Raw genomic sequence first — 72,089 nt, forward strand, 5'->3', positions numbered from 1 at the left:
ACAGGGCCCATCTACACACCTCAGGACTGACACACACCAGTAGGAATCTACACACATACCCCCCTTGCACCAGCAGCACACAACACCAGTGCCAAACACACTGAAGGCTGGCAATACTTGCCAGTCAATACACACACAAACAACCACACACCCTGGAGTCAGCCACAAACATCACACACACACACACACACACACACACAGGGATGCCACCACAAATGTCAAAACAAATACAACAGACAAACACATAACCCAACAGAAACACACACAGAGCCACAACAACAACAGACATGCCCTGTGCAGCTAAACTGGGGAAAGGCAATGGGAGCAAAGACACAACAGGAGTGCACAACCTCATCACTCAGGAACAATGCACAGACAACATACCACAACACACACAAGAAGTGCACCATCACAGAACAACACAGCCACAGCAAACAAACAACAGATGCACAGGCAGAACAATCACATAGAAAACACAGCAGGACATCAGGGGATGCACACCAGGCAATCACAAGGCAAAATACACACACAGCACTGCATGCACAACAAGCTGTGTGTACACAGCAAGCATACCAGCCACACACAGACATCAGTGACAGAATAACAACCCACACAACACCATACAGCACAGCACAAAGACAACAGCACACCCAGGAAGTGAAGCAATAACACAGCCAACACACATACATCCAACACAAGACCCAACATATGCACAGGTCTGGGACACAAAGGTAGAAACAACTTGACCAGAGGACTGGGCAGCACACAGTGTTGAACTGCATAGGAGCAACCATGACTGACAAACAGCACCAGAACATCACACATGACCCATTGGGGAAATGCCCTGAGTGACACATTGACCCTGGCCAAAGAACTGCACCACAAAGCACAGTGTCACAAATGAAGTCATGGGGAGGCACACACACATATAATCCAAGGGGGTGGCTGACACCAAAGTGAAGTGTACTGCATGTCAGTAGGGGGACATGGCAGGAGTGTACCATACACAAAGAGAGGGAGTGCAGACCCACAGTGGGTAGGCAGCTGACGCACAGATAGGGGATGGAATGACAACACACACAACATGCCACACTGGAGGCAAGAAGGCACCACTTGACAGCTATGCATGAGAAAACCCAACCACAATGGCAGTGTGGAGCAGCAGGTCTGCACAGTCTCCACAAACAGCAACAAGACACATGGATGTGCAACAAAACACAACACTGACTTGCTAGTAACACTCTCTGCATACTCACAAGTGACAAAAACAACAAGTAGCAGTCAGACAGAACTGCAAGGACACACCAACACACTGCACAGTGCACAACAAACAACTCACACATGGGCATACAAGCACATCCACAGGGATGAACAATCAAAACAACAGGCACAAAAATTCCTGTGTGACACATGTGTGCATTTGACAGTACAGAGGCATGTATACCCCAACACTCCCCACAAACTCACCCCCTTCACACTGCACATTACCTGGCCATCCAAGAGCACAAATGGAAAGTAAGCCATGGGACTAGATGACTGGCCATCACAAGATGACCACACACATACACCACTGGGCACACATAAAGGAAGAACACACATACATGATGACCCTGGACAGCCTGCCTGCAATACTGTGTGCAGAAACCCACTCTGTGCAGGCAGTGCCCCCCAACCTGACATGTGTACAATATTGCCAACATGAACTTATTAAGTACATGACTACTGCTTTCCATTGTAAATTGACACCATTGCCCACACAAGTATCTGGGTCAAGAAGAACTGAAGACCCTGTCATCCCCTGAAAAAAAGAGAGTATGTGAGCCCAAAAATTGACTATGTTGAAGTGGCACACAGACCATGTGGCACAGTAAATCATTTACACACAGCATATGAACTTTATTCAGTAAGGACACTGACAAAATAGACAACAGGAGCAACTGTCTTTATTCACATATTGCACAGATAGGCACCATGAGAAGATAAGAGCAAGGCACAAGATGCAGAGCATGTCCATGAGAAGCTGCACGGGCAGGGGGCACACAGCAGTGAACGACAAGGCCAGTGGGCAGGACAAAGTGCAGAGTGAGTCCATGAGAAGCTGCACAGGCAGGGGCAAAACAGCAAGGCCAGTGGCCAGTCTGAGGTGCACAGTGAGTCCATGAGCAGCTGCACAGGCAGGGGGAACACAGCAGTGAACAACAAGGTCAGTAGGCAGGACAAAGTGCAGAGTGAGTCCTTGAGAAGCTGCACAGACAGGGGGCACACAGCAGTGAACGACAAGGCCAGTGGGCAGGACAAAGTGCAGAGTGAGTCCATGAGAAGCTGCACAGAGAATGTGTGCGACTGTACCATTCCATGGTCAGCAACACAGTCAGGGGGCAACAATGTGCAGTACAGGCCCACCTATGTGAGAGACAGATGTGTGAGGGTGACTACCACTCAGACTTGGCTGTCAGGTGGACTGGGAGCTGGCTGTGTCTCAGGGACTGTCGGGGCACTTGACCAGGGAGACAGCTGAGGTATAGCTATCAGTGGCTTGGCAAGCCGGAGAACTGCTTGGTCCAGGTGGTCTAGTGGCATGTGGAGGAGGAGTCATGCAGACGGGAGTCACGGTGTGGCTGGGAGATTGTGGAGGGGTGCCCTTCCACTTCTTGGGGATCCTAAATGGCTTGACTGACTGTGGATCAATGGGAAGTGGTGTGGGCACAACAGGCACACTCACCACCACAGCTGCAGCAGGTGCAGGCGCTGGCAGCCCCTCTGGTGATGTGCTGGACCCAGCAGAACCTTTGCCTGGCTTTGCCTCTGCTCCCCTTCCCCTGTTTACTAGGTGTTACCCCTACAGTGCCCTCTGGCCCCAGCTTCACTGGGCTTGGAATGGGAGTCGAGGTGGTTGGTGATTCTGCCTTGGAGCCCTTCCTAGGTGTACTCTTGGCATGCACCACCTCCTTGGTGGGTACAGACACTGTATGCTTCTCTTTACGCGATGCTTTAGGGGCAGGAGAGTCCTTGGATAGGGATACCACTGAGGCATGTTTGCCTGAGGTCTGCTGCTTTGCTTTTTGTCCACTGGTGTCGCCTGACAGGCTTTCTTCCCTGCGCTCTGGGGTGGCTTTGGTCTTCTGTGGGGATGGTGTCTGTGCCCGGGACCGCTTGGGTTTCTGCTGCTGTGTGCTTCGTGTGCTGTATCGTGACTTTGACGTATGTGGACCGTGGTCACTGTCATCAGACACGGCCACTGCCAGGGGGGTGGACAAAGGGATCGGAGCTGGACTATGAGTATGTGCCTGTTGCAGGGCAGACGTCACTGTTGATGACAAAGCCTGGACTGTCCGGTGCAGCCGACCCACATCTGAATGTATGTCCTCCATGAAAGCAACCACCCGGGCCAATTTCTTGCTGTGGTCAATGAAGGCATTGAGGAGAGATGTCTGGCCTACACACAGCTGGTGCAAAAGGTCCACAGACTCAGCACTGATGGCAGCAGGGGGGACCGGGGCAGCGGTGCCAGGGGTAAAGGACACTCTTCCCCTCTTACCGAGGCGGACATGGGCAGCACCAGAGGAGGTGGCTTGGAGGGTGGGCACTGGCCGCTGTGTGGTGGAAGTCGATGCAGAGTCCCCATTCCCTGTGCCTACCAACATGGATGCATCCTCACTGGCATCGGATGATGTGGTGCTTTGCGTCTCACGCTGGGATTCCTCCAGCAGACTCCTGTCCCCCTCTGAGGCGCTGGTGACATCTGTGTCACTGTGCTCCTGTGCAGGTGTTGTGCTAGTTTCACCCCCACTGGTGTCTGTCTCCTGTCCCTCCGTGACCACAGGTGATGCTTCATGAGAGAGAGAGATGTAGGGTCAGGTCAGTGACAGCAACAGAACAAACATATACAAGCAATGCATCACAAAAGATGACCAAATCTACATGTTGCACACCACCCTGTGCAATTACATCGTGCCAACTAACTATATTGACTCAAGCAGTTCGTGGAAACTGGAAACTCAGGCTTGAGTGAGCCATGTGATGACCACATAGCACAACACCCTGCTTGTGGCTCTGTTCAAATAGACACACAACTAGCTCTGAGCACACCTAGGGACATGATGGGGGCACACTACTTGTTGCCAATGACAGATCTGGATGGAACAGGAGGGGACAACACAGACCCAGACTACAACATGACAGTCCACAATGGACATTAGCCCATGCCACCCACCATGTCATACCCTTGGGACAATAGAATAGTGCACATTGTTGTCAGATGTGTAGGTCTCCCCAATGCATTCACTGGACGCACTGATGAACGCACAGTCAGATCAGGCACACTGCCGTTCCCTCCCATGGGATTCCCAAGACTACCCCAATGCAGAAGAATCCCGAAGAGCACAACTCAGAATGTAATGTGAAGGCACAGCATCCAATTCACCTTTGTAAGTACAGGTAGGGCAAATACATGCCACAAGCACCCAGGCCAGCAGCCACTTACATGCCACAGCATCACACTACCAACATCACGTAGGCCAGCGCTGGCACAGGCTCTGTACACATGCAGCCACTCCCAGCCAAAGTCAGACTCCCCAACTGCTCACCCCTGGCTTGCAGCTGATGCTCCTTCAAACGTGCATTCAGCTCAGGCTGTGTCACCGCCAAGATGCGCCCCATTAGTGGTGTTATGCTGCGCTGTGCCAAATACCCAGTGCGAGGAAGCAGCCCCAAGGTCATCTCCGCCACATTCTTTGCCAGCCGGCTGATGTCGTCCCATCTCTTGTGGCAGTGGGTGCGATGTCGGTTTGAGACCCCCAGAGCTCGCACCTTCGCTGCAATGGCCCTCCACACGGCCTTACGCTGGTGTACCTTGAGCTGCAGGCATGGGAGACAAGAGGAGGAAATGATCAGTGACACAGTGTTATGTACCGACATCTATCAGTGTAGCAGCAAGATACAAAATCATCACATATCCAACGATATGTCAATCAGAGACTATAGTACAGCTCACATGGGACACCTGAATGGGAAAAGCTGATGTTAAAGCATGCAGGTGTGAGGGGGAACAAAGTCCCTGCACATCTCACGCACATGCAGGATGCCAGCACTGAAACACCTATGTAGCCTGCCCACATCTCCAGTCCATTGTTGGCTTGAGCAACACATACATCACATGTCAACCTGTGTTTGGGGGTGGACTCATTGTGTCCAAGACTGCGCAGCCATCAATGTTCCTGTCCTGTGAATAGATGAATGTGTCAGGGTGGTCACATTGAGGGACATGATCTCACAAATACAAAATGCCATTCACAAGGGCAGTTGTGTGCAAAATACAGTGCTGAGATGGCGCATAGTTGGAGTGCAATGTGAAAAGAGTGATGTCATACCCTGTAAGTTAAGTGAGGTGTCCTTTTCTTTGTAGGCGGGGACTGTGCAGGCCAGATGGGCTCACACTGAGATGGACTACAGGGGCACACACAGCCATCCAGCCAAGCAATCACTGTCCTGACTACAGCATGAACAACCTTCTGTGTCACTGTATGGCTGACAACACAACACATGTCACTCATACATACATGTGCAGGGAGGGACAGCTGTGGAATTGTGTACACACACCCTCCCACTGGAGACAGCATGTCAGGCAGTGCATGACACTACCCCTCACTCCCAGGCACATACTGCATCAGTCCAACCACATGTGTGGCCACCCTGCCCTACCCCACCACTGTCGAAGACTTACCACGACATTAGGGGCACCATATAGCCTTGGGTACTGTGTGAGCACCTCGTCCACCAGGACCTCCAGCTCCTCGCTCGTGAAGGGACTGACACGGATCTTCTCTGTCCTTGCCATCACTGTGGACATGAGACAACAGCAGTGGAATTGGGTGGTGAGGGGTCACAGGCAGCAGTCCCTGGAGGCAGCAGCAGGTGAGGGGTCTCAGGCAGCAGTCCCTGGAAGCAGCAACAGGTGAGGGGTCTCAGGCTATAGTCCCTGGAGGCAGCAGCAGGTGAGGGGTCACAGGCAGCAGTCCCTGGAGGCAGCAACAGGTGAGGGGTCTCAGACAGCAGTCCCTGGAGGCAGCAGCAGGTGAAGGGTCTCAGGCAGCAGTCCCTGGAGGCAGCAGCAGGTGAGGGGTCTCAGGCAGCAGTCCCTGGAGGCAGCAGCAGGTAAGGGGTCTCAGGCAGCAGTCTCTGGAGGTAGCAGCAGGTGAGGGCTCTCAGGCAGCAGTCCCTGGAGGCAGCAGCAGGTGAGGGGTCTCTGACAGCAGGCTCTGGGAGCAGTGGAAATGTGTGACTCACTCCCACACATATATAGCCACCTGGGGTCATTTCAAAGGTGCCAAGCTGCAGCAATTGGTGGTCCAGGTCTGCCTCTTTCAAATGCATCCAATGACCGCCTCTGCGGTGGCGGGGCATGCCTACCGTGATCTTCAAAATTGCATCATGCCACCGCAATCATGGCTCCCATTGGCTGTGAGGGCATGCTCCATGGCGGTGACAACACTGGGGCCCGGGGTGCGCTACCGCAATGGTGCATCTTTCAAATGCAGCTAATGTCCGCCTCCGCGGTGGCGGAGCACGCCTACCACGATCTTCAAAATTGCATCATGCCACCGCTATTGAGCTTCGCGTTGGCTCTAGGGCAAGTTCCATGGCGGTGACACACCGCAGGGGCTCGGTGTGCGCTACGGCGATGCTAGCGGCGGAGCATGCCAAATGCCATTTCCACATGTCTCCATGCCCATCTGTACCGCACTTGTGTGAATGGGGGTGCTGGTGACACACTGCCGGGGCCAGGCGGTAACTACCGTGATTTGGGTGCCATACATTGACACGAGGCTCTGCCATTCATGTGGCGGAGCATGCCAACTGCCATTTCCACATGTCTCCATGCCCATCTGTACCGCACTTGTGTGAATGGGGGTGCTGGTGACGCACCGCTGGGGCCAGGCGGTAGCTACTATGATTTGGGTGCCATACATTGACACGAGGCTCTGCCATTCATGCGGCGGAGCATGCCAACTGCCATTTCCACATGTCTCCATGCCCATCTGTACCGCACTTGTGTGAATGGGGGTGCTGGTGACGCACCGCTGGGGCCAGGTGGTATCTACCGTGATATGGGTGCCATACATTGACACGAGGCTCTGCCATTCATGCGGCGGAGCATGCCATCCACCATTTCCACATGTCTCCATGCCCATCTGTACCGCACTTGTGTGAATGGAGGTGCTGGTGACACACTGCCGGGGCCAGGCGGTAGCTACCGTGATTTGGGTGCCATACATTGACACAAGGCTCTGCCATTCATGCGGCGGAGCATGCCAACTGCCATTTCCACATGTCTCCATGCCCATCTGTACCGCACTTGTGTGAATAGGGGTGCTGGTGATGCACCGCTGGGGCCAGGTGGTAGCTACCGTGATTTGGGTGCCATACATTGACATGAGGTTCCGCCATAGAACAAAACTATCAACAACAACCGCCTTTTTTAGGGAGAGGCCAACGGAAACCTCGAGGAAGGTCCAGATACACAAACCAACCATGGGAAATGTCAACAAGACGACAGAATTACAAAAACTAACTGTTTCACCAATCTTTAATCTATCAGAAAAAGTCTTAACAGATGCAGAACTTAGCATCTTAGAAATGGGACTATCCTTTGTTCCAACTAAAGGGACCAATTTTGTACAACTCAAAACAGAGTTCATCGAATTCTGCCGCAAAATTCGGCTTAAAACCTTCTTTCTTGAAAACCCCATACAAGGTGGCACTGAGACAACTGGATTAAAGAAGAAATCAAAGTTCTGTCCTCCGGCGTCAAAAGTTCCCAAAGAGGTCATAATTTTCGAAAAAGTGATCCTTTCAGCAATAGCTGAAGTTGAAAAACAAAAAAGGAAATATGTCAAACCGAATATTACCAAAGCTCAAAAAGAAGCATTACTCGACCTAAAAACTGACCCTTCAATAATAATAAAACAAGCTGATAAGGGGGGATCAATCGTGGTTTGGGCAACCGAACGATACATCACCGAAGTTAATAGACAACTTTTGAACCAACTCTGCTACAGAAGGATAACAAAAGATCCCACATGTGAATTACAGAATAAACTCTTTCACATACTACAACAAGGGTTTGACCAAGGCTTTTTAGGCAAAAAAGAATTTGAGTACTTAAAAAACATCTATCCTCGCACTCCGGTCTTTTATGTACTCCCGAAAGTACACAAAGATCAACACCATCCACCCGGGAGACCAATTGTCTCCGGGTGCGAGTCACTAACAGAACCCATTTCAAAATTCGTGGACTTTTTCCTGAAACCTTTTATGTCAGAAGTAAAATCTTATCTGAAGGATACCACCGATTTCTTAATTAAATTGGAAACCATGGAGTTCGATAAAAATACACAATTTCTAGTTACATTAGATGTAACATCATTGTACACGGAGATCCCGCAAGATGAAGGACTAGCAGTGATCAAAACATTCCTAGACAGCAGACCCAAACCTGAAAAAATCCCGACAGAGTTCATTATGGAGCTAGCCACGTTTGCTTTAAAGAACAACTATTTTTGCTTCAGAGAGGACTTTTATTTCCAAATCAAAGGCGTGGCGATGGGCTGTCCATTCGCCCCCGAGCTAGCGGTCCTCTATATGTCCAAATACGAAGACAAATTTGTCCATAGTAACAACCCATTCGCCGATTGCATCAGTAACTGGGTCCGATACATCGACGATGTTTTCATGGTATGGTCAGGTGATGAGCAAAAGCTACAATCCTTTGTCAATTGGCTTAACAACAGGACTCCGGATATAAAATTCAGTATGAATTGTTCCAAAATCAAAATGCCTTTCCTGGACGTTGAGGTTTACCCTACGAATGGATGTCTAATGACGACGTTATACAAGAAAGAAACTGACCGCAATCGAGCGCTACATTACTCCAGCAACCATCCACGTAGCCTACGAGAGAACTTGCCCTATGGGCAATTCCTGCGCATTCGCAGGAATTGCTCATTCAAAGACGAATATTTTTTACATGCAGAGAAGCTTAAGGAGAACCTTCTGGCCAGAGGTTACCCGAAAAAACTTTTGAAAAGAGCTATCAAAAGAGCATGGTGGACACCAAGAGAAACATTACTGGAAAGACGTGAAAAATCGCAAACAGAGAGAATGGTTTGCGTCTCGACATTCAATCCAACATCTAATTGGTTTAAGAAAACTATTAATCAAAATTGGCATCTGATCAAAAACCTGGACAACACATTCAATGAGAGACCGCTATTTGCATTCAGGAAAGATAAAAACATAGCCAACCACGTAGTGCGAGCCGCTCTACCTAAGACCAAAAGCACTGATTTAAGAAATTTGCTGTGCCTACCGCCCATAAAAGGACATCACAGATGCGGTACCTGTATTTGCTGCGACTCAACCATTGAAGGAAATCTATTTACCCACAATGGAATCCATTGGAAACATGAGAGTTTCTCCAATTGTAAATCCAAGTTCGTAGTCTACGGCATCAGCTGCCCATGCAACAAACTTTATATTGGCAAGACCAATCAGGAGATAAGGTTCCGAATCCAGCAACACAAGTCTCGGATTCGCAAAAATGTTCTAAATGCACCCTTAGTGAATCATTGGGTGACGCAAAAACATACGGAAATGGATTTCAAATGGTCAGTGATATCAAAAGTTGAACAAGACCAGAGAGGTGGAGACTTGGACACCAAACTACTACAGAGAGAAGCCATGCTCATTATCAAATTTAACACGTCGGTAGACGGATTGAATGAACTCTCCGAGATATACAACTTATGAGTGGCATCCAGGCAGCCACTGAGCTAAATCTCGTTCTTATACCACAGATGAGACACATTCAAAAGCATATGTGTAGTTGATCCTCCACTTAGCAGACTCTTCATATTAACTACTTGATAGGATTCAGTCCAACCAGCGTTTCCCACCTCGCTTTCCGCCCCTATCAGAATACACTCCAGTCATATGTGCAGCGAATGCATATTGACAACAAGTCAGCACACGTTGACGTGGGCACTTGACACAGTCCGACTAACGCTCTCCTCCAAATTCATGCGCTAACTTTGGCGCCGCGGCAATCTGAAAATCCATCTCCAACTACCGATTCTCCCAACATCGTTGGTCTGACTACGACTCCCAGAAGCCTTCGTGATCCCGCCCTTTTGCACATGGGTAAAAATGCCCCAATAGGAGTACAGCTACCTAACGGGTGATTTACTCCCAGAGATACAGAGACTCGGACAACGCCGGCTCTCCAGGTAACAATACCAAATAGACCGTACTAACTCCGTAGGACTTTTCCTGGTATCAGTCACTTGATGTAGCCTCCCATTCTCTTGCAGAGAACTTAATCGTTACCGAACCTCAAAACGGCCGGCGAATCTCACGCCGTGCAAGTCCTAGCTCGGGACATCAGCTGACCGAGTAGCATCACTTTCCTCCATTGACTCCCACCCCGGAGGTAAGCGCTCTAAGACCTTTTTTCAAAATATTTCGGATCTTATCTTTGTAGGCGATAGGACGCGCCTTGAATCCTTGTTGCTCTTGCTTTTAGATATCGTTTTGAATCAATCAACGCCTGAAAAAAAGCCCGTGGTTGCTTCTGATTTTAGACAGAACCACCTTCAGTTAACCAGACACAACTCCACACACCCGTAAGCCTCTTTATTAACAACTAGACTACGTGGTTGTATTGTCTCTATGTTGTATGGGTGTGTCTATTACTAACCAGGTGGTGATCTAGTGTTGATTTCACAGAAATAGGTAACCAAGTTGGCTCTCCTTCCTTTTCTCTTTAGAGTTGTGACTGAGTTCTCCGTTCCTTAGACTAAGGTAAGACTCCCCTGTTGACCATGCGGTTGTGCACTTACAAAGTGGGTCAGCTTAGTAAAATCTTTCTTTTCTGCTTTGTTTGCAGTCCTATGTCGGTCCTGATGAGAATCCCTGCCAACTAAGGGATTCGAAACGCGTAGACCTTGTCTTTTCTACGGTCAATCTTGTAAAAAAACAGCATTAAGCCCCATCATTATGCACAATAGTGGTTTGATGACCTATGTGTAAAGATTATCAAATTGTAGATTTCTGTCGTATGTTATATGTTAGTGTGGATGCATGAGTAGTATGAACGGTATGAATGCTGGCCCTATGGGCGAATGAGCACAGTGGTGTCTAAATGTTTTCAGTATTGTCATCTTCAAGTTAAGTTCTGTATATGTGGTGTAATGAATATGTACTGTATCAGTTTTAAATGTTTTTGAACGTGAACTAAAAACAATTTTCATAGGATTAAATCCAACGAAATAATCGGTTGTCAGTGTTCTTGTTTCATTCAGGTCACGGGAATTGTAGGTAAATTTACACGCAGCATTGGCTTGTATTCTGTTCTTTCATTATAATTGGTTTGGCCTTGCTGCCATTCGAGCCAGAACCCCCTTTGGTTTTCTAGGTAGTCTAGCGGGTGCACACCCGCGAGGTTTGTTTGTTCTTTGTGAGGGAAGTTGTCCTCCTTGAGGTATGTCCACTAACTTGTGGGGACCGGATGTGTAGGTCTTCCTCGCACGTACTAAGGAGTCACGTTTCCTTTTTTGTTAATTGTATATTTGTATTGTTGTCTTATTTGTCTAAAAGCTTCTAAAATATGTCAGAACATGACACCCTGGCATATAGTGAAGAACATATATTGAAATTACTAAGCGACCCACCATTGTTTGCGTCAGCCGCATTAAGTTCTACAGCTAAAATCAACAATGAATCTGACAGACTCATAAGGCTCAAGAAAAAACAAATAAGGACTGACTTACATGGCCATTTTCTAATCGAGCACTTGAGAGCTGGAACCATCCCAGGAGGGCTGCAGATTCGCAACGTCCCTGTGATTTTTACAGACGATCCGATATATAAAAAAGGATACAGTCTAATTGAAACAAAATGCAGTAGGGACCTCATGGTTCTCACAGTAGAAACGGCTCAAAGATTGTCTAAACATCAACTAGAAGAAATCGCAACTTTGGAAAGCGAAATTAAAACAAACCAACTTATTTCGGATGCCAAATCCCTTCTAGATAAAGTCGATAAAGAAATTCTAGAGTTTAAAGACTATTCGGTAAATCAAAAGAGCAATAAATTCGAAAAGGATAAAAGGAATTTTTCTCTGGATAAAGTCTATCCTTATTTGCAGATTGACTTCTATTCACGACCTGAGTCGCGCAAATTCCTGCCAGAATACCAGGGTAGATCGAGAAATAATTTTATCACTTTTTCGGACACAACATCATCATCAAGTGGCAGTGACGTGGATAACTCGAATAACCGTTCAGACTTCAACAGAAGAGGCAATTTACAACAAAACTATCAACAACAACCGCCTTTTTTAGGGAGAGGCCAACGGAAACCTCGAGGAAGGTCCAGATACACAAACCAACCATGGGAAATGTCAACAAGACGACAGAATTACAAAAACTAACTGTTTCACCAATCTTTAATCTATCAGAAAAAGTCTTAACAGATGCAGAACTTAGCATCTTAGAAATGGGACTATCCTTTGTTCCAACTAAAGGGACCAATTTTGTACAACTCAAAACAGAGTTCATCGAATTCTGCCGCAAAATTCGGCTTAAAACCTTCTTTCTTGAAAACCCCATACAAGGTGGCACTGAGACAACTGGATTAAAGAAGAAATCAAAGTTCTGTCCTCCGGCGTCAAAAGTTCCCAAAGAGGTCATAATTTTCGAAAAAGTGATCCTTTCAGCAATAGCTGAAGTTGAAAAACAAAAAAGGAAATATGTCAAACCGAATATTACCAAAGCTCAAAAAGAAGCATTACTCGACCTAAAAACTGACCCTTCAATAATAATAAAACAAGCTGATAAGGGGGGATCAATCGTGGTTTGGGCAACCGAACGATACATCACCGAAGTTAATAGACAACTTTTGAACCAACTCTGCTACAGAAGGATAACAAAAGATCCCACATGTGAATTACAGAATAAACTCTTTCACATACTACAACAAGGGTTTGACCAAGGCTTTTTAGGCAAAAAAGAATTTGAGTACTTAAAAAACATCTATCCTCGCACTCCGGTCTTTTATGTACTCCCGAAAGTACACAAAGATCAACACCATCCACCCGGGAGACCAATTGTCTCCGGGTGCGAGTCACTAACAGAACCCATTTCAAAATTCGTGGACTTTTTCCTGAAACCTTTTATGTCAGAAGTAAAATCTTATCTGAAGGATACCACCGATTTCTTAATTAAATTGGAAACCATGGAGTTCGATAAAAATACACAATTTCTAGTTACATTAGATGTAACATCATTGTACACGGAGATCCCGCAAGATGAAGGACTAGCAGTGATCAAAACATTCCTAGACAGCAGACCCAAACCTGAAAAAATCCCGACAGAGTTCATTATGGAGCTAGCCACGTTTGCTTTAAAGAACAACTATTTTTGCTTCAGAGAGGACTTTTATTTCCAAATCAAAGGCGTGGCGATGGGCTGTCCATTCGCCCCCGAGCTAGCGGTCCTCTATATGTCCAAATACGAAGACAAATTTGTCCATAGTAACAACCCATTCGCCGATTGCATCAGTAACTGGGTCCGATACATCGACGATGTTTTCATGGTATGGTCAGGTGATGAGCAAAAGCTACAATCCTTTGTCAATTGGCTTAACAACAGGACTCCGGATATAAAATTCAGTATGAATTGTTCCAAAATCAAAATGCCTTTCCTGGACGTTGAGGTTTACCCTACGAATGGATGTCTAATGACGACGTTATACAAGAAAGAAACTGACCGCAATCGAGCGCTACATTACTCCAGCAACCATCCACGTAGCCTACGAGAGAACTTGCCCTATGGGCAATTCCTGCGCATTCGCAGGAATTGCTCATTCAAAGACGAATATTTTTTACATGCAGAGAAGCTTAAGGAGAACCTTCTGGCCAGAGGTTACCCGAAAAAACTTTTGAAAAGAGCTATCAAAAGAGCATGGTGGACACCAAGAGAAACATTACTGGAAAGACGTGAAAAATCGCAAACAGAGAGAATGGTTTGCGTCTCGACATTCAATCCAACATCTAATTGGTTTAAGAAAACTATTAATCAAAATTGGCATCTGATCAAAAACCTGGACAACACATTCAATGAGAGACCGCTATTTGCATTCAGGAAAGATAAAAACATAGCCAACCACGTAGTGCGAGCCGCTCTACCTAAGACCAAAAGCACTGATTTAAGAAATTTGCTGTGCCTACCGCCCATAAAAGGACATCACAGATGCGGTACCTGTATTTGCTGCGACTCAACCATTGAAGGAAATCTATTTACCCACAATGGAATCCATTGGAAACATGAGAGTTTCTCCAATTGTAAATCCAAGTTCGTAGTCTACGGCATCAGCTGCCCATGCAACAAACTTTATATTGGCAAGACCAATCAGGAGATAAGGTTCCGAATCCAGCAACACAAGTCTCGGATTCGCAAAAATGTTCTAAATGCACCCTTAGTGAATCATTGGGTGACGCAAAAACATACGGAAATGGATTTCAAATGGTCAGTGATATCAAAAGTTGAACAAGACCAGAGAGGTGGAGACTTGGACACCAAACTACTACAGAGAGAAGCCATGCTCATTATCAAATTTAACACGTCGGTAGACGGATTGAATGAACTCTCCGAGATATACAACTTATGAGTGGCATCCAGGCAGCCACTGAGCTAAATCTCGTTCTTATACCACAGATGAGACACATTCAAAAGCATATGTGTAGTTGATCCTCCACTTAGCAGACTCTTCATATTAACTACTTGATAGGATTCAGTCCAACCAGCGTTTCCCACCTCGCTTTCCGCCCCTATCAGAATACACTCCAGTCATATGTGCAGCGAATGCATATTGACAACAAGTCAGCACACGTTGACGTGGGCACTTGACACAGTCCGACTAACGCTCTCCTCCAAATTCATGCGCTAACTTTGGCGCCGCGGCAATCTGAAAATCCATCTCCAACTACCGATTCTCCCAACATCGTTGGTCTGACTACGACTCCCAGAAGCCTTCGTGATCCCGCCCTTTTGCACATGGGTAAAAATGCCCCAATAGGAGTACAGCTACCTAACGGGTGATTTACTCCCAGAGATACAGAGACTCGGACAACGCCGGCTCTCCAGGTAACAATACCAAATAGACCGTACTAACTCCGTAGGACTTTTCCTGGTATCAGTCACTTGATGTAGCCTCCCATTCTCTTGCAGAGAACTTAATCGTTACCGAACCTCAAAACGGCCGGCGAATCTCACGCCGTGCAAGTCCTAGCTCGGGACATCAGCTGACCGAGTAGCATCACTTTCCTCCATTGACTCCCACCCCGGAGGTAAGCGCTCTAAGACCTTTTTTCAAAATATTTCGGATCTTATCTTTGTAGGCGATAGGACGCGCCTTGAATCCTTGTTGCTCTTGCTTTTAGATATCGTTTTGAATCAATCAACGCCTGAAAAAAAGCCCGTGGTTGCTTCTGATTTTAGACAGAACCACCTTCAGTTAACCAGACACAACTCCACACACCCGTAAGCCTCTTTATTAACAACTAGACTACGTGGTTGTATTGTCTCTATGTTGTATGGGTGTGTCTATTACTAACCAGGTGGTGATCTAGTGTTGATTTCACAGAAATAGGTAACCAAGTTGGCTCTCCTTCCTTTTCTCTTTAGAGTTGTGACTGAGTTCTCCGTTCCTTAGACTAAGGTAAGACTCCCCTGTTGACCATGCGGTTGTGCACTTACAAAGTGGGTCAGCTTAGTAAAATCTTTCTTTTCTGCTTTGTTTGCAGTCCTATGTCGGTCCTGATGAGAATCCCTGCCAACTAAGGGATTCGAAACGCGTAGACCTTGTCTTTTCTACGGTCAATCTTGTAAAAAAACAGCATTAAGCCCCATCATTATGCACAATAGTGGTTTGATGACCTATGTGTAAAGATTATCAAATTGTAGATTTCTGTCGTATGTTATATGTTAGTGTGGATGCATGAGTAGTATGAACGGTATGAATGCTGGCCCTATGGGCGAATGAGCACAGTGGTGTCTAAATGTTTTCAGTATTGTCATCTTCAAGTTAAGTTCTGTATATGTGGTGTAATGAATATGTACTGGCATACATATGTTTAATTGAGAACTCAGGGCTCTATTCACAGAACTAACTTAAGGCAAAATCCTAAACTTACTACCATTTTGGTATTCACAGAAGGCACTTACTCATTTTGTATTTACAGAAGGCACTTAATCATTTCGGTATTCACAGAAGTTAGGAGTCCTAACTTTAAGACTCCTAAATGCCTTCTGTGAATACCGAAAGTCTTAAAGTTAGGATTTTTCTTAATTTAGGAGTAGTAAAGTTAGGACTCCTAACTTTAGGACTCCTAAATGCCTTCTGTGAATACCGAAAGACTTAAAGTTAGGATTTTTCTCAGTTTAGGAGTCCTAAAGTTAGGAGTCCTAACTTTACTACCATCCTGCTCAGGGGGAATGTTGGTAGCAGTAGTGCAGGCCTCCCACACCAAGACACCCTCACTTTGAAGAAGGCTACCTGCCTGTTAGTTTGATGATGGTAATATAATGGCTGACACATGCTTCTGGGTGGGGTGGGGGAGGGATCCATCTTGCTAGGCTGTGGGACAGGGGGCATGGTGGTAGTAGTAGTTCAGGCCTCCCACCCCCAGACACCCTCAGTGTGAAGATGACTACCTGCCTGTTAGTTTGATGAGGGTGATGTAATGTCTTCCGACTGCTTGTGGGTGAGGTGGGGGGCTCCATCCTACTGAGGGGGGCAGGGTGCATGGTGGGAGCAGTGGTACAGGCTTCCCACCCACAAACACGCTCACTGTGTAGATGGCAACCTTACTGTTAGTTTGTTTGGTGTACTGCAATGGCTTGCAACTGCTTCTGGGTGGGGCAGTGCTCCATCCTGCTCAGGTGTGGGACAGAGGGAATGCTGGGAGTAGTAGCGCAGGTCTCCCATCCACAAACACCCTCCCAGGGAAGATGGCTACCTACCTGTAAGTTTGATGTTGGTTGTGTAATGGCTGACACATGCTTCTGGGTGGGGTGGGGGGAGGGATCCATCTTGCTAGGCAGTGGGACAGGGGGCATGGGGCATGGTGGGAGTAGTAGTACAGGCCTCCCTCACCCAGACACCCTCACTGTGAAGATGGCTACCTACCTGTTAGTTTGATGAGGGTGTTGTAATAGCTTCCAACTGCTTCTGGGTGGGGTGGCGGGAGGGCTCCATCCTACTGAGGGGGGCAGGGGGCATGGTGGGAGTAGTGGTACAGGCCTCCCACCCACAAACACCCTCACTGTGAAGATGGCTACCCACCTGTTAGTTTTTTTGGTGTACTGCAATGGCTTCCAACTGCTTCTGGGTGGGGGAGTGCTCCATCTTGCTCAGGTGTGGGACAGAGGGAATGGTGGGAGTAGTAGTGCAGGCCTCCCACCCACAAACACCCTCCCAGGGAGATGGCTGTAAGTTTGATGTGGGTTGTGTAATGGCTGACACATGCTTCTGGGGGGGTGGGGGAGAGATCCATCTTGCAAGGCTGTGGGACATATGGCATGGTGGGAGTAGTGGTGCAGGCCTCCCACCCCAGACACCCTCCCAGGGAAGAGGCTACCTACCTGTAAGTTTGATGAGGGTGATGTAATCACTTCCAACTGCTTCTGGGGGGTGGGAGGAGGGCTCCATCCTGCTGAGGGGGGACAGGGTGCATGGTGGGAGTAGTGGTGCAGGCCTCCCACCCACAAACACCCTCCCAGGGTAGATGGCTACTTACCTGTAAGTTTGATGTGGGTTGTGTAATGGCTGACACATGCTTCTGGGTGGGGTGGGTGGAGGGCTCCATCTTGCTGATGCAGTGGGACAAGGGGGCCTGGTGGGAGTTGTAGTGCTGTCTGCCTGTACACATGCCCCCATGGTAATGTTGGTAGCTATGTCTGGGGTGAATGGGAGTGGGTGAATGTTGGATCTGCGAGTATGTTTTTGTGAGTGTGTGGTGCAGATGGATGGAATTGGTCCTAGGTGGTGTAGCTTTGTAATTGTGCCAGACAGTGCATAGCAGAGTGGTGGTAGTCATTTGTTTGTACTTACCAGCCTCCACTCCCCCGGCTACTCCAGTGAGACTCTCTGGGTGCAGTATGGCAAGCACCTTCTTCTCCCATGGTGTGAATGGTTTTTGTGGAATGGGAGGGCCACTGCCAGTCCTCTGAGCCAGCTCACGGTTCTTGCTCCTCCTCTCCTTGACCACCCTCTTCAGATCATGCCACCGCTTCATGATCTCCTTTTTTGATCTTGGAGTGGTCCCTACTGCATTGACCCTTTGGACTATCCTTGCCCACATTCGTGTCCTTGTGGCTAATGGTGTCTGTTGGACCAGGCTACCAAAAAAGCTGTGGTTCCACTCTGACTATCTCATCTACCATGACTGTCAACTCAATCTCTGTGAATTTGGGCAATTTTCTGTGTGGCTATGGTGTTTGGTGTGCAATGTGGTTGTGGGTGCAGGAGTGTGAGTGGTGGGTGTGGTTATGATGTGTATGGTATGTGTTGTGCAGATGGTTAGTGGTGCAGGTGTGGAAGTGGTGGTAGTGCTGTGAGTGGTGTGGTTGGTGATGTTGTGTCCTTTGCCTCTCCTGTCAGCTGGGGTGTGTGTCTCTTCTCTCATGGAGTATTGCAAAGGATTGTGGTCAGGAAAGGGGTTGGTTTTATACTCAGCTATGTGGGTGTGTCCAATTGGGGTATTGCTGTCAGGTGTGTTGTCCTGGGATTTGTATGTTTCTTTTTGCCATGTGGTTGTGTCATTGGGGTGTGTTTTGTGTATTTGGGGAGCATGGCTAGTTTTCTGTGTGCACTTTTTGGCCTTCTTGTGGGGTTTTTGCTTCGTCCGCCATATTTTTTACAGATCGTCCGCAGCGGTGGCTGTGCTTCAGCTCTTCTGCTGGCTCTCCCATTCATCTCATTGTGTGACCGTGGCGGTCGGAGACAGCGGTACATACCGCGGGACCGTCGGGGTTATCCTAATTTCCTGTGCGGTGTCTCCGCTATACTTGCGGCGGGTTGGTGTTTTTCCGCAGCAACTCCTACCGCCGTGGACAGATTTTGGCCATCTCTGCCTGCTACAGGCTTTTCTTGGCCCCGTTCCACTGCGGTCGGTGTTTTTTGGCAGTTGATCTTAATTTGACCGCCAGTTTTCCCACGGCGCCGGCGGGCGGTTGTTTTCCGCTTCCATGACGGTCGGGGTGCTTTTCCGACCGCCATCCTAATAGACCTCTATATTTTGGAATCAATTTTCTGGCACTTACCTGTTTGTAGATAGGTAGATTATATTTTGTCTGTCGATATTCTGGCGTCGATATTGTGTCCAGTCGATATTATGTCCCTTGATATTCTGTCACTGATCCATGTCCCTTATAGTGGGTGGTGATTTTAATCTTATCAGAGATCCTTTGTTGAACCGGTCTTCTGCTTTCAATTTCTGGCCTAACAAAGCATTCTTTGCTTTGAAATCTTTCCTTTCTGTTACCAAATTGGTTGATTTTTGGAGATTGGAGCATGCTACGGACAAGAATTTACTTTTTATTCTAATGCTCACTCTTCATTTTTCTAGAATTGACTACTTATTGACCTCACGTAATTTATGTCACATGATTAGTGAGTCGGGCATATACCCTATTACGGACCATGCTTTAATTTCCTTTTCTCTATGTATTTCTGACCCCCAAATTCCTAATAAAAGATGGAGAATGAACTCGGAAATAGTTCTTAATCCAACCAATTCTAAAACAATGGCCTCAGCTATTAGTGATTGTTTTTTTTATAATAATTTATGTGACACCTCCTAAATTATACATTGGGATGCTTTTAAAGCTTACATTCGTGGAGTTTCAATGTCTATTATGGCGCATGAAAATAAATCTTTTTTCTCCCCCCTCACAAATTAGAGAAACCGATTGCATATGTGGAAATACTTTTTATTACATCTAGAGAGCCACAATATAAATCCCAACTTCAGAAATACAGATACGAATACAATTGTATGCTTAGTAAAAGAGCAGGTTTACTTATTTCAAAAGAAAAATCTAATTTTCATTTTAATTCCAACAAATCTGGTCGACTATTAGCTAATTATATATGCCTCAAGTGAGACAGAATTCAAATCCCAGCCATCAAAACGAATAATGGTACATTGGTGACAGATGTTGAGGATATACTGAAGGAGTTCCTTTCCTTCTACTCTTCTTTATATCACGAACCTCGAACCTCTTGCCCCTCATAACAATGTTATCAGTGATTTCCTTGTCGATTGCCTCAGAATTCTGATACTGATAGATCAACCTTAGATAACCCCATTGACGTTAAAGAAATAATTGCAGCAATTAATGCATTAAATTAAAAAAAACCCTGGCCCAGATGGAATTTCAGTTGAATTCTATAAATGTTATCAGGACCAATAACCCCTTTTTTAACTTTCCCTTTTTACAGAATTTCAGCGTACTTCCATGATGGGCGGATCTTTTAATTAAGCCACTATAATTGTTCCTCCCTAAGCCTAATAAAGACTATACCTTAGTATCACATTTTCGTCCCATCTCTCTAATTAATCAGGACTGTCAAATATATGCCAAAATTGTAGTGAACATATTATCACCCTTACTATCCAATATTATACAACCTAATCAAACTGGCTTTATGAAAGATAGATTATCTGTTCATAATACCCGGTTGCACTGTCATGTATTATCCCTTGCCAAAGAATCCAGCTGTCCAATTGGTGTAATGGCCTTAGCTGCGGAAAAGGCATTTGATAAGGTGAATTGGAAATTTTTATTTAAAACTCTAGAAGTATTCCGTTTTGGTCCTATATTTATTAATATGATTAAAGGTTTGTATTCAGCCCCCTCAGCCTCCATTATTGTCAATGTTGTGTGCTCTTCCTCATTTCGTTTATATAGAGGCACTCGCGAAGGATGTCCTCTTTCTCCTTTACTTTTTCTCATTGCAACAGAGTCCCTCTTATGCTCTCGCCGTATTAGTGATATATATATATACAAGTGTTGTTTTGAAAAATACTAACATGGCAAATACTGATATAGTATGGTCTCCAAAAAAAATCAAAATTTGGGAATAACATTTACTGATTCGTTAAAGATACAGTTGAAACCAACAGTTCCACAATTTTAGCTAATAGCAAAGAGAAACTGGATAGATGGTCTAATCTTCATTTAAATTGGTGGGGACGTATTGAGGCAATTAAAATGTCTATAACTCCACAAATTCTATACCTATTGTCTATGATACTCTTTTCTTTCCCGTCCACTTTTTATGTTAAATTATATAAGTTATTTACAAACTTCATCTGGAATAATAAACCCTCACAAATCAGTCTTAAGATTTTACAACTGCCCAAATGTGAAGGTGGGGTTGGTCTTCCAGATTTAAAAAAATATCATTTTGCATTCCTTGTGGCACAATGTTCCTTATGTTTCCATGTTATTCCTCCTTTTAATGCACCTAAATGGCTTATCCTGGAGAAAAATATTTTGGCTCCATATCCATTACCAGCGTTCCTTACCATGGCAAATGGTTCCTTTGGTAAACGTTCCCCCATTATTCCAAACTCTAAACTTGCCCTTTTATCATTTGATAGTAGCTTTTCTATTACTTTGGATTCAACTAAAAAGTTTCTCTTTGGTTCAATCCCAAACTCCACTATCATAAGCATATTTCTTTCTGGAACTTATGGATTACTGCTGGTATTTTCTTTGTTGCTAAATACAACCTACCTTTGAGTTGTCCAAATATACATTACTATGCAATACTGTTCTTAATTCTTATCCACAACTGCTTTCTATGTCTCAGTCCTCTGGTATGGAGTTTTGTATTTCTGTTTTCAGTCGCTCAGGACATATAGCCTCTAAAGTATATAAAAAACGTACCACTCCTAACTCCTCCTTCACACATCTTAATCAAAAATGGTCACCACAGATAAATCTTCAATCCCCTAACGTATCCTGGAAGGATATTTGGAAATCCGACACGGCTAATTATCTTCCGGGTACTCTCATACAAACTAATATTTATCTGCTTTACCAATGCTTTTGGTCTCCAGACAAATTATCTAAATCTAAACTTCTACATACTCCAAATTGTTGGCATTGTTAGTCTACAACTGGTGATCTACAACATGTATTTTTCAATTGTTCTATTATTCATCAGTTTTTATCAGACATATTGAATATTATTACCCGGATCCTTAAGATCCAAACAACTCTATCTTTTCATATTCTTATCCTCAAATCTTCTCTTTTTAAATCTATATTATCCCCTATGGATTGTAAATTGTTTGATTTCCTTATTTCTACTGCAATCAAATCTATTACTTGTCATTGGAAAAACGCTACATTACTCTCAGTTAATGCATGGTGGGAATGGATTATTTTTCTTAGACGTGGGCAATGTTCTTTTCCACGTTCTCCTAATCATTCCTCTCCTTCTAGGTCTAACATGTGGTCCAGTCTTGATTCCTACATTATTGCATGTTCTTCAATTTAAAATACTTATTTGAATCTTTACCAGTCAATCTCTGTTCAATGTAGACCTTTTTAGGTCGAGCCTAGCGCAGCGCACATGCGCTGTGCTAGGAGAGGGCCTCTTGGAATCACTCCAGACTTCCAAGAGACTTCTCCGTGTGGGTCGGACTCCTCCCACACATTTTATTGGCCATTGCATGTGGCTTTCAAAAATGAAAGCATGCAACTGGCCAAAGGCAGGGGTAGGTCCCGCCTTTTCTGTAAACGTTCACTCCCATGGCCTATGGCTCTCGGGAGTGAGCGGAGCAAGCATTGGCGCGCAGTGTGCCAGCTGCATTCCAGGATCAGGTTACTAATTAACCCAGAGTGGTCACTTTCACTGTCGTGACCGCGCTTGTCTGCGCTTGTTTTCTTTTAACTTTAGTTTGTGAAAGCGCCCCATGATGCGCTTTCACGTTAATGGCGGTCGTGCCCCTTTGTTTACATGAGCTGCCATTACAGTGAAAGCGCTGCATGAGGCGCTTATGCAAATGTTTTTATGAATTTTAACTCCTGCAGACAGTAATGGGTACCTGTACTCCAGAGCAAAATATCACCTTTCTGACAAGGAGTAAGACCAGCACATTCTAAACTCTTCCCCAAACTCATTGCAGCCCTCCTAGTTAGCTGCACCTCTCTGACCCGGTTAAGTATAGCAGCGCCCATTGCGTTGTGAGAAGTGAAGTTTAATGGGGGCAGAACAAAAGAAAGCTGTTGTGTTTACTTCGGTCACCTGGCCGCCCACTTCACAGATTACAAGACAGGAGTTAGAAGCTGAGATATTTGTGTTCATTTAAAGAGAGGGTCTGTTTCTGCGGGTGGCATGTGGAGAAGAGGGTGGGGTGTGACATAGACTAGTCGCTCCTGCTGCTTTGGTGACAGCCCTGGAGCTGGTGAATGTTGGGTGCGTCGAGCCTGGAAGATCTCCCCAGTAGAACCATACATGGGTACAGAGAAGGCTAGCATTCAGAGTGCTGAGACAATTTAACTACAAGACCTACTTCACTTTAACAGGGAAGGCTTATTATAATTTTCTTTTAGCGCTCCACAGGAGCACATGTGTTTTCATGTTCTTTCCTCCGATTGCTGCTTTACTCAACAAATCTCCCCCATGCTCTCCGTGTAGCTCTTCCCAATGATTCCCAGGGAACTCATTATTTTTTCACTGCTCTAAGTCCCACACGTTTTTATTGTTTTTTTCCCCTTAAAAGTCCCCCTCACTACCAGCTACTTTGTAGCTTCCACACCTCTCTCTGTTCAGAGATATTGTTCCCCAATGATGCAATCTGCTACACACCGCATCTTTCTTTATAATGCATTTTTGGGCACCCATTCTTGTGTTTTTAAATTACCACTCCAAGATGAGTGTTTGCCACAGTGTTGAGACAAATAAGAATAATTTATCACACTGCAGCAAGCATTTCGGCTTTTGTGCCACTGCTGTTTAGCATCAGGATCAGTTAACATATTTAAAAGCCGCAATGAGCTGGCTTTGCCAATGCGTTCACTTTCACAATGGAGTCGTATGGACTCATGTGCCGCGCAGCTCGACCAAATCGGTTTATTTTTTCGTGCTCGATGCCTTGAGATGCTGTACAGGGCGTTATCCAACATTAGATATTGAGGATGTTACCAGTACCACTTTCTAACATTGGGTGACTCTGGTTTTAGCTGTCCCTCTGTGTTAGGGTGTTGTTACGTGGAACTTTCTAAAAATGGATTTCTTCTGATGTTATCATTTCCACGGAGCTGTGTTGTTTCTTGTAATGTCACAAGCGCCCCTCTCTGGATTTTAGTATCTTGATATTATAAATACCATTTTCTGACGGTCAGGCAGCGAGTGCTGTGTGATGTTACTAGTACCCGTTTCTGGCAGTAGAAGATGTTGGGTCTTAAGCATTCAACTTACTGACAATGAGTATCTGGGGATATTAAAGGTGGTACTATTTGACTGTGAATGCTTTGGGGTTCTCAAAGTTCTATTTGCTGACAATGAGTGTCTGGAGATATTACATGCTCTACTTACTGATTGATAGTAGATGCCATATTTGCCAATTCCTGACAGTGGTGGTCTTGGGATGATGACATGGCCACTTCCAGACATTCAGTGTCTGATGATGCTACAAGTACCACCTGCCTCCAAATTCATTGGTAAATTTGACCATTTGCAGATGGCTACACTTTCTAAAGAGTACACCATGTGTAGCAATTGTATAGCTCTTCGATTCCTGGTGGCACAGCACCCAGGATAATTTGCTGCATTGCTAATTACTTATATGTCCCAAAGGCGAGACCTATTGGCTATGCTAATGCTTGTTTGTTTATATTATCATTTATATCTATTATGTGTATGTTAATGTTGTTATAGGTATTCTATTTAATTGCTAAAGGATGTTTTATATTCCTTATATTGCAATGTGTTCCTATACCTTACTGTTGGGTAATATTCTTTATATTGTGTTTAATATTTATGAAAAATTAATTTAATAAAACATTTTGAACACAAAAAAAAGAATGCATCATTTGCAGTTGCCCTCATGTGCTAAACTTGTGCAGAACATTTTTAAATCCATGCTTTCTTAGACTGGTACACGCACAATTGAATCAGCTTTATTGAAGTGCAACAGGGCGTAGACAGCCACTTAATCTACTGATAAGTATGTATATGGATTTGGCAGCTATGGAACTCAACAAATGTGACAACATGTTGCATTTTGCGACCTGAAGGGAGAGTTGCTTTCATCAGAGGGGACATTAAGCTTTTCTTCAGCCCGAGAATTTACACAATTTTATAAAATGTCAGCCTGCCCTTTGCACCCTTTGGGAAGATTTACTAAGAGTTTGCGCAGTGTTTGCATCACAAAAGTGAGTCTAATCAGCGCAAGATCTTTTTTTCTCAATTTGACATTCCAGCACTAAACATGTTTAGCGCTACAAATAATGGGAAAGTAAAATGAGCCTGTCTCATTTTACGTACTCTTGGATCAGAGCTTGGGACAAATCTCAGTCCCTCGAACACCGAAGTTGATGGGAGAGGTAATGTTGAAATGGGAGGAAATCGTCCTAGTGTATCTCTGCTTGGAGACCGCCCTTAGAGGGAGATTCCCAAGCAGGGATCCACTCTAATAGAGCCCGGGACCTATTGTTGCAAGGGAGGAGCTGCCTCTTGGGAAAAGGCAAATTCTCTCAACCACCCAAGGGCAAAACAGTCTTTCCGCCCAACCCTAGGGGAGCATATTGGGGGATTGGCCTCCCACTATGTGCCTGGGAATGGAAAGCCCAGTAGATGCTAGGGTTTAATAACAAAAGGGGTGACACATTCTACACCGTTATCTGGCCATGTCCCCACCCCAAAAGGAACATACAGTCTTTTTGTCTCCATCCCCGGAAAGTTTGATAGCTCACTTGATACCAGGGATTTCTCTGTTTCTTGGGTGGGCCATTGCCCCCTCCCCCACCAAGGGGGAAGATAGTCTTTCTCCCCTTGTGGCGCGTGTTGGGGTTTGCATAGGATATGCTCTTTGTGGGGGGTAGAAACCCCATTAGACACCAGGGATTTATTTTTTACTTAGTGGGGGAGAGGCCCCTTGGACAAGATCCAGTGCCCCTGCTCACCCAGTACAAGACATGCTTTCTGCTGCCTCTTGCAGAGAGCATATTGGGTGTTCGCCCCAGTCTGCTCCCTTAGGTGGTGAAAAGCCCACTAGACAACTGGGATTAGAAACAAAAGGGGTGGGGGCAGACCACCTCGGTATAGAGCTATGACCCCACCACAAAGGGGGAAACACAGTATTTCTGCCACCAATGTGTCGTTGCGCCATTAGAAAGCCCACTAAACACCAGGAAATTGTTCTTGTATAAAAATGAAAGGGATAGGTAGGGGTGGCCCACTCTGGCATAAGGCCATGTCCCTATCCCAAAGGGGACAATATGTCAGGCACTCTTCAAAAGTCAAGTTAAAAATTTGATTTTTATGGGGATTAACCTGTGGTCTTGTGAGGCCTGCAAGAGCTATGTGAATCTCAATTAACTACACTACGTTTCCACTGCTCCGCAATACTCTGTTATTCTGCATGATAGATTGAAACCTTGCAGGTGAAGGGCAATTATCTTGGGGGCTTCTTTGACAAGGGGCATTGAGAGTGTTGTAATCTACCTTCTCAAAGATGGGAGCCCATGCAATTTGTTGTGCTTGATCTGTCTACTTTTCAGATTTTACCCTATTATGAGACAAGGAGTATTCTGTTATTTTAGCACATTCCCTTTCATAACATACTATTCAACAACCTTCATCTCTTATTACTTTCTTAATTTAGTGCTGAGTTACCTGTCAAGAAATTCTCCAGCTGGATTTCAATTGCAGACTAATGTGTTAATATTTGGATCTCCTGTGGGTCTTCAAGACTTGTCATCTCTTACTATTATTCCAGATTTTGGGTATTGTCTTTATATTGTTGCATCTTAGAGTTTTTGCCTTTTATGTGTTCACAAAATAAACTGTGCTTCCCTTATTGTTGGTGTAATCAGTGTGGGTCCATCTAGATATAATTTAAGCTTTTAGAGATAGAGGGGGGTTGCAGGGGTATGTGCATTCCATCCCTACCTTGTGTGGTGGTACTACGGTGCCCAAGGGCATGCACAAGGGCACACAATGATCCAAAGGCATGACTGACATGACACAGTTGTGTAGGGTTGATGATGTAATCTGGAGCATGGAATGGATGGGCAGAACCAAGGATGGAATGTTGAGTTACGAAAAGTGACTAGTAATGGATTTAAATCTGCAGTGTGTGCAGCTGAATGTGCTGGGTACATCTGTTCACGATAAACCCAATTGGAGAAGAAATTGGCTGGTGTTATTCCTACATAAAGTGGTGATGAGGTGGAGAACTGTGCATGGGGCAGTTAGTGGATGTTCTCACCCCTGGTCTAAATTATTGAAGTATAACCCTTCAGAGCAGGGTAATATTACAAATTCTGTGATATTGTTGGGCTGTGCAGGGCTGGCGAAGGACTTAAATGCCCTTAAATGTGGAAGCTGCACCCAAATGTGTGTCAAGCTGCACCCAAATTAAAGTTTATTTAGAGTATTACATGCGGGAGGCACCCTACATTGATATAATTTAATAATGTTAATTCTGGGCTAAGGATTTATTTTAGCGACTTCTGGACGTATATTGCGCACTTTGGGTGAATAGAAAAGAATATTGGATGCTGCTTGCTTGAGTGTGTGAAAACCAATTGTCCATCACCGAAAGATGGGCACGCCATGCTCTTGGGAACAAATAATTGCTTGTGATACTTGGCAGGTAATCGAGTGCCTTCACTGCGCAACGCATTGCGTGGGAAGTTATCACAGAAGTGGCCGCATGTGTGTTGTTGTATGCACGGGACGCCGGGCACATAAATCGAGTGCTTTCACTAGTGCAAAGTAAAAAACATATATATACGTTTTACCTTATTCCACATCGGCTAACATGGATTTCTTTGTGGGTGTGTCCTCATTCCACCTTCCTTTAGGAAATAACATAGAAAAGGGACAACTTAGCAAAGACTTTCTTGAACACTAGAACGTAAACTCACTATAGAAAGAGGACAACATACCAAGGTATGGTACAGACATCAAAATAGTTAAAAGAGATGGATACTTCTTGTAAGGTGATTAAAGATGTGAGTACCGAATGTGCTTCTGTCCAAGAAGAGTGGACTCCCAAGGAGGACATGAAAAAGGACATATAGGATACTAGAGTGAGGAAAGAAACTAGAGAGAGGGAGATAAAGAGTTATCGATGTGGTGCTCCAGGTTACATTGCTACTAATTTCAAATGTGCAGCTAGAAGTGCTGTGTGTCACAATTGTGGAAAAAAAGGACACTTTGCCAAAATGTGCAGAGCAAGATCTGTAAAAGTCAGAGAGGTTGATGATATGTGTGAAAACTTCAAGGAGGTGGTATTGACTGTTCAGGAACAGCAATCCAGAGAAATTACCAGAGAAGTGTCTGGCGGACGTAGCGAATGTAATCTAATAAAGGGGTCGACGGAGTAATGAAGAAACGCAGTGGAATGTTTGAGAAACCACATTGTATCGTGTGCTTAGGTGACTTGCAAGTTAAAGTGCTGGTAACTTCAGGAAGGCTGTACACTCTGATATCCAAAGATACTTTATCTAAAGATGTATAGAAAGACATGTCTGTCTGAAAGAGTTTTGAAGGGGAAAGCAAGATGGCGGCAGCGGCGTAGAGTGCTGCGGCAGAGCTTCTACCCCTGACCCCCTGAAAAACCACTAATGTGTCAGATCTCTGGCTCTGGATCTCCGGCTGGCTGACTGGTTTACCTGCAGGACTTGATGTGCACGAGTGGCGATCTTTGGGGCGCATCGGGCCCTTTTCGTTTACCGGTTCTTCATTGGCCGGCCTTTCCTGTTTTCGGACGGAGACGCGAATCAGCCTATTGTTGCAGGAGGCATCGGGGATGTGCCGTTCGGTGTTGGAGGCGGGCGCAAGGCGTAACTTTGTTGCGAGTAGCGTCCAGGTCTAGGACTTCTCAGGGTATTGCGTTTTTCTCTGCATGCCTGGGCGGGGCTGGCTGCGCCTGCCAGTGGTGAACTGGTCCAGAGGGTGCGCACTGTTATTATCAGCGGGACTGCAGTTGCTGCCAATAGGAGAATGCCCCCTAAGATAGTGAGACAGGCGAAGGAGACTGCAGGATGGAACTCAATCCAGCCACAGGCGGTGAGACAGGAACTCTCACCAGTGAACTTGGAGATAAATGCAGGTAAGCCTAATGAGGCTCGTATTGCTAAAAAACAAAAAGAGAGCGTGGGGGCAGGGAAACTGAGGAACCTCCTGGAAAGGGGACTGGCTGGGGGAAAGAAAACAAATGCACCAAAGGCTTTAGAAGAAGCAGGGGCAGTTTTGAATGGGGGCAACACAAAAGTCCCTCCAGCTTCACACCAACCAGCCATTACAGATTTTTTCAAAGCTAGAGATGGTCTGGGGGACCAGAATCATGTTGTGCCCTCAGATGAAGCAGGTGTTAAGATTGCTGTGATAAGCCCCAGGTAAGGCATGGGGGGCAATTCTTTGGATAGTAAGGAGGACCAGGCGAATCAGGAGGAAAATGAAACACTACATGGCCAAGGGGTAGAGGGTGTTATAGCTATATATAATGCACCAACTATGACGCCAATAGTAACAACGGCTGAACAGGTAATCTCAGCAAATACAAAATGTGTTATAAGCGAGAGAACCCATGAAGACATCAGGAAGGTACATGGTGCATCACTTGGCATCCAACCCTATGTTGAAGGTCCACCAGGGGGTAATAACCTAGATGGGTTATTACCAGCTGATATTATATTGGACTTACATATACATTTTTCTCTCTAACAGAGGACTCACATTTGGGAGCCTCCGACTCTGATTTAAGGCATAGTGAATAAGAATACAGCATCACTACTTCAGGATCTAGCACACTGGAAGCTCCGCAAACTGCCCTTAAGCACAAAACATTTTGTAGGATCTCTAAAGGATCTAAGGACCACAAGGTAACATGAAAGAAGAAGGAAAGTGGTATCTCTGGCTCGGGTCTGAAGTGGGACTACTCGCATACAAGGATTTTCGGCCCATCAGACTTAACACCTGCCCCGGTGGGCAACTCTAATACAGAACATCAGTGCGAGACAGCAATTAATATCAATCCAGTGGTGAGCCTGATCCTGGAGTCAATTAAGGAACATTGGGCAGAGACCAGAGCCGATGGAAAGAAGGCAAGACAGGCCACAAAGAAATTGAAAGGTGCAGTGCGGAAAGTTGGACAAACCTGTGCTGAAATCAGTGAAAGATTGGATACGATGGAAGTGAGAACAGCAGTTGTACAAAATGATTTGGTTGCTGTGAGAGAGCAAACAAAAACACATGAAGCTCAACTGACGGATGTGATGTGGAAATTGGAAGATTTGCAAAATCGACAGGGAAGGAATAATCTCCGATCCCTTGGGATTAAAGAAGGCATGGAAGGGGAAGACATCCCCTGTTTCATGCTGGACCTTCTTAAAGAGTCCTTCCCAGAGCTCACAGGGTGGGATTGGGAATGGGAAGTTCAGAGGGTTCACAGGTTTCCACAGGCCACAGAATACCTGGAACAAGTTCAGGAGGAGAAGAGGAAGGGATAGCGAGTTTGCTAAGTAGGGTTGGTTGTAAATACTACTGGGAAAATTACATTTGTTATGCAGTTGCAACTCTATTTAAACTGATTTATGCTGGGCTTTGTTTTTTAGAAGGTTTGTGGTTTTTGGTTTGGTTTATGATCTCTTCTCGGTCATCTGAGATTTGATAAAGTGGTGATATGGACATTCCGGATGGAAATGTGGTTTAATTGGATGTGCTGGGGGGTTAGGGGTGGAGGTGTCACAGGCCTATGTGCGTTCTCTATCACACTGACCTGATGGGTCTGGCTGCTTTCAAGGGTAGGGAGCTGGGGGATTTGGGCTGTGGGGTTTGTGGTGAAAAATCTGAAAGCAAAATGCAGCTAAAGAATGTTTTTTCTTTACTATTGGATTTATGGGAATCATTAAACACTGAAAAATAATGTTTGTATAAGATATTGACAGAGAGCCTCTATAGACACTATAGGTGTTAAGTTAATATGATGAGAGGAAAGGCGGTTGGGAAAGATGACTCAGGGTATTATGGCTAAGTTGCACATAGCCACTATAAATATCCGTGGTCTTAACGATGGGACTATAAGAAGAAGGATCCAAGAAGATCTTAAAATTTTACAAGCAGATTTGCTTTGTCTTCAGGAGACTCATATAGCCTGGAATTATCATAATGTCCTTGTTACTCTAGGTTTTAAGTTAGTTACCTATACAACTCAAGATGTGATGACTAAGGGAGTGGCCATTTTAATGTAAAGTGGAGCTATTACGTGTGAGAGAAAAGCAGTGTACAAATATGGTAGATGGATAGTTTTGTAAATTAGAGGAGGGACAGGTACATTTACTATGCTCAGTATACACCCCTGTTTTAAGATGACCCTGGGGTATTGAACATTTTAGCAAATGAGTTACCCTTCTGGCCGCCATCATAATTAATATGTGGGGATTTATACATTAATGGCTCCAGAGGAGCTTCAGAGAGGGATTAGGTATCAAGTTAGGGGCGTAAACCTCAATCGTCCAAGACAATGAAAAATCTGCTAAGAAATGTTGGCTTGTTAGATGTGTGGCCTAGCCTGATTGATAAGGACCCAGGATATACTTACTACTCTGCCCCTCATTGCAAATTTGCCAGGCTTGATTATTTTTAATATCACCTTCCCTCCTTAAGGAAGTTCGGGTGGAGCTATTTCTTAGAGTAATGTCGGATCACATCCTCCTGGTTTTTTAAGTTTTCCCTGTATGGATTAAAAAGGGAACATAAAAGATGGACTTTTAAAAGAGCACTTCTTTCCGACCAGGATTATGTGATACATATTAAGGGGTGGATTAGGGAATTTTTTAGCAACAATAAGGATAGTGCTTCCCCAGGAATGATCTGGGATGATTTTAAGGCTTCGGTGAGTGTCGAGACCCTGCGATTTAGCTTGATTAAACAAAAAAAGACGCAGGACAACTTATAAGATTTTATCAAAAATTAGCCCTTCTCGAGACATAATTAATTAGTGCTGTAAACAATGGTGGTGATCTTTGTTCAATCACGGACTTAATTATGGTTACCAAAGCAGCTCTGAACGATTTCAATGCTGAAAAAATGGCTGGCAAGTGTCTTGTCATGTGAATAATACAGTGAGAACGTTGACCGATTATTAGCTGTTTGGGCGAGGCAACAGGTGGCGGCAGGACTTATAAGGCAGGTAATGAATATGCAGGGAGGAGTAGTGTCTGATGCAGTGGATATTAGGGATGCTTTTAAGGAGTACTATGAGGAATTATATACAGCCTCAGACAATGGTCATGATGAAATGCTGGAATTTGTCTCAAATGTGAGGGTTTCCCAGGAGGATGCTCTCTCATTGGGGGCTGATATTTCTCAAGAGGATCTTTATATGGCTCTTTAATCGCTCCCCTCAGGTAAAGCCACAGGCACTGATTGTATACCATTAGAATTGTATAAAACATTTGCTAATAAGACCGGTCAGGAAATTATGGGATTATTTAGGGAGGTTAGAAATGGGGCCACACCACCGGATTCATGGGGCACCGCCAACATTATTATTATTTTTTTTTAAAAGGTAAAGATCCTATTAACTTGGGTTCCTATAGGCCAATAACACTTTTAAATAGTGACACTAAGTTATATTCAAAGATATTTGCTTCTCGTTTTAATAAGGTAATGCAGCTGTTAGTTACAGTTTGGCAACATGGTTTTAATCGGGGGAGGGGGACGGCTGATCATGTCAGACGGGTAATCTCACTGTTTGATGCTTTGGAGGTCCTTATGAAGCCTATGGAGGTTGCCTTCTTAGGCGCTGAGAAGGCTTTTGATAGAGTGTCATGGAGCTATTTGTGGAGGTGCTTGGAAGCTAACGGCTTACGAGATGGGTTTATTAGAGCTAAACAGGTTTTGTATACTAAACCTATAGCCCGTTTGCAAATTGTGGGAGAAGAGTTTGGGGCATTCTCAATAGGCAGGGGAACCAGGCAGGGATGACCTTCCTCTCCCCTGTTGTTTGAGTTATATATAGACCCCTTTCTGAGACTTCTGGAGGCCTCCCCGGATATTCCACTGTTAAGGCTACAAGGGTGGGACATGAAGTTATTGGCTCATGCCGATAACGTTACGATCGACACCCCTGATCCTGACCGAGCGATGATCACAGTAAAAGCTGTTGCCGAAAACTTTGGTATCCAATTGGGCTTTTCACTGAATAGAGCAAAAACCCAGATTGTAATAATTAGATACACCATTGCTTCTGATAAAAGGATTGTGGAGGAAGCCACATATTTAAGTATACTTATCAGGGCAAAGGTGAAAGATATTGTTGATATAAATCTTACTCCTATAATGGGTAAAATTAAGGATAATGTGCGGGGATGGGACAATTTAAAATTGTCTATAATTGGTAGATGTAATTTGATTAACTTGATAAACTTCTATATATATTTCGAACGATCCCCCTTGAAATACATAATGATTGGTTTAGGCAAATCGAGAGGGAGGTTTCTAGGTTCATCTGGTCTTATAGGTGGACTCAAAGATCTAATGCATTTTTATCTCTTCCAAGGGACAGGGGTGGTCTTAGGTTACCTAACTTTATATTATACTATTTAACCGCAGCTGTACAATATTATTGGCCTCTTTTTGGTATTAGGACAAGGGAATTAAGCGGTCCTAGATTTGTCCCGTCAATTTTGGAGAATCTGATTGGCTCATGGGCCAATGGCTGCCTGTTAAAAATCTAAAAACCAAAATATTTATAAAAAACTCTGTTTAAGACTTTAATAAAAAAATTAGGGATTGGCAGGTTTAGCAGATATACACCTTTGATTGTCAATAATCAGCTCCTTAAGGTTTTGCAAGATAAGTGCCTGGCAAGATGGGAGAAAAATGGCTTTTTCAGGATAGGGGATATTTTGATGGGGGATCATATTGCGCCTTATGAGGTAGTTAGGGCTAGATTTAACATTGGTCATCGGAGCTTCTTAAAATTTTTACAAATGACGGACTTCCTTCTTAAAAGCCCGCTTACTACACATATTTTATTTGGAAAAAGCACTCTATGACCGGAGAGGTAAAAAAGGGAGAATTAAAGGACAGAAGAGTTGGGGTCCCCTAACTGCTTGGGCTAATGTTCTTCCCCAGAATGACTAATCTGTATACCGTGATTAATAATGTTACTGTCTGCTGCGCTATAGGATATATTAGAGGCCTGGCCTGCTATTATTTTTCTCCTTATCATTTTTTCATTTGTATTGTATCTTAAATGATATTGCTCTCTGGTTTTGCTTTGATTCATACCATATGGCGTTTTGGAGATTAGGGCCGCAAACTGTTAGGGTTGTATGAATTTCATCAGTTATAAGTATTTAAATATTGGCGCGACGAAATGTGTTTATGTATATACAGATTAATGCTGCTTTTGCATTTTTCATCCTCTGTTTATGAAGTATACAAAAAAAATAAAAATAAAAATAAAAAGACAGGTCTGATCCTGACATAAAAGCTGTGGGATATAGTGGAATAAAAATGTAAATTCTGGCTATGAGATGGATGACCATAGCATTCAAGGAACAGAAAGTGTATGGTTGTGTGTATTTAATTGACTTTGGTTGAATTCTATTGGGGTGGTTCCACCAGAAGGATCTGGGAATAATGCTGGATCCCAATACCGAAAATCCAGTCATGACAATTACTAAGAAATTGCAACAAGTAAACCAAGTAAATGCATTTGAGGAATTACATACAGAAAATATCCTCAGGTGTTCAAGGACAATTTAGGATTGCTCATAGGTTTTTTACATAAAATCATTCTAAGGAAAGAGTCAATTCCTGTCCCTCTTGATGAGGAAGCCTTTACAACAATAGTTGGACAACTTGCTGAAGCAGGAAATCATCGAACCTATAGAATAATCGTAATAGCTAACTCCAATAGTAATTGCGCTCAAGGAAGTTGGTAAGATTAGGCTGTGTATAGATCTTCAAGACCTAAATAGGTACATATGGTTTAATAGGCAACCTCTTCCAAACATTTTGGAAATGCTGTTGGCTATGGCTGGAGGAAATGTGTTCAGTATGGTTGATATGTTGGCAGCGTATCATCAAGTGAAGTTGCATAAAGATTCTATGTCATTCGTCACTCCTGTTGGTGCATTTTGTTATTTTAGGATGCCATTTGGATTGGCATCTGCATCGGCAGTGTTTCAGAAAGTGATGAAACACATTTTTGACGGCATGGAAAATGTACGGTACTTTCAAGATGATGTGATGATTGCTGGGATAGATGAGTTGCACCATGATGAGTTGCTTGAAGAAGCAATGAAACCACTTGATGAACATGATCAAGAAGAGGCCAATAATATTGTACAGCTGCGGTTAAATAGTATAATATAAAGTTAGGTAACCTAAGACCACCCCTGTCCCTTGGAAGAGATAAAAATGATCTAACAGTTAGGAGGGAAAAATGACAGCTTAGGAAAAAACGTGTTACTTATCTAGGACATGAAATATCAGAAGAGGGAATACAGCCAAAGAAAAGCATTTTTCAGGTAATAAGTGATGCACCATGTCCAGAGAACAAAGATCAATTGACATTGTTCCTAGGATTGGTGGAGTACTGTTCAAAATTCGTAAAGAATTTTACTGAAGTGGTTGAGCCACTAAGGACAATGATGAAAAGAAATATGTTTTTTCAGTGGACTGAAGTGTGAGAGTACTTTTAAGCAGGTGAAAGAAAATATTATGCAAGCTCCTTCTCTAGGGCATTTTGAGGTTACTGCAAAGACCTATGTGATCACTGAAGCCAGCAATGTTGTTCTGGGGGCAGTGTTAACCCAAGTAGAGAAAGATCAGGAGAGGATTTTTGGGTTTGCTTCCAGGAGAGTACAGGCTGCAGAGAAGTCCTATACTGTGATTGAGAGGGAAGCCTTGGCAAGTATCTGGGGAATCAGGCGCTTTACTTCCTATGAGCTTGCCTTTTAAGATTAGAACCGGCCTTAAGCCACTTGTGCACTTGTTTAAAGGTGGCAGAGGTCTGGAAGGAAATTTAACACCTAGAATTTCTAGACAGATGTTAGCTGTTCTTGAATACAATTTTGAAATGGAGTAATTGAAGGGGCTAAAGAATATAGGGACATTTTTACAAGGGCTTTATCCCCGCTTTTCTGGCTTTTAAAGACAAAAAAGCGGAGATAAAACTATCGCCCTATCAACAAGAGGGTGCTAACATGCATCAGTGCATGTTAGCACCCTTTTACCCAACGCCTCCCTTTGCAACTCTAATGAGATCCAAAGTGGGCGTCACTCGGCAGGACAACCTTGTAAATATCGCAGATGTTCACAACGCGATATTTACAAGGCTGCCCCAGCATTTTAGTACACGTTAGTTTTTGGAGAAAAACGCTGTTTTCTCCAAAAACTAACGTCTGCTAAAATGGGGACTTACCTATCCCTAACATTGGGGTGGATTATGCTGATACGACCCTGTGGGTCTTATTAGCAAGGTTACATCTTTGCAGGGAACATCGCTGGAAATCCAGAGATGTTCCCTGCAAAACGGCGATAACCTCGCTATCTCTGGAATCTTTATCGCTCTGGAGAAATGCGTTGTTAATAACACGCTACCAGGGCGATAAATTCCAGAGATAGCCTGCAATAACAAATTTATCGCTAAGCACGGCCAGCGATAATTATCGCTGGCCGTTGATGATATGCCCCGTAGTGACAGATTGCCTGTCAAGGCTACCTATGGATGAGATAGCTTTGGAAGAAGAAATTGATGTAAGTGACATGTTTGATGGTCAGGAAGGAATGGCGTTGAAGAAAGAGGAAAGGGTAATTTCCATGGCTGAAGATTTTGTTTTGAGCAAAGTGAAGGAGTGTGTGAGGCATTGATAGACTCAGAAAGTGTATCAGAATGTTCAGGTGGAAGAGTATCAGGCGTGAAGGAGGAATCAAGCATTTGTGATGAGAAGTTGTTGAATCATTCCTCCTGTGGGGGTCCGGTATCGCATTATTCAACTGGCACATGAAGGCCACCCTGGTAGGAACATGACCTAGAGGAGGCTAAGACAGGCATATTAGTGGCCAAAACTTGACAGTATGGTTGAAGATGTGGTAAGACATTCTTATGCTTGTGCCAAATAGATTGCTTTATTTAAAAGAAATCACAGACATGGCGGGACTCCAGGAGGCCACCATCCCCGTGATTTTAGCGATTCTTAGGGGGTTGCAAATTGCGATCTACCTCATTAATATTAATTAGGTAGATGGATTTGCGACCCCCTAGGAATCGGAATATGAAACTCTTGGAGTTTCATACATTGGAAATTGCGATTACCTAATTGCGATTCTCAGAAATCGCGATTAGGTCATTGCAATTTCCAATTTTGATGCATGTGGCCCTATATCATTAAGTACAGTTATCACCACTTTGGTTTTACGTGATTAAGTTAACAGAGTCCTCTCTCACTGTCTATGTATTTTTTCATGTTTTAAAAGCAAAATCAGCTGACCTTATATTATGTACCATGTGATCAAGACCCTTTTGCCAAACTATCGGATGGTGGGCTCGTCTATGCTCTTGGAAGGTAGAGTGTTTGTCTTTGGATATATTTTGCAGTGATGTCCTACAACACGATCCCCGGCCCATCAGTGATGTAATATGTATAGTCATAAGCAGCGCATCTTAACAGTGCACTGTTTATGACCGCACATCTGCGGCCAGGCCCTGAGCCCAAGGACCCAGAAATGGGCAACACGCTCATGGGCGGTCAACACCCCCACAAGTGGTCATCGCTAAACACACAGTCGCACTCTTGCAAAAACTCTCTGGATGACATGGGGGAACCTCAATATACCCTCCAACTATTTTTTCATTTTGTCACATGAATGTCCCTCTCTGACATGCCACAAAGGCTAGGGGTTCTGGGTATCCCATCACTGCCTAGTATATCATTTTGTATTTTACTTCTCAGTTCTCAGGGACTTCTTCATGTTGCTGCAACCAATCATATGGCTCTGTCCCACAAAACTCTTGCGAGACCACTCAGTCAGAATTCTTTTTTTTCTCTATTTTTTCAGCAGGAGTCCTGTGGCACTAGATATTGGTATTTTGTAAACCTTTATTTCCCAAAAAACAGGTGAACGATGTACACCAAATTACAAAAAGCACCCCTTTTTGTCAGCCCCCACTTGATGGATCACCCTGAAACTGTCCAGGAAAGACCAGAGGTAGATGTATTTAAAAAAAAAAAATGTTTAGTGATGATTCCTTAAAGGGCACTCAAATTATTAGCAAAAGAAACAACACTCTACCATAGGCAAACTCTGACTCACGGTAAAAACAAAATTACTATTCCTGGCATCTCAGTGAATGACATGTTGTGGCAAGCAGTACAACAAGGCGTTTTAGGAGCAAGTTTTCTGAAAAACTGTTTCTTCGAAAATATATATGTATATGTAATATTCACTGGAAAAAAACAAAGATTGCAGGGACATTACAGTTAAGTACACATTTTACTCATACCTAACCAGACAAATTTGGCAGTTATAGTTATAATTATAGTCATTCTTATGTTAAGAAACTAAAACTTGTGGCCTAAAGTTACTTAACGGTACATGTTATAGATCCTTTAGCTAAGTATAACTATAACTGCTGAATATGCATGGTTTTGTGTGGGTAAAATGTGAACCTACATATAGTGTCCCTGTAACCATTGGTTTTTTTCAGGCAATTTCTCAGTTCTTTTTAATGTAAAGAAATATATAATTACTGTACGTTAAGACAGCCACTGCCGTAACCTGCGTTTGGTCCAGCACGGCGTAGGTTGGCCAGAGGGCCGGGCAGCAAACCCACCCCCAGGCACCCAGCCCCATGCTTTACACATCCTTCAGCCGTGTGGAGCAGGGGTGTGGTGCTTGAGTTTTTTCCCAATTGGGTTTCGGTTCCTATATGTGGAGGATCAGCATCCTTAGATATCGATACATTTCTTTCTTTAATAACTGCCAAACTACTGACAGATTTACATCAAATTAGAAAAAGAGATGAGATCTTTTTGGACTAAGAGAACGTTTTCTGCCAAACTTGGTGTAAATCCATTTAGCGGTTCAGGCTGTAGTTACATTAAAAAATGCGAAATTCCCATAGACATTGTATGAGGAAAATGCATTTTGGGATCTCCCTTTTTCTTGGCCCCCTCTTGCCGAATCACCCTGAAACTTTCCAGAGAGCAGCTGAACTAATTTGCGTACTACAAACCAAAAAGAAGGGGTAGTGGGGTATAGATTGTGCAATGTAACTATATATCCACAAAGGCAATAATTATATCATCTCTAATATGAAGGTGCTCCAAGGAGATTGAACAGCTACCACACCCTGTTGTTAAATGTGTGTAATCAGTTGCGTTACTACATTGATATTTTTCTTAATTTGCGTACTAGTTTTTAATCTTTTGTGAAGATTTGTCAAACTGCACAGAAGTTATTAGCAAAACAAAAAGTGTTTCGTCTATGGGAAAAGTTGGTCCTAACTATAACTACTTTATAGTAGTAGTAGTAGTATATATTCTTTATTCGATAAAAAGTTAATCATAAAAGAAAACAATAAACGATACAATAAAATATAAAGCAAGGAAACATCGATCATACAATTCATCCAACAACTCCTGTTGCACCGTTATGATTAAAGTAAAAAAAAAGAAAAACAAGGAGATCAATGACAAACAGGGTAGGTTCATCCAATCCAGAGTCTTTTCGCTGTTAAATAACAAGGGGGAGGGCCTTATAGTACTACTATATAACTATAACTATAACTACCTACTGGCTATCGCCAGTAGGTATGATACATATTATCTTCTGGTGGTCGGCAGTAGATAGTTGTAGTTAGGACCTAGTTTCCATGGGAAAAGCGTTTTTTCTTTTCCCAACAACTTTGGCGCCAGTTGACGAATCTTCGCAACATTTTCAAACCTTATGGCCCGCTCCGGTCAGCTCCTATCCTGAAAGTTTCGAATGGATTCGCCATGTGGGAGCTGAGAAAAAAGGGGGGGGGGTCCCGAAACGTGTTTTCTCCATGTAATTTCCCATAGGAAACTTTAGACACGACTAGAGCCTGAACTGCTGAACGGAATTACACCAAATTTAGCAAAAAGGTAGCCCTTGGTTCAGAAAGAGACCTTTTTTTTTAATGGTGTAAATTTGTTCAGTAGTTCCTGAGAAATTAAAAAAATAGAGGTCAAAAAATCAATTTCCCATAGGAAACTTTAGACATGGTTACAGCTGAAACTGCTGAACGACCTTTTTTTAAATGGTGTAAATCCGTTCAGTAGTTTTCGATATATTAAAGGAAAAACATCTTTATATATCTGGGCGGGACCTAACTCCACAAGCACGAGCTTGGCTCTAATTGGCTGCCAACACTTCAATCCAGGAAGTCCTGGCAGCCATCTTGGTGTAATGCTTTTTATGTCTCACCTAGTGACGCAGCGCATGAGCTGCCCACTACACAAACACCACTGCACTGCCCAAAACCCTAAAACACTACCCCAGCATGACCCCCTACACTGCACAAACACCACTGCACTGCCCTAAACCATAAAACACTACCCCAGCACAATCCCCTACACTGCCCGAACACCACTGCACTGCCCTAAACCCTAAAACACTACCCCAGCACGACCACCTACACTGCCCACACACCACTGCACTGCCCTAAACCCAGAAACACCACCCCCAGCATGAACCCCTACACTGCCTGAACACCACTGCACTGCCCTAAACCCTGAAACTCCACCCCCAGCATGACCCCCTACACTGCCCAAACACCACATACTGCCCTAAACCCTAAAACACTACCCCAGCACGACCACCTACACTGCCCACACACCACTGCACTGCCCTAAACCCAGAAACACCACCCCCAGCATGACCCCCTACACTGCCTGAACACCATTGCACTGCCCTAAACCCTGAAACCCCACCCCCAGCATGACCCCCTACACTGCCCAAACACCACATACTGCCCTAAACCCTGAAACACTACCCTCAGCATGACCCCATACACTGCCCGAACACCACTGCATTGCCCTAAATGCTGTAACACCACTCCCCTCAACATGACCCCCTACACTGCCCGAACACCACTGCACTGACCTAAAACCTGAAACACTACCCAAAGCAAAACCCCCTACACTGCCCGAATACCACTACACTGCCCTAAACCCTCAAACATTACCCTCAGCAAGACCCTCTACACTGCCCGAACACCACTGCCCTAAACCCTGAATCACCACCCCCAGCAAGACCCCTACACTTCTTGAACACCACTGCACTGCCATAAACCCTGAAAAACCACCTCAAGCATGACCCCCTACACTGCCCGAACATCACTGCTCTACCCAAAACCCTAAAACACTAGCCCCAGCATGACCCCATACACTGCCCGAACACCACTGCACTGCCTTAAACCCAGAAATACTAGCCCCAGCACGACCCCCTACACTGCCCGAACACCACTGCACTGCCCTAAACCCTGAAACACCAGCCCCAGCACAACCCCCTACATTGCCCGAACACCACTGCACTGCCCAAAACCCTGAAACACCAGCCCCAGCACAACACCCTACACTGCCCAAACACCACTGCACTGCCCTAAACCCTGAAACACCAGCCCCAGCACGACAACCTACACTGCCAGAACACCACTGCACTGCCCTAAACCCAGAAACACTAGCCCCAGCACGACCACCTACACTGCCCGCACACCACTGCACTGCCCTAAACCCAGAAACACCACCCCCAGCATGACCCCCTACACTGCCTGAACACCACTGCACTGCCCTAAACCCTGAAACCCCACCCCCAGCATGACCCCCTACACTGCCCGAACACCACGCACTGCCCTAAACCCTGAAACACTACCCTCAGCATGACCCCATACACTGCCGGAACACCACTGCATTGCCCTAAATGCTGTAACACCACCCCCAGCATGACCCCCTACACTGCCCGAACACCACTGCACTGCCCTAAAACCTGAAACACTACCCAAAGCAAGACCCCCTACACTGCCCGAATACCACTACACTGCCCTAAACCCTCAAACGTTACCCCCAGCAAGACCCCCTACACTGCCCGAACACCACTGCCCTAAACCCTGAATCACCACCCCCAGCAAGACGCCTAAACTTCCTGAACACCACTGCACTGCCATAAACCCTGAAAAACCACCTCAAGCAAGACCCCCTACACTGCCCGAATATCACTGCTCTACCCAAAACCCTAACACACTAGCCCCAGCATGACCCCATACACTGCCCGAACACCACTGCACTGCCCTAAACCCAGAAATACTAGCCCCAGCACGACCCCCTACACTGCCCGAACACCACTGCACTGCCCTAAACCCTGAAACACCAGCCCCAGCACAACCCCCTACACTGCCCGAACACCACTGCACTGCCCAAAACCATGAAACACCAGCCCCAGCACGACACCCTACACTGCCCAAACACCACTGCCCTGCCCTAAACCCTGAAACACCAGCCCAGCACGACACCCTACACTGCCAGAACACCACTGCACTGCCCTAAACCCAGAAACACTAGCCCCAGAACGACCCCCTACACTGCCCGAACACCACTGCACTGCCCTAAACCCTGAAACACCAGCCCCAGCAAGACAACCTACACTGCCCGAACACCACCGCACTGCCCTAAACCCTGAAACACCAGCCCCAGCACAACACCCTACACTGCCCAAACACCACTGCAGTGCCCTAAACCCTGAAACACCAGCCCCAGCAAGACACCCTACACTGCCCGAACACCACTGCATTGCCCTAAAGCCTGAAACAACAGCCCCAGCATGACCCCCTACACTGCTTGAACACCACTGCACTGCCCTAAACCCTGAAACACCAGCCCCAGCACGACCCTCTACACTGCCCAAACACCACTGCACTGCCTTAAACCCTGAAACACCAGCCCCAGCACAACTCCCTACACTGCCCAAACACCACTGTGCTGCCCTAAACCCTGAAACACCAGCCCCAGCAAGACCCCCTACACTGCTCAAACACCACTGCCCTAAACCCTGAAACACCACCCCCAGCAAAACCCCTACGCTGCCCGAACACCACTGCTCTGCCCTAAACCCAGAAACACCACCCCCAGCATGACCCCCTACACTGCCCGAACACCACTGCACTGCCCTAAACCCTGAAACACCACCACCAGCACAACCCCATACACTGCCCAAACTCCACTGCACTGCCCTAAACCCTGAAACACCACCCCAGCACAACCCCTACACTGCCCGAACACCACTGCACTGCACTAAATCCTGAAACACCACCCCCAGCATGACCCCCTACACTGCCCGAATACCACTGCACTGCCCTAAACTCTGAAACACCACCCCCAGCACGACCCACTACACAGCCCGAACACCACTGCACTGCCCTAAACCCTGAAACACCACCCCCAGCAAGACCCCCTACACTGCCCGAGCACCACAGCACTGCCCTAAACCCTGAAACACCACCCCCCGCACAACCCTCTACATTGCCAGAACACCACTGCATTGCCCTAAACTCTGAAACATCACCCCCCAGCACGACCGCTACACTGCCAGAACACCACTGCACTGCCCTAAACCCTGAAACACCAGCCCCCAGCACAACCCCCTACACTGCCCGAACACCACTGCCCTAAACCCTGAAACACCACCCTCCAGCACGACCCTCTACACTGCCTGAACACAACTGCCCTAAACCCTGAAACACCACCCCCAGCATAACCACCTACACTGCCCGAACACCACTGCACAGCCCTAAACCCTGAAACACCACCACCAGCATGACCAACCTACACTGCCCGAACACAACTGCACTGCCCTAAACCGTGAAACACCACCCCCAGCATGACCCCCTACACTGCCTGAACACCACTGCACTGTCCTAAACACTGAAACACCCCCAGCACGACCCCCTACACTGCCCGAACACCACTGCACTGCCCTAAGCCCTGAAACACCACCCCCAGCAAGACCCCCTACACTGCCCGAACACCACTGCCCTGAAACCCTGAAATACCACCCCCTGCACGACCTCTTACACTGTCCAAACACCACTGCACTTCCCTAAGCCCTGAAACACCATCCCCAGCACGACCCCTACACTGCCCGAACACCACTTCACTGCCCGAAAACCTAAAACACCAGCCCCAGCAGGACCCCCTACACTGAGCGAACACCACTTAACTGCCCTAAACCCTAAAACACCAGCCCCAGCACAACGCCCTACACAGCCCGAACACCACTGAATTGCCCTAAACCCTAGAAACACCAGCCCCAGCACGACCCCCTACACTGCCCAAACACCACTTAACTGCCCTAAACCCTGAAACACCAGCCCCAGCACGACCCCCTACACAGCCCGAACACCACTGCACTGCCCTAAACCCTAAAACACCAGCCCCAGCATGACCCCTTATACTGCCCGAACACCACTGCACTGCCCTAAACCCTAAAACACCATCCCCAGCACGACCCCATACACTGCCCAAATAGCACTACACTGCCCTAATCCCTAAAACACCACCCAGCACAATCCTTACACTACCCAAACACCACTGCACTGCCCTAAATCCTAAAACACTATCCCCAGCACGACCCCCTATACTGCCCAAACACCACTGCAATACCCTAAACCCTAAAACACTACCCCCTACACTACACAAACACCACTGCACGATCCTAAACCTTAAAACAGTACCCCCTACACTACCCAAACACCACTGCACTACCCTAAACACTAAACCACTACCCCCAGCATGACCCCCTACACTACCCAAACACCACTGCACTACCCTAAACCCTAAAACACTACCCCCAGCACGACACCCGACCCTACTCAAACACCACTCGACTACCCTAAACCCTAAAACACTCCCCCAGCACGACTCCCTACACTACCCAAACACCACTGCACTACACTAAAGCCTAAATCTACCCCCAGTACAACCCCCTACACTGCCCGAACACCACTGCACTGCCCTAAACCCAAAAACACCACCCCCAGCACGACCTCCTACACGGCCCGAACACCACTGCACTGCCCTAAACCCTAAAACACCACCCCAGCATAACCCCCTACACTGCCCGAACACCACTGCACTGCTCTAAACCCTAAAACACCAGCCCCAGCACGACCCCCTAACCTGCCTGAACACCACTGCACTGCTCTAAACCCTAAAACAACAGCCCCAGCACGACCCCCTACACTGCCCGAACACCACTGCACTACCCTTAACCCTAAAACACCACCCCCAGCATGAACCCCTACACTACTCAAACACCACTGCACTGCCCTAAACCCTAAAACACCACCCACAGCACAACCCCTACACTACCCAAACACCACTGCACTACCCTAAACCCTAAAACACTACCCCAGCACGACCCCCTACACTACCCAAAGACCACTGCACTACCCTAAACCCTAAACCACTACCCCCAGCACGACCCCCTACACTACACAAACAACACTGCACTACCCTAAACCCTAAACCACTACCCCCGACTCTACACAAACACCACTGCACTACCCCAAACCCTAATACACTCCACCCAGCATGACTCCCTACACTACCCAAACACCACTGCACTACCCTAAACCCTAAATCACTACTCCCAGCAGTACCCCCTACACTACCCAAACACCACTGCACTACCCTAAACCCTGAAACACTACCCCAGCAGTATCCCCTACACTACCCAAACACCACTGCATTACCCTAAACCCTAAAACACTACCCCCAGAAGTACCACCTACACTACCCAAACAGCACTGCACTACCCTAAACCACTCCACCAGCACGACTCCCTACACTACCCAAACACCACTGCACTACCCTAAACCCTAAATCTACCGCCAGCATGACCCCCAACACTACCCAAACATCACTGCACTACCCTAAACCCTAAAACACTACCCCCAGCATGCCCCCTACACTACACCAGCACCACTGCACTACCCTAAACCCTAAAACACTACCCCAGCACGACACCCTACACAACCCAAACACCACAGCATTAGCCTAGACCCTAAACCACTGCCCCAGCACTGCCACTACACTACTCAAACACCACTGCACTACCCTCAACCCTAAACCACTACCCCCAGCATGACCCCCGACACTACCCAAACACCACTGCACTCCCCTAAACCCTAAAACACTCCCCCAGCACAACTCCCTACACTACCCAAACACCACGGCACTACCCTAAATCTACCCCAGAACATCCCCCTGCACTGCCAAAACACCACTGCACTACCCTAAACCCTAAACCACTACCCCCAGCATGACCCCGACACTACCCAAACACCACTGCACTACCCTAAACCCTAAAACACTCCCCCAGCATGACCCTCTACACTACCCAAACACCACAGCACTACCTTAAACCCTAAAACACTACCCCCAGCACGACCCCCTACACTACCCAAATACCATTGCACTACCCTAAACTGTAAAACACGACCCCCTACACTACACAAACACTGCTGCACTACCCTAAACCCTAAACCACTACCCCCAGCACAACCCCCTACACTACACAAACACCACTGCACTACCCTAAACCCTAAACCACTACCCCCAGCACTACCCCCTACACTACCCAAACACCACTGCACTACCCTAAACCCTAAAACACTACCACCAGCACGACTCCCTACACTACCCAAACACCACTGCACTACCCTAAACCCTAAATCTACCCCAGCACAACCCCCTACACTACCCAAACACAACTGCACTAACCTAAACCCTAAATCTACCCACAGCATGACCTCCTACACTACCCAAACACCACTGCACTACCCTAAACCCTAGAACACTACTCCCAGCAGTACCCTCTACACTACCCAAACACCACAGCACTACCCTAAACCCTAAAGCACTACCCCCAGCAGTACCCCCTACACTACCCAAACACCACTGCACTACCCTAAACCCTAAACCACTACCCCAGCACTACCCCCTACACTACCCAAACACCACTGCACTACCCTAAACCCTAAAACACTACCCCCAGCACGACTCCCTACACTACCCAAACACCACTGCACTACCCTAAACCCTAAATCTACCCCCAGCACAACCCCCTACACTACCCAAACACCACTGCACTACCCTAAACCCTAAATCTACCCCCAGCATGACCCCCTACACTACCCAAACACCACTGCACTTCCCTAAACCCTAAATTGACCCTCAGCATGACCCCTACACTACCCAAACACCACTGCACTACCCTAAACCCTAAAACACTACCCTCAGCATGCCCCCTACACTACACCAGCACCACTGCACTACCCTAAACCCTAAAACACTACCCCAGCACGACCCCCTACACTACCCAAACACCACTGCACTACCCTAAACCCTAAAACACTACCCCCTGCACGACCCCCTGCACTACCCAAACACCACTGCACTACCCTAAACCCTACAAAACCACCCCCAGCATGACCCCCTGCCCTACACAAACACCACTAAACTGCCCTAAACCCTAAGACACTACCCCAGCACGACCCCCTACACTACACAAACACCACTGCACTACCCTAAACCCTAAATCTACCCCAAGCACGGCCCCCTATACTACATAAATATCACTGCACTACCCTAAACCCTAAACCACTACCACCAGCATGACCCCCTACTCTACACAAACACCACTGCACTACCCTAAACCCTAAAACACTACCCCCAGCACGACCCCCTATACTACACAAACACCACTGCACTACCCTAAACCCTAAAACACTACCCTCAGCATGACCCCCTACACTACCCAAACACCACTGCACTACCCTAAACCCTAGAAAAGTAACCACCACCCCATGCCCAATCCCCCTTACCTCTCACTCCTCGTGGTTCCTCTCTCCTCATGGTTGCTGCTTCATTTCATCTCTGAGGGGCGGTGCACGTCGTTATGAAGAAACGAAACAGCCTCTGTTTCCTTACAACGACGTGGATCGTCTACAGTTTTTTAGAACTCAAAGTCATTTACCATACATACCTTTACTACAAAATTCGTTGTAAAGGCATGCGTGGTAAATGACCATGCATTCTAAAAAAATGCGTAGTAATGACTTTGTGATGTACAACGTATGTGTGGTAATGCATGCGTTGTAATGGTATCGTGAAGTAAAAAAGTCGTTGTAATGGCTGTTTACTGATCAAAGCTGGCCCCTGTTCTTCAGTGAGTTGTTTATTTGATAAATTAGGAGGAAGGAAAGTGTTTTTTTTACAGAAAAGTGCATTCCCGGCTGCTGTATTGTGAAAGTGTCCGCGTGGCCTGGTTTAACTTCCGGTGAGAGAGTGGAAGAGTCTGTTTGGATCTAAATGGGTTCTGCTGTTGGACGGGGCCAACGCAACACGTCATCAGAAAACACAGCTAAGGGAAAGCGTTTTCTGTGAAGTGTGGAGCAGTGCATGAGAGGTCAATGAGTGTGCGTTCCACCTCAGTATGACTGTACCGCGTGACCCATGTGCCACCTCCAGTGTACGGAAGGCAGAAGCGGAATCCATCGCAGGTCCTCTTGAAGACCGTTGTAGCACTTATTCTACATTTTGGAACTAGGGCATTTTAACCTTGTTGTTCCTGCCAGATACAAAGAGAAGATCCTGTGTTATTCAGTGCTCTTGTTACCTTTTCTGTGGGTAGTGGTGCTTGTCACTTCACTGCCCTGCCGGTACACACGACTGGGCTCCCCACCTCATGTGCCATCTGCAGGGCCTTTGCCCTCGGATCACTGGTTTCGGTTTCTGGAGTGGCAACATAAATAGTTGCTCCCAAAGGTTTCAGGCACGTTATAGGTAGAAATTTGCATTTAAAAAACCATAGAAATTAACAGAAAAAAACATAGGTTTCATGAACGTTATAGTTAGTTGGACATTTCACTCGTACAAAACCATGTAAATTCCGGTGTTATAATAAGTTCAGCTAACTATAACTCGCGCCCCCGCAATGCACTGCTGATGACGTCACATATTAAATCATTCATGACATGGTCAGTGACATCACTGATGATATCACTGATGACATCTCAAATGACATCACTGGTGAAATCACTTATGACATCATCCACGTGAAAATCTGATGCACCCCCTCACACCTGAATATAACCTTTGATACACCCACTCTAAAATACAGACTACCATTATTGAAAAAATAGACACATCAATACCAGTTACTAAATACGCAATGACTGATTCTTAGGTCTATACACACACATCCACTCATTCACCCATACAGTCACTCATACATGCAGTCACTCATCAATACAACACTATCATATGCACTCATACACCTGTACAGACACTCGCACACTGCCACATATCTAGAGTTACTCACACACTTAGTCAGTCATGCAAATAATCAATCATACTTCCATTTACTCACCTAAACAATTATAGGGACACAACCTCACTTATTCATACAGATTCTAACACATGATTACTCTCTTATAGAATCACTGATACAAATACACACTCATCCATGCAGCCACTCTCACAATTACTGACTCTCACATAAAGCTATTTATATACACCATCACTCACATATACTGCCTTTTACATATGTAGTTACTTGCACATGTACCACTGAGACATCCATTCACTCACCAACACACCCATACACACACTCACCCACCCATATAGCTGTTTCCATATGCACTCTTGAACCCATACACCCAGTGAATCAACCACTCACACATCTATGCACAGAGTCACACACCTCCCACCCACCCACACACACACTCAGGCAGCCATACAAATACTCAGGCAAACAATCAATAATCCATATAGACACTCATGCAGCTACTCACCAACCCATGCAGCAGCTTACACAACAACAGACAGACTGATACAGACTTTCACAGAGTTTAATCACTAACCAATGCATTCAGTAAGACACATTTAATCACTCACTTATACAGTCAGTCACGTACCTGCTAAATCCTCCATACAGACACTTATACACCCAGTCATTCCTCAAAACAGCTTGGCATATATCTAAAACAAAATTAAACTTTACAGAAACACACAGTCACTGAATGATGTCATCAGTGATGTCATCAGTGATGTCATTTGAGATGTCATCAGTGATGTCATCAGTGATGTCACTGACCATGTCATGAATGATTTAATATGTGACGTCATCAGCAGTGCATTGCGGGGGAATTTGTATGGTTTTGTACGAGTGAAATGTCCAACTAACTATAACGTTCCTGAAACCTATGTTTTGTTTAGTTTATATATTATCTACTGGCGGTCGCCAGTAGATAGTTATAGTTAGGACCGTGTTTCCATAGGAAATCCGCAACATTCCATTTGGAATAACTTTGGCGCCGGTTAACGAATCCTCCTGAAATTTTCAAAATAGGTGGGGCGCTCCGCTCCTACCCTGAAAGTCTCGGGGGGATTCGTCAAGCGGGGGCTGAGAAAAAAGGGGGGTCCCAAAACAGGTTTTCCCCATGCAATTCTCCATAGGGACCTTTAGTCCAAGGTACAGCCCGAACGGCTGAACAGAATTACTTGAAATTTGGCAAAGAGGTAGTCCTCAGGTCAGGCATGTGCCTTTTGCATATATGGTGTCAATCTGTTCAGTAGTTCCTGAGAAAATCAAAAGTAAAATCACATACATATCTGGGCGGAGCCTAACCACACATCTCATCGTGAGTTCTGATTGGCTGTCAGTACTTCATCCAAGAAGTGTTGGCAGTCATCTTAGGACCAATATACATGATAGCACCTCATTAAAAAGCATTGCAGTTAATAGAAGGTTTTAAGACTTTAGTTACATTATAAATCATTTGTTGATGGTACCATACTAATTTTAGGAATTGTGGTGTGTTCTAAGGTGATTTTACCATGTGAAAAAGCCTTCTGCTGTGATATCACGAACCATGTTTGAGAGAAAACTATTTTCTCATACTTTTCCCACAGAGGTTTGGAAGGTGATCTATAAGCTAAACTGAGAGCATATTTTCTGCAAATTCACATTATCTTTCTCAGTCATGTAAGAATGAAGTCTGACATTCTCAGTAAAACATGTACATCCAACAAGGGCAGAGACTGTCAGTTGATTCCTTTGTGTTCTACTGCAGCTTCCCAGAGTGCTCTAAAGAACAACTAGAGCGCTAACAGTCTTACTTATGACAAAAGTATGGCACACCTGAAGCCATCTTGATTGGAATAAAGTGGTAACACTTAAAACATTTAATTTACAAAGGAACAAAATGAGGGGGTTCATTTTGCCATATAAATTATGATTAGTGCTGCAGAAAGAAAAACTAGGGCACATTTTGACTTCTGAAATCCTCTTTTATTTCATAAAAACATTCTGACATGCAGACTGAAACATGCACTTCTAATACTAGCAGCAGACTTCCGTGGTGAGCAGTAGCTTTACTACAGTGATCTAATGAGCAACTAGAGTGCTAACATTCAGAATTTATGGCAAATGTGTGACATATCTGAATACCTTCTTGATGGAATCAAAGTAAAAAACTGAAAGCATTTCCTACTGAGGAGACTGCAGTAAATGAGGAAATTAGGAAACGTCATAACAAATAAATCTCCTAAAATGGCCACCAGAGACAAAAGAGCCCAAATGTAGCCCAAATATCACCCAGATGTAGCCCAAATGTAGCCCAATGACAGAAGTGTGCAAAACACTTATTTTTTGTGTATTTGCAGTTTTATATAGTGCAGACTTGTCAGGTATTGGAGTGCTTTACATGAACATTGGTTACATCACACAAGATCAAATTCATTTTGGTTGTAGACATGGGGAGATTAAGTGATTTGACCACAATCACAGAATGTTGAGCTGAAGCAGAAACTCCAACCTGGTTCCCCAGTTGCAAAGTCTGCAGCTCTGGAAGTAACACCACACCCTCTCCCCTTGGATGCAACATTTAATCAAGTGGTCAACTGGATAAAAAAAACTAAGATTATAAATAATTTAAAAGTTCTTTGCCGCTATTTGAAAACTCAGAAAATATGTCCTCATTTTAGTTTTTTAGAGCACTAACCATAATTTTGATGCAAATAAGACCCTCTCATATATGTAATTTCTAAAGGAAATGCTCTAGGCATTACAGTTTTGATTACATCAAGATGACGTCAGGCATTCCACACTTTTGTAATAAATATAGAATGTTAGCAATCTAGTCGTTCATTGGGATACTGTTGAGAGGCAGAGGCCAGGGGCACGGACTCTGAAAATTGAAGGCAGGTAGGAGAGTGCAGAGGCAACAATTTGACCACACTAGGCAGGCAGGAAGGTCAGTGGCAGCACAACAGACTATGGAGGGCAGTGGAAAGGGGGGCAGGGGCAACAAACCAACAATACAGGACTGGCAAGAGAGGCTGTGGCAATATAATAGACCATTGTGGGCAGAAGGAAGAGGCAGTGGTCATACAACCATACATGCCAACAGACCCGTGTCAGCCTGGTAACGTCCAATGTTTTTAAGCTCAAATGGGCTTTACTTGATCTGTTTCCTGTCTACAATCCTCTTTTTTTCAATGTAACTCAAAGGGGAAAATCATTACCCCAGTTTTATTTCAAAATCTCCCTCTTACCAAGTTCAAAATGTTCGCAAGTATGGTACATTGGATCATGGTAGGCAGGAGGAATTGGGGTAGGGACATGGACTCGGATAACAGAGGACAGGAGGGACATTGAGAGGTGCACCAAACTGACCCTACAGGGCAGGCATCAGGGTTTGCAGCAGCACAATACACCACACAGGGCATGCGGGACAGGAGTGCAGCACAACAATCCATAGAAAGCAATAGGGAGGGGACAGGACCATGCACATGGACAACAGACAACAGAGGGGAAAGAGGCAATGGTAGCTAGCTGACCATAATGGACAGACAGGAGAGAAAGCTGCAGCATAACAGACCATAAAGGGCAGGAGGGACGGATCAGGGGCATTACAATGGAACCGACCAGCCAGGAGGGAGGGAATAGGGGTCTGCACATGGAAACAGAGGGCTGAGGGCAAGGGGGCAGGGCAGGAGCAGCAAGATGACCATGGAGGTCAGGCAGGATGGGCACTAGAAACAAGACACACCATGGAGAGCAACAGTGAGACTATGATGGCATACACACAGACCATGGGGGGAAGGTGGGAGGGGGTCAGGAGCAGCTAGCTGACCACACAGGGAAGGTGGGAGGGGCCATGGCAGCACAGAAGACCATGCATGGCAATCGGGAGGGTTAGTGGCAGCACAATGGCTATGATGGGCAAGAAGGAGGGTGCAGGGGCACGCACAAAGGACCATGGAGGATAGAAGGGAGGGTCAGGACCTGGGCACAGACAAGAGAGTTCAGGGGAAGGGGCCTCACAACAGACCGCGCGGGGCAGGCAGGAGGAGCAGTTGCAGCACAACAGACTAGGGAGGGCAGAAGGGTGTGGCAGTAAAATGGACCATGGAGGACAGGAGGAAAGGGATAGGGGCATGGCATGTGGACAGGCAGGGTGGAGGTGGCAGGGACAGGTTACAGTCATCTGACAATGCTAGGCAGGGGGGAGGGGAGTGGCAGCTCAACAGAACACTTAGAGTAGAGAGGAGTGGCAGGTCCATGGAACATGGTGGGCAAAAAGGATGGAGCAGAGGCATGCACAAAGACATCGGAGGGCAGGGGGAAGGAGAATAGGAGCAGCAAGCTAAGCACAGAGGCTAAGCAGGAGGTCAATGATGGGCCATAGAATTGGGCAATGGAGGGCAGGAGGAGTGGACTGGTACATCATGCTGCAGCACATCAGACCATGCATGGCAGGAGGGAGGAGGCTAGTCCATGGATTCATACAACAGAGGATAGGGAGGAGGTGGATGGGGCAGCAAGCTAACTGTTCAGAGAAGGTGGGTATTAGGAACTTTATTGTTTTTAAAATGTGTGTCTGTGCGAACTACTTAAAATATGAACAAGTATGCAGCATAATCTCACTTTTATTCAGGAAGACGAGGACGTTTGTGACTGTGGCTCCGGGCTCACTTGGCAGAAACACCCCTGACCCTCCACCCCCCATCGCAAAATGTAATGCCCATGAAAAGGGTAGGTGGACGCAGTGTTATATAGAACATAGTCCTGAGAGCACGATTGAAAATGAAAACTAGATATAGTATATGATATAAACTATGCACCAAAAAGTGTGATATAAGATGAACCGGGCGTGAAATATAATATGCAATACATTGTGTGCAATGACAGATTCATTGGAGAGCGCGAGATAGCACAGGCACTAGCGCGTGCTATGCGATATGCGCCTTGGAGTGTAATATGCACAGGGCAGTGTTGTGTAACCTAACTAGTCTCTAAAGTTGTAATATAAAATATGTGCTGGGGAGTATAACATTGCATATGCACTGTGACAAAGATATGGATCCCAGATTGTAATATGTATGGCATAGCGCTGTGCGTTATAACATAGGCATTGGGGAAGGCACGTTAGATGGGGAATTTTATAACCCGTGCAAAGGCAAGTGTGGCATGACATATTCACGGGGTGGTGTTACAGTGCACATGGTCTAGAGAGTGTCATAGCATACGCACTAGCTGGTGGAATACAACACAGAGGTGTGTGGCACTCGGCGGGCACTGGTGGGTGTAAGACAGCATTGGGCTAAGCCAGGAGCACGCTGTGACTCTCAAGTGAGGTTTGTCTCCTTTCCAGAGAGTAAAATAAAAAGTATTACACATCCGGCGGTGGATGTGTGTTTTATTAACCATGAGGGGGGTTTCTTGCATACTTTGGTCGAATTTTTGTCGAATCCCCTTTGAATGGCTTGGTGTGCATGTGTATTAAATGTGCCCGTCAATAGCTACCCATGTTTGAATAAATAAACGACAAGGGTGTCTACTTGGAGAGTACCCACCGGCGGGGGCGCCGGTTTTAGGCACGGTAGGGCGTCAGACACGTCAGAGCTTCACTAGCAGTGTAAATACATTCCACATGGATTCATTGTATGCATAGTCGCCTTTTATCATGGTGATAGGTACATACGGTTTGTCCAGCATGTCCTAGGTGTTTTTCTATAAATATATATTTTTTTTAAATAATAAAAAACAAAGGCCGGCCCCGGGGGATGTGGTCCCCGGGGCCAAAAGTGGCCTGAGGAGGGGGGCAACGCAGCCCCCCTCCTAAAGAATTTAAAAGAAAAAAAGGCCATGACCCGGGGGTTGGGGTCCCCGGGGCCGATTAAGGCCTTGGGAGGGCCAAATTTATTTTTTCAACACAAAAAATTAGGGTGCAGGTCATGGGGGGTGGGGTCCCCAGGGCCAATAAATTAGGAAAAGAGGGCCACACAGCCCTCCTTCTTAAAAATATAAAATAAATAAAAGACCAGCATCGCGACGTAGGCCACGCCCCCTCCTTGCAGCACTCTGCAAACGCGCCCCCTGGCCAGTTGTAAGTTGGGGAATTGATTCCCCTTCAATTCTGAGGGTCCCTGAGGGCCAACTAGCCCAACAGGTATCTCCACTATGCACCAGGGAGCTGTGTTGTAGATAGGTGTTCTGAGGCCACGCCCCTTTTTACACCTCTATGCAACGCAGCTCTGTGGCGCTTACTGGAGGTACCTAGAGGGCTAGTTTGACCCTAGGGACCCTTAGGATTCAAGGGGACTTAATCTCTCAACCTAGAAGGGCCACAGGGCGCGTTTACACAGTGGTGAATGGAGGGGACGGGGCCTGAGGTGATGAAAGAAGAAACAACACACAGAAAGAAAAAAAAGAACTGCAGAAAGAAGCAACAGAAGTCCTCAAAGACGAAGAAAAGTGCAGGAAGAAGCAAGACATGTGCAGAAAGAACCAACAGAGGACAGAAAGAGGCCTTGTTACAAAATCATCCTGTGCCCACAACTTTTTCAGACGGGTACTGTTGTTAACTGACTCTGACTAACCAGACCTAGAGCCAGTGGTACGCTAAAAGACACTTAGAATACAGTGAAAACACCAACATACACTAGGGAACACTATGCATTGGGGTACCCCTGTGATTAGCATAACCTCCTCTGTAAGCCCCTAGGACATAATAGAGCACGGGGGGTTAAAACTACCTCTTAAAACGTGCCACGGGGTGTGTTTGCACACTGGTGAAGGGAGGGGGGAGCCTGAGGTGCCATTGGGGGATAAAGTCCCCTTGAATCCTGAGGGTCCCTGGGGGCCAACTAACCCACCAGGTATGTCCAGTAAGTGCCACAGAGCTGCATTGCAGAGAGGGGTACAATGGGGCATGGCCTCGGACCACCTCTCTGCAACGCAGTGCAGTGGCACTTACTGGAAGCACCTGGTGGGCTAGTTGGCCCCCAGGGGCCCTTAGGATTGAAGGGGAATTATTTCCCCAACTGAAAACGCACCACAGGGCGTGTTTGCACACGTCACCTCAGGCCCCATCCCCTCCCTTCACCACTGTGTAAACATGCCCTGTGGATGTTTTTTTTTTAACAACACTTTTTATTGATCAAGAAGGCAAGGGCTGCAGGCCCCTGTAAACCCAGGGGATCTGCCACATAGTAAATAGCAACAACTCTTGACATTTTTGCCATATAGAGGAACAATGGAGAGCTATTCATACATCATCTATCAAGAAAACCCCCTCCCCCCCAACACCCACCCCCCTCCCCCGGACCACACCACCGCCAGACACCACCAGAACCATCTTTATACAATTAGAGCTCAGCACCACGCTTGACATTCAAATAGGCCCCAAGTCTCCATCCGCAGGAACCGGTGCAAGGAAAATGCCCCTATAATCAGCCCACCGCTTCCAGATCTTGAAGTGTTTCCGAGGACACCCACGCGCCCTAAAGATCGGCAATTCCAGGCCCATACTGAAATCTAAACCTCGTTTCCAAACATTGAGAGAGGGAGCAGCCGGGGCCTTCCACGCCCAAGCCAGATCCCGCTTGGCTGTCGTTAGGCCCAGAAGCAGCAGGTGACGCTTATAAATATTACCCCCAATTTCAGCCATAACATGGAGCAATACCAGCCTGGGGTCTACAGGGAGATCCCAGCCCAACACTTCTGACAAGCACCCTAACACTCTCCCCCAAAACCGGTGCACCGTAGGGCAGTGCCAGACCGTGTGCACCAAAGACCCCACCTCCCGCCCACACCTTAGGCAGTCCGGGGAGGCGATAAGACCTGCCCGCCATAGCCGCTGTCGCGTGTAATAAGTCCTGTGCAGATACCGAAATTGGATGAGATGCAGGCGGATCGCTATACTAGCCTCACGGGGGGAGGCAAGTGCCTCCCTCCAATCCGCCTCATCCAATGGCCCAACGTCCGTCTCCCACCGCTCACGCAGACCCTGCAGGGACGGAGCACTATGAATCACCAGAGACCGATATATTTTGGAAACTTTCTTCTCTTGGAGATCCCCCATGAACACCTGAGCCTCAAGGGGACTGAATTCAGGGATGGATTGAAGACCCTCCAGTCTGGGGGCGAGGACATGGCGCAGTTGGAGGTATCTAAAGAACTGCGTCCGTGGCATTTGATACTCATGCTGTAAGACCTCAAAGGATTTCATCACACTGCCCTGAACCACCGATCCCAATGTGGAGATACCAATCCTGTCCCAGTCCCTAAAACCAGAGAGGGTCACCAACGGAGGGAGCAGCCCATTCTGCCACAACGGAGTTTCCCTGGTAAGCCTACCCCACCGGCCAATATGACATAGAGCCCGGCGCCACACCCGAAACACCACTTGGGTGACCGGTGGCAATGCTTCCCGCAGCGCAGTCGCGTAAAGCAGGGTATGTACCATATGTGGGTCCATAAGTCGCCTCTCCACCGCATATGCCGGGTCCCCCCTATCTCCATACCACCATTCGTTTAGGACCAATAAATAGGAGGCGTAATAATAGGATAAGATATCGGAGGCGGCCAGTCCCCCGTCGTACACTGACAAAAAGCAGACCCTCAGAGACACCCTGGCCAGACCCCCCTCCCACAAAAATTGACTCAGCACCGCATTAACCGTCCGAAACCAACGGAGAGGGATCTCATAAGGGTGGTTTTGGAGCTGGTAAAGAAGTCGAGGTAGCGCCACCATCTTAAAGATGGCAGAGCGGCCACAGATAGTGAGAGGCATACGCGCCCAGAGCTTAACATCCCGACATACTTTCTCCCATACCGGCACCACGTTGCGCTCCTGTGGCTGTTTTAAGTTGGGAGATTAAGTCTCCTTGAATCCTGAGGGTCCCTAATGTCCAACTAGCCCACTAGGTACCTCCAGTAAGCGCCACAGAGCTGCGTTGCAGAGAGGTGTAAAAAGGAGCACGGCCTGGGCCACCTCTCTGCAACGCAGCGCAGTGGCGCTTACTGGAGGTAAGTGGTGGGCTAGTTGGCCCCCAGGGACCCTCAGGATTGAAGAGGATAAATTCCCCAACTTAAAACGTGCCACAGGGTGTGTTTGCACACATGTCACCTCAGGCCCCACCCCCTCCCTTCACCACTGAGCAAAAATGCACCCTGTGGCCGGTTTTGAGTTGGGGATAAAGTCCCCTTGAATCCTGATGGTCTCTGGGATCCAACTAGCTCACCAGGTACCTCCAGTAAGCGCCACAGAGCTGTGTTGCAGAGAGGTGTGAAAAGGGGTGTAGCCTCTGAACACCTGTCTGCAACGCAGCTTCCTGGCTCATACTGGAGGTTCCTGGTGGGCTAGTTGGTCCCCAGGGATCCCCAGTATTCAAGGGGAATTAGTTCCCCATTGCAAACGTGCCAGGGGGCGCGTTTGCAGAGTGTTGCAGGGAGGGGGCGGGGCCTCCGGCGCGATGCCGGTCTTTATTTTATTATTTATTTATTTTATTATTCTTTTCCTATTTTACTGGCCTTGGGGACCCCATCCCCCAGGGCCTGACCCCAATTTTCTTTTTTTTTAAATAAATTGCAAGGGGGCCACGTGGCCCCCCTCCCGAGGCCATAATCAGCCTCGGGGACCCCATCCCCCGGGGCATGGCCATTTTTTTACCTAATTAATCTGGAGGGGGGCTGCGTTGCCCCCCTCCTCAGGCCATTTATGGACCCGGGGACCCCATCCCCAGGGCCGACCTTTGTTTTTTTTTGTATGTTTTTTTCAGGAGGGGGCCGGCCCTATCCATTTGGGACCGTGGGGTCGTCCCCAATCCCCCCACAGTCCCGCCGGCTCCCCGCGTTCTATCGGGAGCCGGCATTGCTTTTCCACATGGGGAGCTGCTAAGATGCAGCTCCCCGCGTGGAAATGCAATCGCCTTTGGTTTTTGGAAGCGAGGGCAGGTTTCCTGCTCTCTCTTCCAAAAACCAAAGCAGAGTTTGCTATGGCAGTCCCGCCCTGCCATAGCAAACTGCAGTGTCCCGTGGGTGGGCATTTTTAAATGCTAATTTTTAAGTGTAATACTAATTACACCTATGTTTTTTGTACTGAATTTCTAGAGTTTTTTAGCTGTGTTTTTTAAATATATCAATATATACTTTTCTGAAATTTGCAATTTAAAAAAAAAAAGTAAAACAGCATAATTATTTTGTTTTATTTTTTATTTTAATGTATTTTTATTACTTTTCTTTTTTTTCAATTAAACTTTTTTGAAGCCGCGCACCGAAAGCGTACCCAGCACGGCAGGTATGAGTACCAGGCTTGGAGGATCCACGTACAGTGTGCGACGGGTGCGTGTTTTGCAGTTACGTTATACACGTACAATGTTTCGTGGTGTGCACGCTTGGTATGTGACTAGTCTGCGAGTCCTGCTCCCACGCATTCGCGACACATTTGCGACACATTTGCATTACAGTACGCGACGCTTGCGTGGTCGCGGGGCCTACGTGACGTCATATGCATACTGGACGTGCTGGGAGCGCGACTCCCGCAAAAAATGTATGTTCTAAAATGACATGTATGTGTATTTAATATACATATTAGGACTAGAGATTATCTAAGGTATTCATAAAAATAATATATTTCTACTTGTAATAAAGTTATATCACTTTTAAATATATTTTCATGAAGTCGCGTCGGGTGCGTGCTTCGTAAGCGCAGGGTGCGCGGATCCCAAGTGACCTCCAAAAAAAAGGTTTGATTGGTTTATAAAACTTCCCAATGTAACTATTAAAGGACCCCACCCATTTTAATCATTCTTCTTGGACCATCTTCAGAGAAGCATTTCTTCTCCAACTTGAACCTCTTTGTTTTTTTTTGGTGTTTTTCATTCAACTCTGAAGAAAAATGGCATCTGGAGAACACCAGGAAGTGGAAGAATCTTCGGATGAAGAATTCTTGCAGGAGGCACCAAGAAAATAGAGACCAGAATCTGTAGTGTGGAAGTTCTTCACCTTTCCACCTGGACAGAAAAAAGTAAATGCCACAAAGGTGACATGCAAAATTTGTGACAGAGTGCTCTCAAGAGGTAGTGAAAAAAAGTACTCATGCGGCACTGCCAGCATGTACAAACACCTCCGGACAATCCATCTTCTGAATCTTGCTCAGGAGGAGATGAGGAGAGCTGCATTAAATCCACCAGCAGCTGGAGCAACTACTTCAGGAGCATCAACATCTCAAGCTCCAATGGATATAAGGTCTGAATTTGCCTTTTTAGAGCAGCGCTGCATCAAGTGCAAAAAATTAGTTTGCTACAGAGAGCAGTCGGTGGATGCTATTTGTGCCGCTCAACGCAACCACCAATGTTAATTTTTTTGATATTTTTTTTTGAATAATCTTTAATTCCAAAAGTTACCTGTTTATTTTTTTTGTTTTATTGTTCAGTTTTGAGAAAAACACCCCAAAAATACAAAATCGTCCTACTCTTCTTTACAAGCTTACCAGTGCCTTGCCTTGCCTTGAGGACTGTGCTCCCTGTGCCCGCATTGCATCCCGTTTGCTCTAGTCTCCCGCCGCCGCGTCTTCACCTTTCGCGGCCGCGGTGGGGAGACCGAAAACTACATTTCCCGGCACCTCTTGCGGCAGGAGAGCCGCCGAACCAGATTTCCGCGCCAGGAGGCGCATAAAACTGACTAACAGCCCCGGCAGAGCGGGTCCTACTCTTCTTTACAAGCTTACCAGTGCCTTGCCTTGCCTTGAGGACTGTGCTCCCTGTGCCCGCATTGCATCCCGTTTGCTCTAGTCTCCCGCCGCCGCGTCTTCACCTTTCGCGGCCGCGGTGGGGAGACCGAAAACTACATTTCCCGGCACCTCTTGCGGCAGGAGAGCCGCCGAACCAGATTTCCGCGCCAGGAGGCGCATAAAACTGACTAACAGCCCCGGCAGAGCGGGTCCTACTCTTCTTTACAAGCTTACCAGTGCCTTGCCTTGCCTTGAGGACTGTGCTCCCTGTGCCCGCATTGCATCCCGTTTGCTCTAGTCTCCCGCCGCCGCGTCTTCACCTTTCGCGGCCGCGGTGGGGAGACCGAAAACTACATTTCCCGGCACCTCTTGTGGCAGGAGAGCCGCCGAACTAGATTTCCGCGCCAGGAGGCGCATAAAACTGACTAACAGCCCCGGCAGAGCGGGTCCTACTCTTCTTTACAAGCTTACCAGTGCCTTGCCTTGCCTTGAGGACTGTGCTCCCTGTGCCCGCATTGCATCCCGTTTGCTCTAGTCTCCCGCCGCCGCGTCTTCACCTTTCGCGGCCGCGGTGGGGAGACCGAAAACTACATTTCCCGGCACCTCTTGCGGCAGGAGAGCCGCCGAACCAGATTTCCGCGCCAGGAGGCGCATAAAACTGACTAACAGCCCCGGCAGAGCGGGTCCTACTCTTCTTTACAAGCTTACCAGTGCCTTGCCTTGCCTTGAGGACTGTGCTCCCTGTGCCCGCATTGCATCCCGTTTGCTCTAGTCTCCCGCCGCCGCGTCTTCACCTTTCGCAGCCGCGGTGGGGAGACCGAAAACTACATTTCCCGGCACCTCTTGCGGCAGGAGAGCCGCCGAACCAGATTTCCGCGCCAGGAGGCGCATAAAACTGACTAACAGCCCCGGCAGAGCGGGTCCTACTCTTCTTTACAAGCTTACCAGTGCCTTGCCTTGCCTTGAGGACTGTGCTCCCTGTGCCCGCATTGCATCCCGTTTGCTCTAGTCTCCCGCCGCCGCGTCTTCACCTTTCGCGGCCGCGGTGGGGAGACCGAAAACTACATTTCCCGGCACCTCTTGCGGCAGGAGAGCCGCCGAACCAGATTTCCGCGCCAGGAGGCGCATAAAACTGACTAACAGCCCCGGCAGAGCGGGTCCTACTCTTCTTTACAAGCTTACCAGTGCCTTGCCTTGCCTTGAGGACTGTGCTCCCTGTGCCCGCATTGCATCCCGTTTGCTCTAGTCTCCCGCCGCCGCGTCTTCACCTTTCGCGGCCGCGGTGGGGAGACCGAAAACTACATTTCCCGGCACCTCTTGCGGCAGGAGAGCCGCCGAACCAGATTTCCGCGCCAGGAGGCGCATAAAACTGACTAACAGCCCCGGCAGAGCGGGTCCTACTCTTCTTTACAAGCTTACCAGTGCCTTGCCTTGCCTTGAGGACTGTGCTCCCTGTGCCCGCATTGCATCCCGTTTGCTCTAGTCTCCCGCCGCCGCGTCTTCACCTTTCGCGGCCGCGGTGGGGAGACCGAAAACTACATTTCCCGGCACCTCTTGCGGCAGGAGAGCCGCCGAACCAGATTTCCGCGCCAGGAGGCGCATAAAACTGACTAACAGCCCCGGCAGAGCGGGTCCTACTCTTCTTTACAAGCTTACCAGTGCCTTGCCTTGCCTTGAGGACTGTGCTCCCTGTGCCCGCATTGCATCCCGTTTGCTCTAGTCTCCCGCCGCCGCGTCTTCACCTTTCGCGGCCGCGGTGGGGAGACCGAAAACTACATTTCCCGGCACCTCTTGCGGCAGGAGAGCCGCCGAACCAGATTTCCGCGCCAGGAGGCGCATAAAACTGACTAACAGCCCCCGCATCGCGGGACCGCGCGCGGGCTAAGCCCGGGCAAAGGGCGGGCCGTCCGGGGCAGGAGGAGGCAGGGCTGGGCCCACTCCCTAACTGGTAACATTGACCTGCGTGCACCCGATATGACCATCTGTTCGTGAGTTGAATTACCGTTACACTGTATATTCTCATCTTGCCCATTTTCCTTGTACGTTTTAGTCACTTTCTCTTTCCTGGCCCGTATTACATAAAATATTAACCACTATTTAACCATGCCATCGAGAACCCCACAGAGAAGATCCTCATTGTTGGGTGGCTCAGTACGGGGTACATTGGACAATTTTATTACAAGGGCCGCGTCAGTACTGGAAAAGGAGATTGTTATGGTAGAACGACGCCTATCATCGGAGCTCCTACAGAACAAACGCTCCTCAATCGGCCTCATCCAGACGGCCATCTCACCGCCCCCGGCTTCACTTGTCCCCCCTTTGATAACTAACATTTCGAAAGACTGTGGTTCAACTCCGTGTACGTTAGATTTAAATCTCCCTGTAGATTCTTCATTATCTACTCGCAATTCACCCTCAACCCTTCCACCTAATGTCAGTACATCGGTTCCCAAACACAAACTTAAAGCTAAATCTAAGGGACCTTCTATTGCAGCTCCGCCATTAAAGAAAAGAAAGAGGGGAGGGAAAACGAAAAATAAAACTATCATTCCTGTCAGTACCAACACTTCACCTGTTGAGAATCAAGAAATTATTGACTCATCTTCGTCTGTTACAAACCTATCATCCACGACGATTCAGCCAACTTCTTACAATTTTGACTCTTTAACAGTTGAACTATTGGGCCATTTGGAGCAACTCATAAAATCCCTTCTTCTTCCATTCCAAGAGAGGTTAAAAGGAGTTTTTAACCAACTCGGCTCCATAGAGAAAATGCTCAAAAATAACACTGACTTACTTAAGGACATCTCGTCTGAAAGATTAGCCTCCTTAAAAACTCCCGGATTTCCCAAACCATCTTTACCAAAGGGAGATGTACAATCAGGGATCGAGGACGAAAAACACCCTCTTCATCTATCAGGTCCAGATGCAGAGCCAACTAGTAGGAGAAACAAAACATACTTACCATCTGGCCAGATACCTGCTATTTCTCAAGTAACCGGGTCTGACTCCTCTTTTCGTACTACTCATGTTACTGATCCATTGGCAAACTCCGATGGCATAAACCATCAACACATAGATCTTCCCCCAGAAGCGGCCCCATATGCTGTAATATTGGCAGGTGTTCCTATTTTACAACTGGGGAAAAAAGAGGGTTATCACGATCTAAAGAATAAGGTCATTTATTGGTTAGGGCAAAACAGACCTTTACCTTCTCATATTGACGGCGAAATCCTGAATGTTAGAAGACTTGGTTGGGTAGGCTCACGTCCAAAGGACATTGAGGGAGACGTGATCGTAATTAATTTTAGAGACCAAAGAGCCACTAGGCACATAACAAACTGGTTTGATTATTTAACCCAAAGTGCTATCAAAACTTTCGATCTCACTTATTTTTATCCCCAGGCCTTAGCAACAAAAAAAACCCCGTCTACTTTTTACCAACGATTGGAATCAGGGGGCCCAAGATCTTACATTCCTACTTCTAATCGTTTTCTCCCTCTTAGGGGCTTAGAGGAAGTGGATTGACTTCCCACCCGAGAACCTACTAGAATTCCCCATGATCTGGGTTTTAGGGCCAAAAAGAGCAGTGATAATGTCCCTCCGGTTTTAAACTTGGTTTCCCCTTTAAATGGAAAATCGCTAGACAAAGTAATAGGCCTGGACTTTCAGTCGCTGAACAAGAAGCAAGGATCGCTCCTATTACCAACAACCCCTCTAATAATGACTGTGCAGGACCCCCCTAAATCTAAATTAGAGATTGCATTCTTGAATATAGCAGGGCAACGTCTTAACACGGGGAACGATGTTTGGACCAATTTTATTTCAAATTTTAATATCCTGTGTTTGCAGGAAACATGGTTAACCACAGCAATTCATCTAGATGGGTTTAAAACCTATTTTTCACCCGCCCAATCTTCCCAATCTGGTAGGGCAAAGGGTGGACTTACGATCTACATATCAAACTTGATTAAGATTCACGAGATTGGGGTTGTTAAGCTTGATCCAAATTTTCAATTCCTCAGTCTCAAAGTTAATTCAAAGGACACAATTTTATTGGTAAATCTCTATAATAATCTTCCTGACCTGGATGCAGTGGAAGTAATTAATAATATCTGCTCCTTGATAGTATCCACAACACAGAAATCAATTAAGGAGCCTACCATCATATGGGGAGGTGATTTTAATTTGTACCCTTGTAGTCCCGTAAATCAAGTCACATGCGGTTTAACCGACGAGCTCGATCATCCCATCTCTCATTTTATACATTCTACTCTTGGTAATACTTTTAATGAAATTTTGTTTAAATTAGATCTGGTAATTGCCAATAACTTTGCTAACCCTATTCTGAATATGGCCCCAACCTTTCACGGGAGAGGATGCAATTCCACCATCGACTATATACTAATGTCCAATGGTGCATCAACCAGGGACGCTATTTTTCGTACCCATCAGATTGTCCTGGCCGACCACTATCCTCTTAGTATCAGCCTCTCTCTTTTGGATAGGCCCGATGTTAAAATCGCAAGCCTTTTGGACGAAAACGCACTAGTCCTAGCTACAGTTAATGGCTATTCTCTTAAATGGGATATGGTTGATCCAAATGAAATTATTAATACTGTGATAACTGAAGCTTATTCATCCATTATCAATTGTCTGGACGTAAACACCTCAGACGCTGATGTCATCACTAACTTCAACAATGTGATGCAGTCAATCAATAAAGCCCTTACAGTAAAAAAGAAGAAACGCCCAGGGACCAAGCAGGGCTGGTTCAATCACTCCTGCACGGCAGCTTACTCTAGATTAAAATTAGCGCTGCATAAAACGGTAAGGGATTCCATCGAGATTTCAGATCTGAGAAGGGCTTATAAATCCGCCACTAAACTAAGGAAACTAGAGCTAAAAAGGCAGCTCTGGGACCAGCTGCATGATAGTTCCTCTAGTAAAAATAGCGCAGCTTTTTGGAAAGTTGTGAAATCTCCATTCTTGTCGGAAAACGATTGTTCTCCAAGAATGGAGGTGGCTATTGACGAAAAGAATTGGATAGAGCACTTTTCTAAGATTTTCATGTCTGGCCAGCAACCAATCCCTATCGACGAAAGCAGCTCTCATGACCAATTGGTCTTACCTCCTAAAAACTTGATCATTTCTTTAGACCAGGTTACACGGGCATTAAATGCTTGTAAGAAAGGGAAGGCTCCAGGTCCTGATGGAGTACCAATAGACTTCTTCAAAATCCATGCCGATCTGTGGATTCCCTTCCTAACTAGGGTATTAAATTCGCTGTGTATCGTTGGAATACCCGAGTCATGGAAGAAGTCTATATTGGTCCCAATCTTCAAGAAAGGGGACAGGAGCTCAGTATCTTGTTATCGACCAATTTCCCTTTTAGATTCCACAGGGAAAATGATGGGTAGGATAATTCTTGACCGTATGCAGGAGTGGGCAGAGGAAAATAACATCCTGTCCGATTTGCAATTTGGGTTTCGAGAAGGTATGGGGACAATAGATCAAGCCCTAAATCTCTCGTTATTGATCGACAAATATGTAAATATAAAGGCTGGAGCGCTCTTCATGGTCTATGTCGATTTATCGGCAGCATTCGACTGTGTGAGTCACTCAAAACTATGGACTATCCTGCTTGATTTGGGGCTGGATCAAACCATAGTCACTTTTGTGAGGGAACTCTATAGTAACGCTACAGCCAGGGTAAGGTTTGGAACCGGAGGAGAACTTACAGCGCCATTTGGCGTGGAGAGGGGCGTTAGACAAGGCTGCGTTCTGGCTCCATTCCTCTTCACTCTCTACACGAATGGTTTAGAGGAGGAGATGTTGAACGAAGCCCGTGACCTCCCCATGGCAGCCAATCGCCCCATACCAGCTCTCTTGTACGCCGATGACGCGGTAATACTGGCCCGTACTCCAAACGAACTTCAAAGGGCCCTAAACAAATATGCATCCTTTATGGCAAAGCTAGATCTAAAAATTAACATAGGGAAAACCTTTGTCATGAAAGCAGGCAAAAAAGGAGTAACTAAAGCTAAATCCATATTCCTGAAAAATGAAAAAATACTGACCACTGATAAATACCCTTACTTAGGTGTCATGATGGACCACAAATTAAGTTGGAAGCAGGCAGTGGAGGTTAGGAAACTTCAATTTATGAGAACGACAAATGCACTCGTAAATTTCTCTAGGAAGTTAGGAAGAAAACCACCGGTCGAAATGATTAAAATCTATAAAGCTAAATGTATATCGGTGGCATTATATGGAGCGGGAGTCTGGGGCCACGCAGCAGTGGGCCCCATTCAGGCAGTAGAAAACACCTTTCTGAGATATCTGCTTGCTCTACCACCCTCCGCGGCAAATTATTCTTCCCACCTAGAATTGGGCCTCCCTTATATTACTGACCTGGCGAGAATCCAACCGTTGCTATTGTGGCACCGAATTTGGTCATCGGAAAAAGCAGTTTTTACTCAAAAAATTATTCAAGACTGTTTAGCCCTCGATAATGTGCATAAATCTAAGTGGTTGGTTTACATTAAACATTTTTTAACGGATCTGGGGCTACCAGAATACTATGCTGACCCTATCTCGATCTCCAAGATTTCTCGGAAGTCCTTTCATAACCTTTGCTCTGACCATCTAGAAGAGTTACGATTAACTTCAGAGATTATGAAAGAATCGGTCAGACATAGTCTAATAGTTCAGTCTACATTTGGTATTCAGCCATACCTAACCTTAAGTTTAACATCATATGAATTGTTCTTATTGGTCAGGTTTAGGCTGAACCTTTTCCACCGGCTAGTTCTTTCCCGCTGGGAAGTACCTGGGAGAAAATCTTATTGCCCTGCCCCTGTGACGGGAGTTCCTCCCAATCTACTATTCATACCATTCTCTTTTGTAAATTTTACGAGGAACATCGGAGAAAACTTCTTATCCCAGTCTTAAAGAGGGAGGGCTTTAGAACTTGCCGCCCAGCACTACTCTTCCTACAATTACTGGAGGGCGAGAGTCTGACTCATATTGTATTAAACTTCTTAAAATTTATCATGAGGCATAGACCAAATTTAGGCTGATCTTATATATTTGTTCCCAGTTGTTTTTTACTTATTTGCCATTTTAAACTTGCGATGAAATTGCTGTGTAATATTTCGTTTATTGTATTTTTAAATCAAGTAAAATTGTTTTTTAGTAATTTTGCTTTTATATTGCTGTATTTGCACATGTATCTTTTATGACCTTTCTTCGGGAGGTCGAATAAAGAAAGTTTTGATTTGATTTGATACAAAATCGTTGAAAAAATACAAAAAAATATAAAACAAAAAAGAAGAAGCAAATTATTGCATGGTAATGTCTGAAAGTTTGATTGAATATATGTGTAGAGCATGATTGACTGAAATAATGCATTAGTAGTGTATGGTTAATTTATAGGGGCAGATCTATGAGGAAGCCCTTTGGCTGCACCGCGCTGCGACCCTTCTGAAGCACAGGGATGCAACATATTTACATGAATATGTTGCATCTCTGTGCTTCCCTCTGCATTAGCGCACAAACTGTAGCCGTGCGCAGGCACCCTTGCACCATGGTGCCAAGATGCCTGCATCATGGGGAGATTGTTTTTGTGCAGGAAGGGATAACTTCCTGTACAAAAACAATCACTAACGGCATTTTCCTCCTTCAATGCGTGCTGTGGAACGCAGCAAGCATTGAAGAAGGAAAAAATGAGGAGAAATGAAAACATTTCTCCTTGATGCACCTTGCTACGCCACGTCTAGGGTGGTGCAGAATTCACACGCATCTCCAGATTTACGATTTCATGTAAATCTTGAGATGTGTCTTGTTCCATGGGTGTTGTGTGGGAACATGCACAGCAACACCCATGGAACGCCCCTTAATCACAAAGTGCTGCGTGTGAAGGGGCCGTATTTACAAGGAGAGTAAAAGCTATAAGTGCTTGTGTTTTGGCACAGAGATTAGATAAGATTATGGTTTTGTCCGGATGATTGCAGGAGTGGACAGACAGTGGCACTGTGATTGCTGATCTACATGGGTACTACCTGGATTTTAGCAAGAGTGAATAAGTAGTCTGCATGGGGTTAGGGGACTGCATATATTTTGTACATTTAACTGTAGAGCTGAGTGTCTTAATGCCTGAGGCATTGTACAGGTGTATGGATTGTGACTGGATAGTGAGAGTGCTGGTAGTGAACATGAGGGTGAGTTTATAAGTGCTTGTGTTTTGGTACAAAGATTAGATAAGGTGCAAGGATGTCTGTGTCGTGGGGAGATTGTTTTTGTGCAGGAAGGGACTCCTTTCTGCACAAAAATAATCACTAAAGGCATTTTTGTCCTTCAATGTGTGCTGTTGAATGCAGCATGCATTGAAAGACGAAAAAACAAGGTGTACTAGTATTAGTAGCTAAGCCACTCTATAAATACATTACTAGTAATTGGAATGATTACAGTGCTGCAAGTAGAATACATGGTCAATTTATGAGTACTGAGGTATTGGCGGAGTGATAGGATAAGAAGATACTGCTGGTATTGGCAGAGTAAAAGGATATGTATAGTAGTTGATAAGTGATGGAGAAGTATATGGAATAGACACGAGGATACATAGACTGTATAGTTAGAGTGCTGGTAGTTAACAGTAGGGTAAGTTTATAAGTGCTTGTGTGTTGGCACAGAGATTAGAGAAAGATATGGTTCTGTCAGGATGATTGCAGGAGTGGACAGACAGTGATAGTTTGATTATGGCACTGCATGAATACTACCTGGCTTATTGCAAGGATGAATCAGCACTGTGCTGGAGGTTACGGGCCTCTATACATTGTGCACATTAGACTGTAGTACTGCTTGTCTTAATGCTTGAATTGCTGTACAAGTGCATGGATAGTGACTGGATACTTACACTGCTGGTACTTCACTGCAGAGAGACTTTATAAGTGCTTGTGTGTTGGCACAGATATTAGATAAGGACATCCTTCTGACAGTATGATTGCAGGAGTGGACAGAGACTGAAGGTCTGATTTGGGCACCAAATGAATACTACCTGCCTTATAGCAAGGGTGAATCAGTACTCTGCTGGGGGTTAGAGGCCTGCATAGATTGCGCACATTTGATTGTAGGACTGCGTGTCTTAATATCGGAGTCATTCTACAAGTGCATGTATAGTGACTGCATACCTACACTGCTGGTAGTTGACTGCAGAGAAAGTTTAATAAGTGCTTGTGTGTTGGCGCAGAGATTAGATAAGGACATGGTTCTGTCAGTATGATTGCAGGAGTGGATAGAGACTGACAGTCTGATTGGGGCACTACTTGAATACTACCTGGCTTATTCCAAGGGTGAATCAGTACTCTACTGGGGGTTATGGGCTTGCATACATTGCGCACATTTCACTGTAGCACTATGTGTCTTAATGCGTGATGCATTCTACAGGTGTAAGGACACTGACTAGATAGTTAGAGTGTTGGTAGTTGACATGAGGGTGAGTTTATAAGTGCTTGTGTTTTGGTACAAAGATTTGATAAGGTGCAAGGATGTCTGTGTCGTGGGGAGATTGTTTTTGTGCAGGAAGGGACTATGTGTCTTAATGCCTGAGGCATTCTATAGGTGTATGCACAGTGACTAGATAGTGAGAGTGCTGGTAGTTGACAGGAGGGTGAGATTTTAAGTGCTTGTCTGTTGGCACAGAAATTAGATTAGGACATGCTCATGTAAAGATGATTGCACGAGTGGGCATAGAGTGACAGTCTGATTGGGGCAGTACATGAATACTACCTGGCTTATTCCAAGGGTGAATCAGTAGTCTGCTGGGGGTTAGAAGCCTGCATATATTGTGCACATTTCACTGTACCACTGCTTGTTTTAAAGCCTGAGTCGTTCTAAAAGTGCATGAATACAGAGAGGAAAGTTAAAGTGGTGGTAGTTGACAGCAGGGAGAGTTTATAAGTGCTTGTGTGTTGGCACAGCGATTAGATAAGGACATGCTTCTGTCAGGATAATTGCAGGAGTGGACAGAGTCTGATAGGCTGATTGGGGCACTGCATGAATACTACCTGGGTTATTGCAAGGATGAATCAGAAGTCTGCTGGGAGTTACAGGCCTGCATACATCTTGCATATTTCACTGTACACTATGTGTCGTAATGCCTGACGCATTCTACGGGTGTATGCACAGTGACTAGATAGTAAGAGTTGTGGTAGTTGACAGGAGGGTGACTTTTTAAGTGCTTGTGTGTTGGCACAGAAATTAGATAAGGACAAGTTACTGTCAGCATTATTGCAGGAGTGGACAGAGAGTGACAGTCTGATTGGGGCACTGCATCAATACTACCTGGCTTATACCAAGGGTGAATCAGTAGTCTGCTGGTGGTTAGAGGCCTGCATAGATTGTGCACATTTGACTGTAGCACTGGTTGTCTTAATGCCTGAGTCACTCTACAAGTACATGGATAGTGGCTAGAAAGTTACACTGCTTGTCATTCAGTACAGGGAGAGTTTATAAGTGTTTGTATGTTGGCACAGACATTAGATAAGGATATGGTTCTGTCAGCATGATTGCAGGAAGGGACAAAGAGTGACAGCCTGATTGGGACACTACATGAATACTACCTGGCTTATTGCAAGGGTGAATCAGTAGTCTACAGGGA

Source organism: Triturus cristatus, chromosome 7 (genome assembly GCF_964204655.1).
Source record: "Triturus cristatus chromosome 7, aTriCri1.1, whole genome shotgun sequence".
Taxonomy (NCBI): domain Eukaryota; kingdom Metazoa; phylum Chordata; class Amphibia; order Caudata; family Salamandridae; genus Triturus; species Triturus cristatus.